The 72,089-nt window shown below is 32.9% G+C and overlaps 5 protein-coding genes across 9 annotated transcripts; 2 read left to right on the forward strand and 3 right to left on the reverse strand.

The window, feature by feature from the left end:
• The first annotated feature begins 20,588 nt into the window (after positions 1-20,588).
• LOC141670105 (uncharacterized) lies at positions 20,589-22,352 on the forward strand. Its single transcript, XM_074476139.1, has one exon. It carries the CDS (start codon positions 20,792-20,794, stop codon positions 22,253-22,255), a length of 1,464 nt encoding a protein of 487 aa, XP_074332240.1. The 5' UTR covers positions 20,589-20,791; the 3' UTR covers positions 22,256-22,352.
• A 5,082-nt stretch (positions 22,353-27,434) lies between these two features.
• Positions 27,435-30,138, forward strand: LOC141670121 (uncharacterized). Its single transcript, XM_074476140.1, has one exon. The coding sequence runs from the start codon at positions 27,651-27,653 to the stop codon at positions 30,135-30,137; it is 2,487 nt and encodes an 828-aa protein (XP_074332241.1). The 5' UTR covers positions 27,435-27,650; the 3' UTR covers position 30,138.
• Positions 30,139-32,790: 2,652 nt separating this feature from the next.
• Positions 32,791-38,817, reverse strand: LOC141670138 (carbon catabolite repressor protein 4 homolog 4-like). 3 transcript variants are annotated; one of them, XM_074476141.1, is made up of 10 exons: positions 38,487-38,817; positions 38,188-38,296; positions 37,922-37,962; positions 37,394-37,443; positions 36,864-36,933; positions 36,647-36,768; positions 35,806-35,933; positions 34,551-34,698; positions 34,290-34,437; positions 32,791-33,359 (listed from the first exon to the last, which is right to left on the reverse strand). In XM_074476141.1, exons 2-10 carry the CDS (start codon positions 38,252-38,254, stop codon positions 33,051-33,053), a joined length of 1,083 nt encoding a protein of 360 aa, XP_074332242.1. In that variant the 5' UTR covers positions 38,255-38,296; positions 38,487-38,817; the 3' UTR covers positions 32,791-33,050. The 3 variants fall into 3 exon arrangements, with proteins under 3 accessions (XP_074332242.1, XP_074332243.1, XP_074332244.1); XM_074476142.1 differs by having other exon boundaries at positions 38,724-38,740; XM_074476143.1 differs by having other exon boundaries at positions 35,854-35,933; positions 38,188-38,817.
• A 1,994-nt stretch (positions 38,818-40,811) lies between these two features.
• On the reverse strand, positions 40,812-43,756 carry LOC141721784 (uncharacterized). Its single transcript, XM_074524896.1, has 3 exons — positions 43,482-43,756; positions 42,305-42,469; positions 40,812-41,585 (listed from the first exon to the last, which is right to left on the reverse strand). The coding sequence occupies exons 1-3, from the start codon at positions 43,581-43,583 to the stop codon at positions 41,379-41,381; spliced, it is 474 nt and encodes a 157-aa protein (XP_074380997.1). The 5' UTR covers positions 43,584-43,756; the 3' UTR covers positions 40,812-41,378.
• A 3,907-nt stretch (positions 43,757-47,663) lies between these two features.
• Positions 47,664-59,569, reverse strand: LOC141670174 (carbon catabolite repressor protein 4 homolog 4-like). 3 transcript variants are annotated; one of them, XM_074476145.1, is made up of 13 exons: positions 59,436-59,569; positions 59,249-59,334; positions 58,747-58,787; positions 57,911-57,960; positions 56,621-56,690; positions 56,409-56,530; positions 56,186-56,319; positions 55,924-56,071; positions 55,298-55,445; positions 48,966-49,987; positions 48,656-48,731; positions 48,351-48,440; positions 47,664-48,003 (listed from the first exon to the last, which is right to left on the reverse strand). In XM_074476145.1, exons 1-10 carry the CDS (start codon positions 59,495-59,497, stop codon positions 49,685-49,687), a joined length of 1,164 nt encoding a protein of 387 aa, XP_074332246.1. In that variant the 5' UTR covers positions 59,498-59,569; the 3' UTR covers positions 47,664-48,003; positions 48,351-48,440; positions 48,656-48,731; positions 48,966-49,684. The 3 variants fall into 3 exon arrangements, with proteins under 3 accessions (XP_074332246.1, XP_074332247.1, XP_074332248.1); XM_074476146.1 differs by lacking the exon at positions 58,747-58,787 and having other exon boundaries at positions 59,436-59,467; XM_074476147.1 differs by lacking the exons at positions 47,664-48,003; positions 48,351-48,440; positions 48,656-48,731 and adding an exon at positions 55,019-55,156 and having other exon boundaries at positions 49,854-49,987.
• Between the last annotated feature and the right edge of the window lie 12,520 nt (positions 59,570-72,089).

The raw sequence follows: 72,089 nt of genomic DNA on the forward strand, positions 1-72,089 counted from the left end.
AGAACTGAAGATCAGCTAAAGATTGCCAGTAATGAAACTCTCAAGGATATGCAATCTAAGTTAGATATCAATGAAGAAGATGAAGCTGAATTCTACAGACAACTTCAACTTCAAATAGAGGAGAATGACAGGAGGCTAGGAAAGAAAACCAGGGATCAAAGGAAAAGAAAGTAATTTGCTCAGGCTAAAGGAGCACCCTTAGAAACAATGTAATTCTTCAATTCCATCTCAGCATATACATTTTTGTAGCACTTTTGAATTTCTGCTTTATTACAGTTTATATATTTGTTAAGTGTTTTGTTATCATCAAGCTAAACCCAAAATTATGCCTACAGTTCTAGTAGACATAAATAGGGGGAGATTGTTAGGAATATGTGTATTAGTTTGATGATAAGTTAAGCAAAACACTTAAGTAGAAATCTAGTGTTTGTAGCCTCAACGGATAAGACCATCTTGGCTATCCGTTGAAGGAGTAGCTTTACTTAGCAATAAGTTTAGTATTGTAGCACATTTCACTCTCTGGTTTCAAGCTGTAATTCTTAGACGTTGTTAGGAAATGATCAGTCATGTTGACTACTAATGGATGTATAAATAGGAGGGCTAAGTGTAAATATTTCATGCCTTATAATTTTGTATAAGTGAAGAAGTGTCAACGGATATTGAAGACCTTCAACGGATAAGAAACAAAGCTTCAACGGATGTCTCTAATGCTTCAACGGATAATATCCATCAACGGATAAGTGCTTCAACGGATAAAGACTTCTACTGATAATGCATCAACGGATAAAGCTTCAACGGATAAAGCCTCAACGGATAAGGCATCAACGGATGAAAGCTTCAACGGATGCTTAGTTCATTAGCAGTTGATAGTGACAATTCACAAGCTGACAGAGGCACATGGGTTGACAGAGACACACTGGAATGTGAAAGCCTCTAGGAGGAATCAAGAAAATGCAGCATTTCCATTCTGATGCAAACAAGGAAGTATTCAAAGATTTACAGATTATCCTAGATTGCATTGGATAGAGAAATGAAGAAGAAACATGTGAAGAATCTTTTCAATTGTATTTTACAGTTTGTCTTCACTTGTAAACTTGGTGATATATAAACCAAGTAGCAGCTAGTAATTAGATATGAATTTTCCTTGAGCTGTTTAGAAATATCAAAAGAGAAAATCATCTAGTTTGTACTAGGAAGCAGCTGTGATTTAATTCTTTGAATCACAGATTTTCTGAAATAACACATCTCTGGTGGAACAACAAATCCACCAGAAAAGTTTTTAAGTTCTTTGTGCTCATTACATTTGTGTTTGAATATATATCTGTCTGCATCAGCTTCAAGCAATTCACACACATTTGATCACTCAAACACTTAGCCTTAGAAACTGCTCAAAACTTGAAAAAGTTTTGAGATTTACATTCAACCCCCTTCTGTAAATCTCATTGTTAGTCCACTGGGAATAACACTCAGGCACAACCAGGTTGTGAATATCAATTTCAGCACTTGTGCCTGGGTCTACAGGAGATACATTTTCATGTACAGGAGACACAGATGGTGTGTTTTCCTTATCGGTAGCAGCTTCCTGAGTTGGGGACAATGGAGAGGGAGATGCAGTAGCTTCAGCAAATTCTGGTTCTTTTGAGATCAGAGATTCCTGATCTCCTTCCTTAGCTGTTGCTTTCTCATCATCTGAAGCTGGCCTTTTAGCTCTCTGTTTCTTGTATCTCTTTGAAGGTGGGGATTCCTTGGGAGGTTCAGCATAAGTCATTCTTCTAAGCCTATTGAGAAGCTTAGATCCCCCAATTTCAGAATCCTTCTGAGAAGGGACCTTCTCAGCTTCTTTAACAACAGGTTCTGATGCAGAAACATGTTCCTCACTATCAGACTCATCTCTCAGAACAATCATCCTTCTCTTCTGTGGTGTCTGAGGGACAGTCCTTGTCCTCTTGGTCTTGGAAGATGAAGGCTTCACAGTAGGTGCTGAGGATGAAGGTTGAGCTATCTGTGAAGGTTTGAGATGTGTTCTGATTGAGGATTGAGGTATAGATGTATGAGTGGTATGTTCTGATGTTTATTGTGGTGTTTGGGATGTGGTGGTAGGTTGAACATCAGGATAAACAGATCTATAGGTTTGAGGATCAGCATTTACCAGGATCTGTTTTACAGACTGAGGAATTTGTAAAGGTCTAACCACTGTTTTCTTAAGGTCGGCATTTACCAAGTCATTAAAAGCCCGTTTTGCAAGTTTAAAGGGTGGAAATAAGTCAGTGGTAGGTTGGATTTCATCAGCACAACATAAATTATATATAAGCTAACAGAATCTAGCAAAGTAGACAACATTCCTATCCTCTGTCATCCTATCCCCTATAAAGCCTAGCACAGCACTTGCAAAATCAAAATGAGTTTGGTTAATAATAGCATACCCGATGTGCTGACTCATTATTGGAATGGCATCAAAGTTGGAACACTTATTCCCGAAGGCTTTAGTGATGCAGTCGAAGAAAAAGCTCCATTCCTTTCTGATATGTGCTCGTTTCAACTGTCCAAGCTTAGCCAAACTCTTCTCATACCCCAAATTGGCCATGAGCTGCTGTAGAACTGGTTCCTCCGGTGTTGAGAAAATGCAGCCTTCTGGTAAACGTAGAGCCTTGCGAACTGTTCCAGGAGTTACCACGTGTTCAAAATCATCCACTTCAAAAACAATGCTGGGAGTACCAGTAGCACCACCATTATCAAAATACCCAGTCCGCTAAAACGTCAGAACTGGTTGGCTTGAAAAGACTGGTGGCTGGGTCAATGCATACGCAATTTCACTGTGTGCAAGAAGATCTTGCACAAAGTGCAACTCAGATGAAGCTTCATCATGATTTAAGATGGCAGCATAGTTGTTGGGAACGAACTTGGCTCCATCTATAATCAAATCCTTAGGTGCCATGAGAAAAAAAAATTGAGAATTAAGGTTGCCTGTAAGGTATTTGATAAAATGTCTGTATGAAAACCAACGTCTGGAGATGAGAGAGATTAAAAGTAAAGAAAGAGAGATAAAGTGTAAAAGTAAATAAAAGATTGTATAATCTTCTCTCTCTTACTTATACATGGTTAAAAAAACCGTTGAACACCTGTCAGACATGCAGCAATAATGAATAGTTAATGGGCACGGGAAAACAGTAATCATTACTTATCACATGCAGTTTTTCAAGGAAAAACCATTCCACTTACCAAGTAATCCCATTAATTGAGGTAAGTCAGTTTTAATTCAAAATTTAAACTGTTCCCACTTATTTTAATCATTTTTACTGCAAAACCCATTTTCTGGAAAAATATAAAGTGTGAGAATGACCAAAAAATAAATCAAGTAAACAAGTACTGACATTTCAGAATCAGAACTTAATTTATATCAGCAATTAAAATGGTCATCAGAATATGGATATATCAGGATTTAAAAATGCAGTAGAATCGCAAACATCTCAGAGACAAAATCTTGCAAAAATATAAAATTCCATTAATATATTAAGAGAATACATTCATGAAATTGAAATTTACATTAGAACATTACAAGACTGTCCTAAGCTACAAACTCCAACATCAACAGTTTTTGTCCTTTGCTAAGAAGCTAGACAAAGCTGACGATGAAGAAAAACAGGAAGAAGAAAATAAATTATTTCTTCTTCCGACTCTCTATAAAAAGAATAGCGAGTCGAATGATTTGCTCTTGTTGGCGGAGAGCTTCCAGCCTTTCTTCTTCCAATCGTTCAAGATGGCGATGGTAGTCCATGTAAAAGAACAGGAGGTGTGTGAGAACCTCCTGGGGAACCGAGTCCCAAATCTCATCAGGAATGGCAGTAACATGCCATTCCTGCTGCCAGTCCGCACAGCTCAACTCCATGTTGAAGGTCTCATAGTTCAAGAACATGTTATAGTTAACCATGATTTTGTTGATATGAAGGAAAAGAGAGTGAGTGTGTAAGAAAAGAAATGATGTGTAGGCTGATTTGAGGTGTTGGTTTATATAGGCAATAGAATGCCAGGAGATGCAAGGAAATTTAATGCTGACAGGTAGAAATAATTCTACCTCGTCTCCCTAGACTGGGAAGAAGAAAAAAAACAGTCATTGGAAAAGTAAAACAGGGTTTAATGCGCACAAGAAATAAGTAAAAATTATTGTGCATGTACGTGTTCCACTAACCCTAATTGTATTAACTGTTAATATCTCACCCGTACATATTCTGATTTAAAATAAGACTGTTTCAGATTTTAACCACAAATAAGTCAAGTAGAGGATTAGAATTTAATATCAGCACTTAGACTTATATCAGAACTTAACAGTCATCAGAACATGATTTCTTAACTCGAAAAATGAATGCCTATCTCTGTGATTCTTCACACAAATTCTGATTTCGGTTCTTCAGAACTTATTTATCAGAACTTCCAGCAGAACTTGTCCTCAGAATTTATGTAATCTGACACATAAATTGTTCATCTAAAACAACATTGAACGCTACAGTAATTTTCATCATTCATATGGAGTGTAAGTGTGTGCATTAAGCAAAATATCAGACAAAGAGTAAAGTCTGATTCACTTCAGTACATCTTAGAAATAAGGCATAACTAAGAACTTTACTAAAAATCTGTCATTATTCTGAAGTTTACTTTTGAATGAGTTCATGCACGAGTCCACCTCAACTGTTTTGTGCTTATTTTATGCATCTTTTGAAATTCCATTTTACAGTGGCTTCTCAGTGTAATTGAGTCACGACTGCTTATCAAAATTTATGCTTTTATCAGAGTATTTCTCCAGTAATCATAGAGTGTGAAAAGTCACCAAGAAAAATAATTATTTGCTTTTATGATGCATATTACTTAATACCAGCAATGCACTTGGGTCGTCCCTTCCATATTTTTACTCTAGATCTCAAAGGAGTACCAGATTTTCATTCCTTGTTTCTTTTCCTTTTTCTTTTGATAAGTGAGGTTTATCAGCACTTAGTACATTCAACAGATTTACTAACATCAGAACTTAACAGATGAGAAGCATTATTCTAGTTTTTGACTTAGTAATAAGATAGACAAAGTAAACTTAACTAAGCTCAATATCAGAATTTGCTTGTGTCAATAGATTTCCACATAAATAATTACTTCTAACATGGGATCTCTAGTATATTAAAGACTACTCGGTCAGCATCTAGCACAGTTATCCTCATAGGATTGAATAGTCACATAAACAGTCATATCACTATCAGAGTTTAGAAATTCACATCAGACAACAATCAGTACTTAAGCAATTTTCAATTAAGCACAGAATACACAAAGAGAGTAATTTCTGTAAGTACTGATCAGAAAGTCTGATGCATCAGAACAAAAGCTAAGCAGATTTAGAGAAAGAACCTGAAACCATTCCAAGTTCATTTACCAATCTTATAAAAGTAGCTTCACACAGTGGTTTTGTGAAGATATCTGCTAGTTGTTGATCTGTTGGAATAAAATGTAATTCCACTGTACCTCCATCCATATGTTCCCTTATGAAGTGGTACCTAATGCTGATGTGCTTTGTCATTGAGTGTTAAACTGGATTACCTGCCATAGCAATAGCACTTTGATTATCACATTAAATAGGGATTTTAAAATATGTTAACCCATAATCCAGTAACTGATTCTTCATCCAAAGAATTTGTGCACAACAGCTTCCTGCAGCAATGTACTCTGCTTCTGCAGTTGATGTGGAAATTGACTTTTGTTTCTTGCTAAACCAAGAAACCAATCTGCCTCCAAGAAATTGGCAGCTTCCACTTGTGCTTTTCTTGTCAATTTTGCAACCTGCAAAATCTGCATCTGAGTAACCTATTAGTTTAAAATTTGATTCTCTGGGATACCACAATCCCAGATCAGCTGTTCCTTTAAGATACTTGAAAATTCTTTTCACAGCTGTTAAGTGAGGTTCTCTTGGATCTGCTTGAAATCTTGCACAAAGACAGGTAGCATACATGATATCAGGTCTACTAGCAGTTAGATAGAGTAACGAGCCAATCATACCTCTGTAATCGGTAATATCTATTGATTTACCAGAATCCTTATCCAGTTTTATTACAGTGGCCATGGGAGTGGATGCACTTGAACAACCTTGCATTCCAAATTTCTTCAGCAAATTTCTGGTGTACTTGGTTTGACAAATAAAAGTGCCTTCTTCATTCTGCTTGACTTGAAGGCCCAGAAAATAGCTAAGTTCCCCCATCATACTCATTTGAAATCTTGACTGCATCAGTTTGGCAAACTTCTTGCAAAGTCTGTCATTTGTAGAACCAAAGATGATATCATCAACATATATCTGAACCAGAAGTAAGTCATTTCCATGGTTGAGGTAGAACAGTGTTTTGTCTATAGTTCCTCTGTTAAATCCACTTTCCAGAAGAAACTGAGCTAAAGTCTCATACCATGCTCTTGGAGCTTGCTTAAGGCCATAAAGTGTTTTATCAAGCCTGTAGACATGATTAGGATATTTGGGATCTACAAATCCTGGAGGTTGTTCAACATATACTTCCTCCTCCAATTCTCCATTGAGAAAAGCATTTTTCACATCCATTTGAAAGACAGTAAACTTTTTGTGAGCAGCATAAGCCAAAAATATCCTTATGGCTTCCAATCTAGCAAATGGTGCAAATGTTTCATCATAATCAATTCCCTCATGTTGAGAATATCCTTTTGCAACCAACCTTGTCTTATTCCTTGTAATTATGCCATCACTATCAGTTTTATTTCTGAATACCCACTTTGTACCAAAAACAGATCTGTTCTTTGGTCTTGGCACTAGGGTCCAGACTTTGTTTCTTTCAAATTCAATTAACTCTTCCTGCATTGCTTGCACCCAATCAGCATCTTGAAGAGCTTCTTCTACTTTCTTTGGTTCAGTCTGAGAAAGAAAAGAATTGTAAAGACATTCACTTGAAGTAGTTGTTCTAGTTCTGACACCTGCATCAGGATTTCCAATTATTAAGTCAGGTGTATGTGATTTAGTCCACTTCCTTACAGATGGAAGGTTTTCTCTAGAACTGGATGCTTCCCCATGATCCATGCTATCTTCATCAACATTTTCTGATGCTCCCCCTAAAACTATGCTCTCTGAGTTGGATTCTTCAGAATTTAAGTTTTCAGAATTATCAAAACTTGGCTTATCAGAACTTGACGAATCAGAACTTGAAGAGCCAGATGTATGTTCTGATGCTTCTTGAGATGTGGTTGTATCTTGAGTATGCTCCCCCTGTATATGTGCATCTTCCTTTGGCATAGTCACCACAGTTTCAATAACATCAGAGTTTAATCCATCAGAGTTTGCAGTATCAGGATTTAGACTGTCAGGATTTTCAGTATCAGAATTTAAGTCTTCATTTTCAAATCTCAGCTGATCATGATCATTGAAATCTTCAAGTCCAGTAATCTTCTTATCATCAAAAGAGACATTGATAGATTCCATGACCACTCTTGTTCTCAAGTTATAGACTCTGAAGGCTTTTGTGGAAAGTGGATATCCAACAAAGATTCCTTCATCAGCTTTTAGATCAAATTTGGATAGCTGTTAAGGGTGAGTCTTAAGAACAAAACATTTGCATCCAAATACATGAAAATACTTCAGATTTGGCTTCTTTTTCTTCACCATCTCATATGGTGTCTTTCCTTGCTTGTTAATGAGTGTTGCATTCTGAGTAAATAAGCAGTATGCACAGCTTCAGCCCAGAATTAGGTTGGAAGTTTTGCTTCATCAAGCATTGTACGTACAGCTTCAATGAGAGTTCTATTCTTTCTTTCAACAACTCCATTTTGCTGTGGAGTTCCAGGAGCAGAGAATTCCTGCTTGATTCCATGGTCTTTGCAGACCTCTTCCATTATCAAATTCTTGAACTCAGTACCATTATCACTTCTTGTTATCTTCACTGAATCTTTGACCAATTTATCCAGTTGCTTGACATGATCAATCAAGAGATATACAGTTTCACTTTTTGTGTGCAAGAAATACACCCATGTGTATCTAGTGAACTCATCCACTATGACCATAGCATATTTCTTTTTTGCAATAGACATGACATTTACTGGACCAAATAGATCAACATGTAGTAGGTGATAAGGCTCAAGAATTGATGATTCAGTCTTGCTCTTGAATGAGGATTTCCTTTGTTTAGCCTTCTGACAAGAATCACAAAGGCCATCAGGAGCAAATACTGACTTTGGCAGTCCTCTCACAAGATCTTTCTTGACTAGTTCATTTATATTGTTGAAATTTAAATGAGAGAGTTTCTTGTGCCAATTCCAGCTTTCTTCAATTGATGCTCTACTCATCAGACAGATTACAGAACCATCAGTACTTGTTGAAAGCTTGGCTTCATAGATGTTACCATGCCTGTATCCTTTCAGAACAGTTTTGCCTGTAGATTTACTAATAACTTCACAGTGTTCTTCAAAAAAATCCACATGATAACCTCTGTCACAGGTTTGACTAAAAATCAGCAGATTGTGTTTAAGTCCTGAGACCAGAGCTACTTCTTTAATGATGACATTCCCAAGATTGATATTGTCATATCCCAATGTTTTTCCAATATTGCCATCTCCATAAGAAACACTTGGGTCAGCCTTCTCCACAAAGTCTGATAGCAGGGCTTTATTTCCAGTCATATGTCCTGAATATCCACTGTCCAGAACTAGGATGTTTTTCCTGTTGCCCTGCAATCACAAAGACCACTAATGATTAGTTTTAAGGACTCATACTTGCTTGGATCCTTTGGCCTTATTAAGTTTGTTAACATTTGCAGCGGATTTAGCATCAGAGTTTATGTTAACATTTTTCTTATCAGAATTTACACTATCAGACTTTGAATCAGAACTTACACTAGAAGGAACAATGGTAACTTTCTTTAAAGAAGGTTTTATTTGATAATAATCATAGTACAAACTATGATATTCCTTACAAGTATAAATGGAATGCCATAAACTACCACAATGAAAATAAGGATTTTGTGGCTTATATCTAACAGACTGACTCTTAACTCCTGATTTTGAAGGTAAGGAGTTTATGTTCTTATTCTTCCTGCAAAAAGAAGCCAGATGGTTAGAACTTCCACAGTTATGACATGTTTTTATAGGAGCATCAGGAACAGGCTTATAATCATTGCTTTTATTCACACCTTCCTTTCCATTCCTATTTTTCCTAGGTGATTTTACCTTGTTTGCATTCTTAACTTCTTTCAGCTTATGCTTAAGCTGCTTCTTTGTCATTAAGCCTGCGTTTACTTCAGTTGTCTTTTCCTGTTTTAGTTTGTCAGAAGTTAATTCCTCTTTAACTTCTGATTTTTCATTATCAGACTTTACAGCTATAAACTTAACAGGCTTTAACTTAGATTTTTGATTAACAACTATAGGCTTAATTTCTACAGTTCCTTTATCATTCTTATCATCTCCATAACCTAAGCCCTCTTTCCAGTTTTCACTACATAACAAATTCTGAGTTGTTCTGCCAGAGTTAGTCCAAGTCCTGATAATCTCTCTTTCCTTTTCTAACTCAGTTTTTAGGGATTCATTCATTTTAAGTAATTTATCCCTAACATAAAAAGCATCATCTCTATCTTTCTGAGTTTGATGGAACATGACTAACTCTTTTTCTAAATAATCATTCCTCTTTTTTACAAGCAAGATTTTCAGAAGTTAATCTTTCACATGTTAAAGTTTGATCTCTATAGCTAATGAACATGGTTTTAAGATATCTTCTCAACTCATTAATATCATCAGTATGAAAGGCATAAGTAGTTTGAGGTACCTTTAACTCAGCAGCTTCAGAACTGCTTTCAGCACTTTCCATATCAGCATTTGCCATCAAGGCATAATTCTCCTCACTTTCAGAATCTGAGGTGTCTGTCCAGCTTTTGTTCTTTGTGACAAGAGCCTTGCCTTTGTCACTCTTCACTTTCTTACAATCAGGAGATATATGGCATTTCTCACCACAGTTGTAGCATTTGACATTTGTATAATCTCCTCTGTCAGACTTTCCTCCTTTGCCCTCAGATTTTCTGAAATTCTTCTTATCAGAACTTGCACCTTTCCTGGAAAACTTCTTTCCCTTCCTGAACTTCCTGTATGCAATCTTTGTGATTCCTTTCACCATAAGGGCACACAGCTTCATCATCTCTTCATCAGCATCCGTCTTAGGCAAGCTTTCATATTCTGAGTCATCATCACTATCAGAACTTGATGACTCAGTATCAGACTTTGTGAAGAGTGCTTTACCCTTGCCTTTCCTTGAGGTGGCTGCCTTGGGGAATTCTTCTTCAGCCTTAAGAGCAATTGTCCTTAACTTTCCTCATTTCCTCTTTCTTTTTTGTTCCATCTCAAGTTCATGAGTCTTGAGCATCCCATAAATTTCATCAAGAGTTGTTTCATCAAGATTATAGTTGTCTCTTATTGTTGTTGCCTTCAAATCCCAGCTTTCAGGAAGAGCCAACAGGAATTTAAGGTTTGAATCTTCAAGATCATACTCCTTATCAACCAGTGACAAATCATTCAAGAGTTTGACAAATCTATCATATAAATCAGTCAATGACTCATTAGCCTTTGAGTCAAAGTGTTCATACTCTTGAGTGAGTATTGTCTTCTGGTTCTTCTTAATCGTATCAGTTCCCTGACATCTTGTTTCCAAGGCATCCCATATCTCCTTTGCAGTCTTGCAGTTTATTACCCTGTTTGACATTACATTATCAATGGCACTATGTAGTAAGTGTCGTACCTTAGCATCCTTAGCAATTGATGTGATATCTTCATCAGTGTAGTCACTCTTCTCCTTTGGTACTGACTTTGCTGCTTCACCTGCAACTGCAACTGCGAGCTTGGTTGGTTTGTGAGGCCCTTCCTTGATTCTATCAAGATATTCTGGATCTGTAGCTTCCAGAAACATAGTCATCCTCACCTTCCATATAGGATATTCAGATGGTCTCAATATGGGAACTCTAATAGCCTCATATCGGCTATGGATTTGTGTCTTTGGAGGTTCTTCAGTTTTGGTGGGCTTAGTTGGAGTTTCTACTTCAGACATGATTGTTTTTGGATCTTAAACTGTTTGTGTGTTAACAGATAAGCTCTGATACCACTTGTTAGGTCACACACACTGTAGAGGGGGGTGAATACAGTGTCTAGCACAATCAAATCGAACTCTAATAACTCAAGTAACAGAAAACAAACTTTATTCAAAACAATAAACTCTGTTACAGTATGGAACTGTCCTCTCTCAGTGATGAACAAATATCACGAGAGCTGCTAGGATTACAACGAATAATCTTCTCGATAATGATAACACTTATAGTGTAACCCTATGTCTGTGTTTATATACTACAAAGTTACAAGATAATCGCTAATTGATATGGAATATAATTCTGCTTCCTAAAATGTATCAATCAGATATCTTTTCTTCCAAGTATTCCATTCTTCACGGAATTCCTTCTTCATGCATATCTCTTCTTACGTTTGTCTAGATCTTCTCTTCCTTTAATCAGCTGCCTTCCTTATCTGAATATTTCCTTTAAGTCCTGATATTATCTTCTGATAAATATCTCCTGAACCTTAAGTACTGATGACTTAAGTTCTGACTTCAGTATAAGTGTTGATTTCAGTTAAGTACTGATTTGTCCTGTTTAAGTAAGATCTGAAAACTAAACATAAATCATATTAGACATGACATTATCAAATATATCTAACAGTAGTCATCATAGAGGGCACCCAGTTGCTTCATGAGCTCAAAAATACATAGATAGCAGGTTTTCCTGAAGCCTATCTATATCCAAATAAAGGGGTGGCCTACATATGTCTAAGAACCAAACAATGCAAACAGCTTATTGTTCCCAAAAATTTTGTCAAATCAAACATAAGGTTGATCATGACTATTCAGTCTTATCTAAAGTATAAAAAGAATAAGAAGGTTGAAGATGTGGAGATGATATGGATCCTGGACAGGTATCTACTGAATGTTGATACCATGTTGCCAAATCTGTAATTCAATTTAAAAGATGACAAGGATGATGATGAGCAGAAGCATGATGAGCAAAAACCTTCTGGCTCAAATCCAAGTCAATCTTCTAGAGCAACTGGAAACAAAGAAAATGAAAAGAAATGAGATGAAAAGAAGAAGGAAGATGAGAGGAAGAAAGGGGATGAAAGAAGGAAGAAGAAGGAGGATGGCTCAGGACCACAAAAACAATCTCTACCAATCCAAATTAACCATGCTCAACCCTTGAAGCCAATAAACTGAAATACTAATCAACCTCATACCTCAAAGCCTAAATACTTGTACAAACAAACTGTTAATTCCTTCTTGAAAATACCAATCACCTCAAGCCAAACATTTCTCAAGAAAATCTCAAACCTACCTTCTGTTAAGCCATCAACCAAAATTTACTATAAGTCTGTTGGGAGAAAATCAAAGAAAATGCAAGTTACTGAGAGGGTCATCTGGAACTGCTTTAATCAAAGTGATTTTCTACCCCTAAATTGGTGCATCTCAGATGAAGACTACTCTCAACAATTAGCTGAAGAAATGGTCAGAGTTTAGGTTGTAACACTAAGGGAAGTAAGAATCTACTATCAGGATGGATCCTTCACATTTCTTGGAAGCGACTTAATGGATATTTTTTCACGCAAAGAGATCAACAGAGTGATAAGCTTACTGAAGGATAAGGATACTGCAACTAAGGCATGGAGGTCTATTTTGGCTAAATGGTTTGTAAAGGGAAGAAATAAGAGCAAGAAACAAGGCTGAAAGTGAGGAGAGAAAAAGAAAGTATGATGAGGAGATAGAAATGTACATTCAAAAATCTGAAGATCTCAAGGTAAAAGGGATGAGCAGAGTTACTAAAGATGGATAATTTATGAATGTCAAAGCTGGCAGATTTCCAAGGTTTAGGATTGATTTATTAAGTGGATACTCATTACATGACAAACTCAAACATGTAGAAGATTTAAGAAGGACACCAATCATAGAGGAACTGAAAATTCTTGTAAACTTACAGGACCTCTTTAGAGAAGAAACAAGAGATGCGACATTTTTCTGATGTATGTATCTATCAAACTTAAGGAATCACATATTGTATAAATGTTGTATTTCTGTCAATTCTTATGTAAAGTTTATTTGTCCATTGTAGCTTGGGGTTAGTCTTGTTAATAGGCATTGATTTGTGATAAACAATCTTCTCACAAATTGGGGGAGATTGTTGTGCAAGACATGCTTGTAATTTAACAAGACTAAGTTAAAATTGGCAGCCCTAAGTAAGTTGTGTGATAATCTAAGTTTGCATTCTGTATTGTATCACTTAAGTCTGTAAAAGTGTAAATAGATTAGACTGGAGTATTTTTCTATAAACAGTCTCAAGCCTAAAAATAAGATTTGGAAGAAGATCATGAAGATCATGCCTCAGAGAAAATGTGAAGAAGCTTGGAGTTGAATAAATCTGTTTTGGGAAAAATATTCCAAGTCAAGAAATCTACAAGTCACAAATCAAAGAGAAGTCATTCGAGAACTCCAGAATGACTATCGAGAAGTTAAGAAAAGCTTATAGAAAAGTCTCAGAGATATCGACAAGCCAAATTGAAGATATGAAGATTGGAGATATCGACAAGTCATTTCTTTACTAGAGAACTCTGAGAAATCAACAAATCAAAATATCACTAGAGAATCCATAGATATCAATAAGTTAATTATACATGCAAAGAAATGGAGACCTCGATAATTCAAGTTCATTCGAGAAATCAGAGATCTCGATAAGTGAAGATCATACTAGAGAACTCAGAGATCTCGACAAGACAATGTCACATTCGAGAACTCAGAGACTTCGAGAAGTCAAAACAACTAGAGTAATAAGAGATCCAGATAAGCCATTATACTTATCGAGATGTCGAGTTCTCTATAAACCAAACTGGAGATCTCGATATAAAACTCAAGTACATAATGCATATCAGTTAAATATCCAAGATTATCAATCAAAAAAAATCAATCACTGATTTGTTAAGTCTACAAAAAGCAGGTTGAAGAGTACAAGATCAAAGGCCAATATTAACTGACAAAGTAGAAGTCACAGATATGCACGATTTGTAAAGATACACTAAGACAGAAATAGAAAGTTTTAGTTAACTTAAAGTAGGGTTTAGTACATGTTATTGCATGCTGTGTAAAACTAGTATTTATTATTCTATAAAGTAAACACTGGATGCTTTATTTTCAGAAGTAACAAATTAGATCTAGAAAATCTTGTAACTCTCAAGAGAGAAGCTGAGTTCTTAACATACCAAGAACCCAGAAATTTGTAGCAAAACACTAGCTTGATTTTTATATAAAATTAAGTGAATTTTGAAAGATAGTGTGTTCATGTGCATGATTTATTATTCCTGTTAAAACATATTATCTCTACAAGACAGATTACTTTGTTCACTATTCATAACAGTTCAAAAAGCCATTAAAATTATCCTAAACACATGCACCCCATGTGTTGTATTTATTACCTAACAATTATACTAGTCCAAAATTCTCTTTATATTAAGATATTGTTTCGTAGATTGTCTTCTACGTTTTGCAGTGATTTGAAGTATAGTGAGGTGATTCTCGTTCTAAAACGCAAGTCCTAGACGTATTAACGGGGAGTTAGTAGTTTTCGCACCGTGAGAAAGAGGAAAGACCCAAGACCAATTACTTAGATCCAAGACCAAAAAAGTTAACAAGGACAAAGACTACACCAAGGGTTCTACATCAACTTCGGAAAAATAATGGGGAGTTATTGTCTAATATAGGTTGTATAGGTTTACACATTTATTTTAAGGTGGTAACCCGGAGTTACGCACCAAGACAAATACTTGCGGGGTTGTAAAGATTTATCCGCCTACAAAAGAAGCGAGGTTAATTTAAATGAAAAACTTGAGTCCAAAAGAAGAGCTCGGGGACTGGATGTTGGGGTGAGAAAATCTATTAGAGGTTGCGTCATCGCGAACCAGGATAAATCTCACGTGTGGTATTTTCTTTTCTTGTCTTTTATTTCTTCATCTATAATCTGCATAACTACTCGGTAAAATATTTAAAACGGGATAAATATTTTTAAAATGCCATAATAATTTTTAATTTGGTAATTAAGCTATTCAACCCCTCTTCTAGCTTAAAATAGCCCTTTTACGGGACTTAACATAATGTACTTGACACTTTTATATATATGCATTGGTCTACAAAAGTAAGAAAATAAGTATGATATATATACCTGGAGAGTACGGTCCGCTAATGTCACTGTGGATTATCTCCAAACATTTAGTGCTACGAGTTGCACCTTGTTTGTTTTTTTATAATTTTCATTTAATACATTTAATACATGTGTCAAAATTTAAAAAATCTAAAGGATGGAGAATTTATCTTTATCTAGCCTTTCCATTCGACTTTTAGATATATGACCAAGTCGTTCATGCCACAATTTTAAAGAATTCTTATTATTTCTTTTTCTCTTTTTAGAAACAGTCGCAACTTTATTTTGCACATTCATTGAAATTAAGGATTCACTAAAAGAAGCATTCAAACATAATCAGTAAAAATTTCCCTTTAACAACCCAGAGCCAATATACTCAGATTAAAAAATAGAAAAAACCCTTTATTTTCAAATTTGAACAAATATTTATAAGAGTCTTACTTTGAAACAGAAATAAAACCCTTTATTTTCAAATTTGAACAAATATTTATAAGAGTCTTACTTTGAAACAGAAATAAGGTTTCTAGTAATACTGGGAACATAAACATTATCAACTAAATCCAAATTAAAACCACTTTCCAACATAAATCGGAAAGTTCCTACAACTTCAATTTGGGCTTTCTCTCTATTTTCAACGAGCAAATACCGATCTCCTTCATTTAGCTTATTTAAGGAAATGAATCCCTCCAATGATTAGTTATATGCACAACTGAATCAATTCCCCTTTTCATTTTACTATTGCTAAATTTTCTTCCTTTTCCTTTAATGGGTGTCATGGTCACAATATGAGCACTTTCTACCTTATCAGACTTAAGGTGTTCTTCTTGAACGCACATATAAATTAATTCACTCATCTTTCACTTTTCTTTTTGCGTATTATAGTTGGTCTTAAAAGGATCAAATTATGCAGAAAGAGAAGTCATTTTGAAGTGAATGAGAAAATCTTCAAAGATTTTTGTGTCCATGTCCTTTAATTGAAAAGTCATATCATTCATTCTCATTATATGATCACGAACACCACTTGAACCATTGTACTTTAGAGTTACCATTTTTGTGATTAATATAGTGGCTTGAGCCTAAGTGGAAGCTTTTAACTATTCCTCAATGTTAGCTAGATATTCCTTTACATTATCAGATTTGGGGATTGCTCCACGAATTGCACTAGTAATGGAGCCCTTAAGAATAATCAAGGAAACATCATTGTTATGCCTCCATTTTGCATGATCGGCCTTTTGCTCAGCAGAGCTTTCAGTTGTAATGGCGGCAGGTTTCGCAACCCTTATTGCATAATCAAGTGTAGTAACTCCCATCGTAAGATCAATATGCTCTCTCCATATTCCCTTCAATGGTTTAATGTGCTAAAATTAGTTGGTAAGTGAAGCATGACCAGATGTTGAATCGGGGTTAATCACAATCATGCATAAAAGTACATTTAATCCACTTGATGAAAAATGATTAATTCACTAAATAATACATAAGCTAAATAAACCGAGAGATAAAGAGCTTATCTAAATAAGAAAATTAAGATACACAAAAAATTCATTTCATTAAAATTAATAAAATATTAATGGGTTAAATATCAAAGTGGTCACTCAACTGAACGCCATATATCAGTTTAATCATCAAAGTTAACGGGGTATCATATGAATCACTAAAGTCATAATAAATATCATACATATACCTTAAAATATCTTAAAATATGTGCTCGATAATTAAAATTTATTTTATGGAGTTTTATATATTTTTCTTGAATCCTATTACAACCAAATGAAAATGTATGAATTCTAGTATTTTCTATAATATAATAAGATTTTTTAAAATTTATCTACTATTTATTTTTAATTTTGTAGTCTTTTGCTTTGTTTAAATAAAAATAATTAGTAGATAAATTTTTAAAAATCTCAAAAAATCATCTAAAATACTATGAATTCATAACTTTTTATTTGGTTGTAATAAGATTTAAAAAATATATTTAGAACTCCATAAAATAAATTTTAATTCTCGAGCACATATTTTGAGGTATCTGTTTGATATTTATTATTATTTTAGTGATCCAAATGATACCCCGTTAAGTTTGATGATTAAACTGATATATGACCTTCAGTTGAGTGACCACTTTGATATTTAACCAAAATATTAATATATTTTGTTGGGCCGATTATTAATATTAAATTAATTTATTATCGAACATTGGATTACAAAAGTAAAATATTAAATTATATCACCGTTGGGTAGCCAATAATTTAAATTGTACAATTTAAAATTTAGAAATTCTGTTTATAAACTTAATATATAAATTCTTCGTTGTGCCGATTTATACATTAATTTGTACACATACATTATGCGATTTACCATCCTCTTAATTAATTTAAATAAAAGTTTTTCGTTGGTCCATCTCAAACTTTAATAATTAATAAATTACTAAATTAGTTCATAAATTAAATATATTATTATGATACAAATTGTGACCCCGATCTTGCAAATATTTCGATTCAGCCAACTAATAATTATTTAACCATAAGTATCACTTTAAAATTGATATATATATATACCAAGTGACATAATTTAAGTATGCTATTTTATAAATAATTAAGCTATATTACTGGGTATAATGTTTATCAAATTGAAACATAATTATATAAACATGAAATATAAGTACTGAAAATATAAAGTTTGATTGTTACAATAGGTTCATTAGTTTAATAATTAAACTAGATTAGTACCCGTATTATGCGCCATTTTATTAATTTATATATATAATATAAAATTTAATAATATTGGTGATTTGTTATCTTAAATACAATATTATTTCAGGATATTAAATTTTTTATCAAATTTGATTGTAAACATTTTTGAATATTGAAAATGCTAAATTTAAATATTATTAGTGATATATTATCTTAGATACATTACTTTTTTGAGATATTAGAAATTTAATCAAATTCATTAATTTTCAGGATCGATATCATAAGTCGAAATTTCCGATTTTTGTTAAAAAAAGATATAATATGATGAATTGTAATATATGAATTACATAGAAAAATATTTTCTTTCATGTTCAATGTCTCAATGATTTCAATTCACATAAATAAAAGCATATTGGCAATTAAGAATGAGAAATGAGGATTAAAGAGAATTAGAAAAATAATGATAAGAGAGAAAATTAGTAGAGTATTATAATTAATAAGAAAAAGAAGCAAATTAAATAGTAAAAAAAGTTAGTGGAAGATGATGTATGACTTAAACTATGACAAACTACTATCACTACTCAATGGTCAATAATGTTGTGGTTATATAAATAGTCGTCAATATAACCTTTCGAGATACAGGCACGTTTTAGCTAATTAAACAATCAGCAAACGAAACAAGACATAAGACGTGAGATTGTCACATAATGAAGCCTGTAATCTCGATTTCTAAGTTACCCCGTATATCATCTCTAACAGTTCATAATACATATAACATTTTACTCAAGAAATTAAAACATGTGTTAATTCTGATATCAATTATTAAACTAAATCATATATATATGACCTAATATATATACATCCATCTTCAGATCAAAACTATGAGTATACATTACTAGAAAAGCATATCTGAATCGAAAAAGGTCACTGATGATCTTGAGAGAGAGAAGAGTTTGAGAACTTGAGAGATTGGGTATGTATATTATTTGAAAAACGTATTGTTTGACATAAGATTCATTATTATATAGAGGGAATAATGGGATCAAGTCTAATGGAATCCATAAACGTCCATCAAAATTATGGATTTGGGTACTTAAACAATTATATATATCTAAATAGATATATTACATATATTAATTAAATATATATTGAAGACTACGTGTGTGTATATATATATATTTATTTAATTATTAATTAGGATTAAGTCTTATTTAAATAATTAATAATAATAATATTTATACCTGAACGATCACAAATAATGAATTGAATTCCGTTAAATTCAACATCTTGGTGTAATTAAATATGTCAACTTCGCACGGCTAAAATTACCAAATCACAATTCGGGTTAAATATCAAAGTGGTCACTCAACTGAAAGTCATATATCAGTTTAATTATTAAACTTAACGAGGTATCATTTCGATTCTTAAAGTCATAATAAATATCAAACAGATATCTTAAAATATGTGCTTGAGAATTAAAATTTATTTTATGAATTTCTAAATATTTTTATAAATGAAAAGTTATGAATTCATATTATTTTAGATGATTTTATGAGATTTTTAAAATTTTATCTATTAATTACTTTTATTTAAATAAAGAAACTGACTACAAAATTAAAAAATAAATAGTAGATACATTTTAAAAAAATCTTATTATATTATATAAAATACTAGAATTCATACATTTATTTTAATAAAATATATAGAACTCCATAATATAATTTTAAATTCTCGAACACATATTTTGATTTATATGCTTGATATTTATTATGACTTTAGTAATTCAAATGATACACAGTTAAATTTGATGATTAAACTTATATAATATATGATCCTCACCACTTTGATATTTAACCCAAATTTATCCTCGTTTATACAGTTAACCCACTCAAGTGCAACGCTCAGTAGTCAGTTCCGCAATAGGAGTTGCTAATGTTCATCAATAATAATTAACCAATGCAGTGCTTTGCGGGCAAGCAGCCCAAAGCTCTAGTATTTTTATTATATTGTTAACACACACATGGATGTATTTAGAATTTGTAATTCAGATAAACAAGTCATATCTCACATGTCCTCCAAATAAGATCCACGCTATTTAGGCTATCTGCACTTCCATTTGCGTCTGTTTTAAATTGAAGCAACCAAAAGGTTCCCTCCTTTGTGTAATTTATAATCTACATTAGTATAATGAAGAGGATTAAAGATCAAATTTATGAATCATTACTTTTGTCAAAATATTTATATACATTTGAAGTGATGCTGAATTAAATAACACAGGTATGTTATAATACATATATTGTAATATATCTTGTCGTATGTTATAATATATCGTAACATATCTTGACGAATAACTAAATTGTTACATTACATTTATATCAGAAACTCACTCATCGTCATAAATAATTATCGTATAGTGTATGTTATAATAATCATATAAAATAGAAAAATTACGATTTCACTCCACTTCACGCTTTAGAAATGCAATAGACATATTAAACCTCATTGACATTGCAGAAGACAAATCCAATAGGGTAATGAAGTATTTGAAATTAAGAAGTCCAAGTTAACAAGTCAAGAACGTGAGCCAACCTTGTATAAAAGCAACACCCTTGTGGCCTAATCTCCCATTCAACTTTTCCGTGAGAAACGCACTCAAAAGCCAAAAAAAAAAAACACTCAAGCCCAACGCACTAGCTTGCTTTAGTGCATGCATAACTCCCACAAAAACAGTGATCTCACATCAAAAGTCACCGCGCTTTCCTCATCTTTTAAGCTTTCTAGTTCATATACATAATACACACAAACAAACCATCTTAGTGTTAATACTAGAAGAAACCAAACTAAATCATAGCTTTCTCAATTAGTATGGCCTTAGCTAAGTCCAAGAAACCTATGGTTTCTATAAAATCCGGCCTTTCCACAACTCTTTTCTTTGTTGTTCTTTTCACAATTCCAGCTCTTTTACTTCTCCACACTCCTCCAACTTCCATTTGCACCAGCTTCTCCTCTTACACCAACACTTTCTCCGGGGATCTCCGTTATGCGGAATTTTCATGGAATCGTTTAAAATTCTCCAAACAAGAGCCCCCGTTGGAGCGTATGAAAATAGCTGTTTTCACCAGAAAATGGCCTAGTGGTGCCTCACCAGGAGGTATGGAGCGTCATGCTCAGACGCTCCATACTGCCCTTGCCAGTCAAGGCCATCAAGTTCATATTTTCACTTCTCCGCCTACTGATGACTCTGGTCCAGCCTCGTCTTCTCAAGAAGGTAATCCACCTACAGATTTCTTGCCTCATATCCATTATCACGAGGGTGAACCGGGGAGATGGAGTTACAATAAAGCCTGGGAGCAATACGAAGAGGAGGAAAAAAGGGGCCCGTTTGATGTTGTTCATTCAGAGAGCGTGGCCCTTCCTTACTGGCGAGCCAGGAATGTTCCCAACCTCGCGGTCTCATGGCATGGCATAGCCCTGGAAAGTGTCCACTCCAATATTTATCAAGATCTAGTACGTAATCCAAAAGAAAAAATGTCACCCGGTTTTAACATGACAATACATGGGGTAATTCCCAAAGTACTTGATGAAATTAGATTTTTTCAACACTATGCTCACCATATTGCTATAAGTGATAGTTGCGGAGAAATGCTAAGGGATGTTTATCAAATTCCTAACAAAAGGGTTCACGTAATAGTCAACGGAGTCGATGAAAATGATTTCAAGCAAGACATAGAATCAGGCAAACAATTCAGAGCTAACATGGGCATTCCAAAAAATGCAAGTTTAGTCCTTGGAGTTGCCGGAAGATTAGTGAAGGACAAAGGCCACCCTCTTCTTCATGAAGCATTTTCCAAGCTCATAGAAAATCACCCGAACGTGTATCTTGTCGTTGCAGGCACTGGACCGTGGGAGAGCAGATACAAAGACTTGGGATCCCAAGTTATAACATTAGGGTCCTTGAAACCTGATCAATTAGGAGGTTTTTACAATGCCATTGATATTTTTGTCAATCCAACACTTAGGCCACAAGGGCTTGATCTTACACTTATGGAAGCTATGATGAGTGGAAAACCAGTAATGGCATCTCGATTTCCAAGTATAAAAGGTACAATTATAGTTGATGAAGAGTATGGTTTCATGTTCTCTCCTAACGTGGAGTCGTTGAAGGAGACACTAGATTTGGTGGTGGCCGAGGGCTCTAAAAGGCTAGCTCAAAGAGGAAAAGCATGTAGAGAATTTGCAGCTTCAATGTTTACGGCAACTAAGATGGCATTAGCATATGAGAGACTGTTTCTTTGTATAAAAAATAATGCATTTTGTAGGTATCCTTAGCTAGATCAATTACATAGACATTTTTATTCAATTTTTTTCCTCATTTTGTTTATCAATAACAATTTTATAATGATATACTCACTGCAGTATTGTTTTAAGACAACTTATAGAATGTTAGCCATGCTACCATATATATTTATGATATAATATGTGCAGATGTATTAACACTGATCATGAGAGCTGCCGTAAATACATAGCTGTTTTGTGCTCGAGATTTGGTTGTAAATAGTCCCTCAAGCCAAAGCTCTACGATGAATATAAAGGCGAGATAAGGTTTGAACTACCCGGTTCATCAGGAATTGCAAATTAGAAGATAATGTGATTGAGAGGCTGCACTTGGTGACAGACAGTTTCAGCATCAAGTATCAAGATGATGAGGGTGACTGGGTAGACCCGGCAATGCTGGTAGACAACAAGTGAATAATTAGTGTCTTGGTTTCAATAATTTAAAGCGATTAGAACTTCTAATCGCTTATGACAAGGACTTGCAGCTTGCGGGAACGTATGAAATCTCAACATCATTGACCAAAACAACAATCTTGATCCTCTTACCAATCATCTTGCCCTTGAAAGTGAACAATGACACATTTTATAAGGTAATGGATTTACCTATTCAGACCGTTAGGAATGGGCTTGAAATGATCCATTCCTTTCTTTTTAGCCCAACCAAACAATCTAAAATATCCATTCCTTCCTGTGTTTATATTCCTATCCAGCCCAAAACTTGATTTCATTCGTACGAGAGTGATAAGAACATAGCCTAATAGTTGACTTTTAACTGACAGGTATAGGCAAATAAAAATACATTATTTTTCACGACTAATGTAGCATCCTTTACCTATTACCCCAACCATTGTAGCATGTATATGCATATATAAAAGGAAGGAAAGCTGTTGGTACTTGATAAACTGCATACTAAATCTTCCACACACCTTTTCTTTATACTCAGATGTCTGCTCCTTCTCAACAATTCATATTTAGTAACTATTCTACACAACATAATCTTGCATTCATCAACATTACACCCTTACGAGCACGAGAGAGAGGCAATCATGCTATCATTGGCATTTTCGGGATAGCTGTTTCTGTCCTCCTCACAGCCTTGCAACTTGAGTACCAAGCAAGGACTGGTTCTCCATTCCAAGATCACCCGAAAGCCATGGCGATCGCTATATCAAGTTTCCTTATTTTCTGCTTGATATGCGACTTGGAACAATATTTCCCCTCCACTCGTAGTTATTCAATTTCTGCAACATTTCTGCACCACATCCTCAGATTGCTTGCTTTCATTTCAGTAGTATCCTTAGCCTCTGTCATTTACTCGACATCCACCAGCTTAACTATATCAATCATTGTTTATCTGATTCTCCCCTCCTTTTTTTCAGCAAGGTTGGTTCTTCATTGTATCCAGAATAGAAAATTGCATGGAAACAGAGGAACCCACAATTTTCATAATTTACCCTCATGCTTTGTTGGTAGTCACTATTTCAACTACTCAGATACTCTTCCTGTGTACCAGAGAGCTGCTGCAAATATTCTTTAGTCGCTTCTGGTACTCGATGATACAAAATAAATTTATGCAAGAGGAAGTTGATTTTTTATACTTATATTTAACACGTTTTATCCAATAGGAGTTTACAATTGTTTACTGAGGCTTTAATGTCCTATGTTTGAGTTGCTGTGCTTCATGTTCAATCTAAATTTTGTTCATTTGAGTAACCGATAAATATACATATCTAATTATTTATCTATATTTATACACTCAATTGAAAATTTTTAGAACATCTCCAACATGTATGAACTCTTAGCTAAAAAGTATCCAATATACCAAAAATAACTATTATAAATATTATATAAAAAAAATTGTCCCTCCAATAATACTTTTTCGGTAGCTATAATTTTAGCCAACCATAACTATATTTATGAAACCTGCATTGAAATTATACATCATTTATCAGCAAAATAAAATAAAATATTTTATTTATAATAACTTAAAATAATAGCAGTATACTATTTTTAAAAAATAGCCACTCATTATATTCAATTCCATCTGAGTAAAAGTAAGTTTTATGTATTTTAACCAACCATTTTAACTAACATGTTGTTGAAGATGCTAGGGCTGAGCAAAACCGAACCGAAACCGAAAAACCGAACCGAACCGTGCTAATTCGGTTCGGTTCGGTCCTAAATTTTTCAGAAATTCGGTCTATTCGGTCCGGACCGAATAGACCGAATTAAAATTCGGTTCGGTTCGGTTCTTTTCACAAATATTTCGGTCCGGACCGAATAGACCGAATAGACCAAATCATAAATACTATAATTTTGTATTATATATATTTTACATATATCTTAAAAATTATAATCAAAATTTTTAATTTGTAATTATATTTATGGAGTATTAGAAATCTACATATCACATTACTTTAATTATATTTTAAAATTTATAATTTGTGATTTAATTTATAATGCAATTTTATTTTTGAAAAAAATTTCGGTCTATTCGGTCCAAAACCGGACCGAACCGAATTATTTCGGTTCGGTTCGGTCCGGTCCATAATATAACTTCGGTCCGGTTCGGTCCAAGAAAAAATGACTATTCGGTTTTTCGGTCTATTCGGTTCGGTCCGGTTTTGGACCGAACCGACCGAATCCTCAGCCCTAGAAGATGCTCTTACCCATAGTAAACAAAACTATTTAAAAAATTATCAAAATCTTACATTTTTTACTTTTACAAAAAAACTGTGCAACCATAAATAACCATATATGTAACCCCTTTTCCCGTTATATAAAAATAACTAACCATATATGTAACATATTTTCCGTTTTACAAAAATAACTATTTTTTTTTTGAATACTTGAATTTTAAATTGCATAAAGATGCATCAAATTGTGAAAACCTATTTTTACAAAAAAATAAATTAAAAATTATATTTTTGCATATTTTAAACTGAAAAATTGTATTTTTTGCTAAAAAAGAATTAAAAAAGAACTTATTTTTCAAAAAACCTTAACCATTTATTCTAAAACCATTTACTTGATCAGATATACCTATTTATTTTTATAATCTTAATTACTTTTATAATTTGGTATACTTCTTAAGATACATATCTTAAAAACACATTTTCTACTAAAAGTACATTGTCAAATTTACTTATTTATTTAACAAATTCAATTAATAAAATATTTTGCACGAACTCATATATTTCGGCATACTCAATTTTCTAAAAACTTTTCTACTAATAACAGTTTTAAAAATAAAATAAAATAAGCATTATTAAAAACAAACAATTATCATATACTAAATTTATGACACATATATCTCATTTTTGGACTAAAGAAAGGAATAATATCCAAAATACTCTTCAAATGTATATGTATGATAGGTATATTTATTTAAAAAAAAACACCCACATAAAATATGTGTGTTCCATTCTATATTATAAACAAACGAATCGAAAATAAAAGTGAATGTGCATTTTCTTAAAGCCTATTATTTGTTAGATTTTTCAAAAATGAATAAATATCTATCAATCTAATCCATATTTCGGAAATATTTTGGATACAATTTTTAGGTTTTTTGGACCCTTAAATCCCAAAAGTTTGGTATTTTGATAGTATTAAATAGAAAATGTGTGTTTGATTTACTAGTTATTTCTAGGCAATACTTGATATTTGCATTTAAAAGTTTAATCAATTGGAGCATACTGAAATAATATTATAAAATTATCCTAACCATTATTAGCATAAAATAAATATATAATAATTTTTAATTAAATAACTCAATGATATTTATACTATACTATAATAATCAAAATGAGTATAATTTGGTTCAACTTAATTTTGGTTATTAAAAAAAATAACAAATAGTGTTATATATCCGCTAAACTACTAAATTGTTATACTATTAGATATAGTTTATCATACTAAACTACGACAACGACGTATTATATTATTAAAAAATAAATAAATAGTATAAAATATCCGCTAAATTACTAAATTATTAAATCACTAGACATAATATACTTATTCTACTAAGATTATCCTATTAATTTTATCATAAATTTATAATTATTTTATATTTACAAGAATATTTAAAAATTAAATTATGACGGAATAAATAAATTTTCTAAATTTAAGCTAATCGATACTATTATCTTAAAGACGAAACAATAAAAGTTTTGTTGGTAGTCGGTTTGATCACCGTAATTAATATTAAAAAATAAAACACTTCATAATATCTATCTATCAAAATTTGGTTAATAGTCGGTATGGTCACCGTATTATAGTAATATTAAAAATAAAACACTCTTATAAATAGATAATTATTCATAACATAATTATATTATATCTAATGGTTTTCGTTCAAACAAAATAATATATAAAATCCACCCGACTAGGTTAAACAAAATTAAACTATTGATTCAGTTGTAAATAAGAAATTTAAAAAAATTATATATGGTTATGTGAATTTGAAAAATCCGGTTAAAATAATATAATAAATATTATTGATCTCGCTAAAAATAATATATTATTGGACTGGACTATAACAAAATAAAAATGTGTAAGGAAATTTGCGGGGTCGATATAATGTCATCAAAATAAAATAAAATAATACATATTATTCATTCAGTCAAAAATAAAATAATAATCACGCTGAGCTAAAATAAAATTAAACAAAATTGTAAGTATAAATTTTTTTCCACCTACACAATTTTTTTACCGCTGATTCGAGTTTAAACATATTAAACTAGCATAAATCTGAATATAATTAACTATATTTGGTCGGTTAACAGACTAATGACAATTCGTACAATATTGATCTCAACTAAAATTTACCTTTTATTTAATAATCTTTCGTAAACAAACCTATAAATATTAATATAAATTTCAATAATTACATTATCTTTTAAAACTGTAATATCATTAACGTATACACTGTATATTAATAATTATTTTCAAATTATATTATTTAAATTTCAATTAATTAAATTTCATAACTTAGATTTTTACTTAAATTAAATTTTAAAAAATTATACAAATTAAAAATAATCCGGTTTAGACTAGTATTTTTAAATAAGCAAGTCACTAATTTCCCACAAATCACAACCAAAAAATTTACTAAACAACCTCGGATTTATATTTTTTACTAAACAAAAAGAATCAATCTTTGTGGCTTGTGCACACACAAAAACACACACTTAATAGACCATGCTGTGTGTTTTCGTGGCCCTTTAACCTCCTTTAACTCCCTCGGCTGCCTAAACTAATGGCAACGCCGCCACCTATACAACCCCAAGTCCACCAATCAACCTATACATACACTTCCTGTTTCTCTACATACCCAAAACCCCACTAACAATCTCAAACCCCATTTCTTAAAAATCTCATTTTTTCAATGGATTTAAGAAAAAGACTCATCTCTAAACCTAATCCCATTATATACTTCTTCAAATGCCCACCTATATGTACAACTTCTGTATCTCATTGTTACCAAAAACCCATTAAGCAAGAGCTTCCAAAACACCCAAAATTTGAGCTTGATCAGAGGTTCTTGAAGTTGGTAATCTCAGTTTTCTCAAACCCTTGTTTAGATTCTTCGAAATGTAATGATATTTTGACCCATTTGTCTCCTCATCAATTTGATAATGTTTTTTATGATATTAGGTTGTCTGTTAATGCTATGACTAGTTTGAAATTCTTTTATTTTTCCGCGAAAAATTGTAGCTTTAGGTTCACTGTTAGGTCTTATTGTTTGTTATTGAGTTTGCTTATCGGTTCGGGGTTTTTTGGGGCGGCTAGATTGCTTTTGATTCGGCTGTATGATTGGAAGTTGCCCGTTTTGTTTTATAATCCTAGTGATAGGCATTTAGAGATTGCGGCGACTTTGATTGATTTGCATTTGGGCTTGGATTCAGAATGTGGGAAGGGGGTCGGGACTTTTGATTTGTTGGTTCATGTTTTTGGTACTCAGTTTAGGGATAAGGGGTTTGGACTTGCGTTGGATGTTTTTAGGTTGTTGGCTAGTAAGGGTTTGTTTCCGTCTCAAAAGACTTGTAGTTTTTTGTTGAGTTCTCTCGTGAAAGAAAATGAACTTGAGAAGAGTTATGAGGTTTTTGAGATTGTGTGTAGAGGTTTTACGCCGGATGTTTATCTGTGTAGTACTGCTGTAAATGCTCTTTGCAAAGGTGGTAAAATTGAAGATGCGGTGAAACTTCTTTCGAGAATGGAGGGGATGGGGGTTTCTCCTAATGCTTTTACGTATAATAGTATACTTCATGGGCTCTGCAGGATTGGGAGTCTCGAAGAAGCTATGTGTTTGAAGAAGAAAATGTTGGAGAGAAATGTGAGCCCAAATCTTGTAACATACAGTGTGCTCATTAACGGTCTAATGAAAGTACAGAAATTTGAAGAAGCAAACTGTGTTTTAAAAGAGATGACAGGCAAGGGGTTTCTTCCAAACCTGGTAATTTATAACACGTTGATTGATGGATATTGTAAAATGGGAAATGTTAGAAAGGCTTGGGAGGTGAGAGATGAAATGATGAGCAAGGGCTTTCGTCCTAATTCAGTGACTTTCAATTCACTATTCCAGGGATTTTGCAAGAGTAACCAATGGGATAAAGCTGAAAATCTTTTAGAGGGGATGCTTTCAAATGGGCAATCCATCAATGTGGGTACATTTAGTACCATAATACATCGACTCTGTAAGAATTCTAAATATGACTCAGCACTACGACTAACTAGGGAAATATTATCACGAGGCATAAAGCCAAATGATGGTTTACTCACCTCATTACTTGGAGGGCTTTGTAAGGAGAATAAGCATTCAGATGCAATCGAACTTTGGCACAGATTATTGGAAAGAGGGTTTGCTGCAAATACGGTCACCACAAATTCTCTTATACTTAAACTTTGTGAAGTTGGTAATATGACAGAGGCTGTTAGGGTTCTCAAGAAGATGATGGAGGGGGGTATTCATTTAGATAGAAGAACATATAACACACTCATATTTGGATGCTGCAAGGGAGGGAAACTGGAGGAAGCTTTACAACTTAGGAAAGATATGATTAAGAATGGTATTTCACCCAACACTACAACTTACAATTTGCTAATTCATGGGATGTGTAATAAGGGTAAGATGGATGAAGCTTTGGCTTTGTGGAATGAGTGCAAAACGGAAGGTTTGAGTCTCGATATATATACATATGGTATCATGATAGATGGATATTGTAAAGCTGATAAACTTGATGAGGGTATATATCTCTTCAGTGAATTAGTCAGAGAGAATATTAGGCTAAATTCTGTTGTTTATAATACTCTCATCAAAGCCTATTGCTTAAAAGGGGATATAACAAGGGCCTTAAAACTGCGCGATGACATGAGAAATAAAGGCATTAAACCAAATGCGTCGACATATTCTATTCTCATTCATGGAATGTGCAATATTGGCAATATTGAGGATGCAAAAGTCCTTTTCTCTGAAATGCGAAATGAGGGCTTGTTGCCTAATGTGGTCTGTTACACTGCATTAATTGGTGGTTATTGTACGATAGGAGAGATGAATAAAGTGAAGAGTGTCTTGCAGGAAATGTCTTTGTATGACATAAAACCTAATAAAATTACTTATACAGTTATGATTGCTGGGTATTGCAAATTAGCTGATATGAAATCAGCTACAAATCTTCTGGAAGAGATGATAAAAAAAGGAGTTACTCCAGATGTTGTCACTTACAATACAATGACAAATGGGTTTTGCAAGGATAAAATGGTTGAAGAAGCCTTTGATTTATGTGGGCGTATGTCCCAGGAAGGTGCATCTCCAGATGATATATCTTACACTACTTTGATCAATGACCTCCCGAGAAAAAAAGATCAGGAATAAGGTAAAATTTAAAAAGTATGTCCCAGGATAGATCTGCTTGTTCATTAATCTTTTATGATGCTCACTATGAGAGGTCTTAGATGTTTGCAACATCATCAGAGTGTTCCACTTGTAAATTGTTTTGTGTGGAAGTTTTTCGCTTATCATGTTTTTCCTTGCAGAAACAACTTGTTGCTGTTGCAAGAGCCCGGTTTGACTTGATCAAGTATAAGTTCCAAAGGAATTGTTGCCTTTTGCAGTACACTGTTACATGTCTTTAGCATGAGGATTCGGTTCACACTTGGTTTCACATGCACAAAGTGGTGTGACATTCTGGAACTCTTCTCCCACAAGTACAATTTATTCTTGGCTGGGTGAGTATTTTTTATATATATGCGATCCTATATATATATATATATTATCATTTTGGTTATTCCTCTTGAGTATTTTTTCATTTATTGTCGACTAGGTTTCATATTGAGCTTTATCCTGATTCTCACCTTAACAGAATTTACAGATAAAATAGTAAGCTAATAGGTTATTTTATATATGCACCAGTGTGAATGTACCTTATAAGGGGCTGACTGAATATGCTGATAAGTAGGATGATAATCTCCGAAAGAAAAGAAAGAGCCGGCTAAGCTTGTATAAAGTATAAACTATAAAAAAGGAAGAAGCAAATATGCTTTATTGATGCTTTAAATTTGCAACTTTGTGTCAAGGGGAGAATGGGGAACGCTTCATGGTTAGATTCACAGCTTTTATGATTTTTTTTAAGATTTCAATTGACTCAAGTGGGTATTTTAAGAGGAAAGGACTGAATTTACCTAGTACCTCTTATAAATCATACGTAAATCTGGTATAACGAATTCTATTTTTCATTTTCTGCTACTAGTTTTGTTTCGGAGAGTGATTAATACTTCATTTTTATGTATTTGTTTAGGTATATATATTGTTCCAGTGTTTGTGCTCTCGTAGTAACATTCTAATTGACTGAAAAGTACTACATTTGCATTCACTGGATGGGCACTCTCCTGGATTCATGGCATCCACCGAAAGCTACGTACTGTCTTGATTGTAAAAGCTGTTGAAGTGGAATCTTGTCATGGGGAACCTTTTAAGAATTTTAATTTCATTGATGATTATAATTGCTTCGAGGTTAGCATTTGCACTAAATATATAACCATCATTCAATGTAAATATTATATGTCTATATATCATTATTATGATAGTCACTGATGTTGAAGATTGTCCTGGCTTCTTCCATGTCATGTTTTGGCAGTTCCTGCAAAAGTGATACTTATGATAGCTAAATTATGTTAATGATCTATCCATACATAGAACAACTTAATGATTTGTTCCTTTATTTATAATATTCATGATAAATATTGACTTTTGAGCCAAATTTGAATACACTATCTTGCCTTATTTTGTGAATCATTTGGAATTATATAAAAAATATCCTGCCCTATCTTGCATTTTAGGATTTGTAGTGTAATATATTTGCGGCGTTTAATATACTAGTAGTAGTGTTCTTTTCTGTAACTTCCAAATTGAAAGTTACGCAGTCTGAAATGTTAATATAAATCGATCTTCTTGGAATAGAGATGTATATTGCTGTATAATGTTTACTTTATGTCACATGCTTTTGGGTTGTATGCATACAGGTGTTGTAAAATTTAGGTGTTATGTCAACTTGGTTGGAGAGTATTGTAACATAGTATTTGATATCTGTGGAAATTATAGGTCTCAGTATGAGATAATTATAGTGACAGTCAGCATAATTTCTGGTTGGGGAAGCAATTTCTCTTCTGAATATGAGGATTGCTATGTTGGACTGATGAGGAACAAATATTTGTTCTTAAATTATAATGCATTGCTTGTCTAGTCAAAGTAGAATTGCTAATTGATTCTCCGGTGTTATTAGGTTCCTTCAATTTCAGCTTCGCTGTGGAATTGTGGTTGAGTTGTACACACAAAGAAGACAATTGAGGAACAGCCACAACACTGTTCAAGGAAGTATAAAATTGATCAACCCAGCACGAATGGTCCAGAATCATAGGTGCAATTTTTGGTCTTACATAAATTATTGATGTTGATACAGGAATCTTACATTATATAGTCTGAAATGTTGTATCAGTCAAAGTACATGTACACTTGTAGTAATTGTAAAACTAATAAAGTGATTACAAAGATGATTATATATATCATGTTCATGGCCATACCACGGTTTATGCATCTTCATTTTAATTGGGACATGGAAATACATGTGTATAAATCGTAGCCTTACGTACCTGTATGGCGAAGTTCAAGGATCCATCTAAAGATTTGTATCTGTATCACCATCCATCCTCTCTAATTTTTGGTACTGGGGTACCTATGTTTTAATGTACTTCATGTAAATCAACCAATGAATTTGGATACTTTTTTGTTTAGTGTACTTGCCTTGTACAAAATTGCCGGATTTAGTTCTCTACAATCTGTTTATGTCAACAGTAGACTGTTAAACAAGGTCTCACCCTAATTCAGTCAAATGTATCCCCATACCTTTTGTTTCCAGACTCCTAATAATAAATAGACAAGAGGTACTATTTTTCACTGTTTCAGATGGAACAAATTAACACTTGGACATTTAGTTGTTTAAAAAAACACTTGGACAATCATATGGGACATTTTAGTTGTTTAAACTAACACTTGGACATTTAGTCAAATTAATATGTTCAGTAATTTGTTTTTTCATCGCTAATGAGAACAGACCGAACTTCGCCAGGAACAAAATGAAATGTTTAAATGGAAAAAGATCAAAATCTCTTGTAGGGTGTGCAAACTGTAGAAGCCCTGTTTTACTTATAAAACTAAAAAGAAAGAGTAAATAAAATAAGCTAAAACTTCCTCGTACTCCAAGCATGCTTCCTGCCAAGCAACAGACGTACTCTACTTCGCAAGGACAACAAAATCAGCACCAATAGGCAGATGATCACTAGGGTGGTTGTCATTTGGGAGTCCACCTTTTACATCTGATGAGTCGGCTTCAGGAAGATCAAGGTAACTGATAGGTTTGATACTTCCACTGGGACAGAAAAATATATAATCCAGAGTATCAGTAAAATCAGGGGTGCAGTTCGTGAATTGTGGTTCTCCCCTCAGAGATGCATATACGCTATTTAATGGTATAGGACTATCTTCCATCTCTTCCAGTCGTGGTTCTGTGGAAGAACTGCCAGAAATAAGATATCGATACACCTGAAATTAAAATGAGCTTGTTACTGCAAATTTTAGTTATACAGTTAAAAGCATAACCTCTTGCGCACCAAATAATTGAAGGGAATATGACATAGTAATGGGTATGCGACAAAAAAAAATCTTAAAAAATAATATAAACGTAGGCTTATAGATAGTTGATCATGTTTATATTAACACATGCTTATAGGCTTATAGATAGTTAATCATGTTCCAAGCAAATCTAAGGGAGAAGGTCCATATGTCTGGACCAGAATATAGAATACTACCATTCAATGTCAACATTGAAGCAGCTGCTAATCTATCCCACTAAAACTCTTTTCATTTGACCCTAGTTAAAATTATAGGTTTTAATTTTTTTTTATAATTCGTCGAAATACATATTGGTTCGGTCTTTTAAAAAGAAAAATTCAGTTCTAACAGAAACTACCGAAAGTTCATTAATCAGTAGGAAGCAGTACACATATTACTAAGATACTACACATTAATTATACACTTGCACACTTAACAATGTAAGTCAGTACCACCAACCCCCCTCCACATAAGTCAGTCCCCCCCCCCCTCTTCCATGTAAGTCATAGCTCCGGCATCTAACAGGTGCAATGCCGTCAATTTTTTCACAACCGTCCTCTTTTTATTTTTGTTGTTTGCTCTCCTCTTACTGTCATCTTATCATTACAAGAATCATTAGCTCATTCATTTAACTTTATCGGTAAATGATTACTGGAACTGGAGTCATAAGAGCACAGGAAGCCTCGTCAAGGCTGGAAGCCTTAACCTCCTAGATTTTAGCTCTACGGTAACCTCCGCCATGTCGCGGAATATGTTGAAAACATGCTATATCTAGGATATAACTTCTTATACAAAATCGATTTTTTATCGGAAGAAATTAAAATGGAAATGAAAAAAAAACATAAAGACCTAAACAACTACCTTGTCTCCAGGTACTGAATTGAAGTCACCGGAAAGCAGAATGAATGGTTTTCTGTCAAATTTGTCGGCCACCAGAGTTTTGAATTTAGTCAAGCGTGACAAGAGATATTTAGCTTGTGCAAGCTTCACATCAGCCAATTCTGGATCCCTGCAACATAAAAAAGATTCGAACCCATTTTTTACTGTTCATTTGTCGAGACCTACAAATTCTCAAATCAATGAAAATAGAGTAAATAAAAGCTACAACTAAAATCACATTACCAGTAAAGATGCGTGTTTGCAACAATTACAAGATGCTCAGAACAGTCTACTGGTCTAAAAGCAGCCATAATGCCTACACAGTCACGTTTTAATCGAACACGTGGATCATTAAGATCTTCAAAATCTTCAGCATTTTTGGGCTTCAAATCTGTACATATAAATATGATGCAACATTCATACTATAACTTTGTTTCCTTTATAATAAAACACTACTGAAAATAAGGGAAATTCCCAATAATGAAGTGTAAAAAAGTAGCTAGAACGAAAAGTCCTTTTTTATTATTATGAACCACTAATGTTAAACATTACAAGATACGCACAGGTGTGACAATTGCCTTGTACCAGAATTTTATTACCGGTGGGGTAGTTGAATATATATAACCATAACATAGATGGGGAGGAAACAGGGTTTTCCATAGCAGCTTATACTTCTAGCCTTTTCTTTAAACAAGAGAGTAAACTACAGAAAGAGAGGCATGGGGATGGAGGTAAGCTATCGTTGGGGTAGAAGGTGTACAAGAATTAAAAGAAAAGAAAGGAGCATCATCCTCGTTCAAATTCCATACCAGGGAGTTATACAATGTGGAATGCCAGTAAGCAACACCATGGCATTGTTGTGTCGTGAATGATAAAATAAAGTGTTGTACTGTAAATTGTTCATAGTTGTTAAGGCGTCGCCTAGGCGTCACCTAGTCATCGCCTAGGCCGAAAGGCGGTAAAAGAAGAAAAGGCGTCCCTACCGTCTTGATTTTAATAGGTTAGGCGAATTAGGCGGCGCTTAGGCGAGTTAGGCGGTGCCTAGGCGACACCTAAGCGTACATTAGGCGAGTTAGGCGTTCAACTATATGTACAATGTAATTTTTTTAAAAAAATGTGATTTGACTTTGCCTATTTTCGTCTTTAGGTAGTTAAATTTATAAAGTTGTACAACTGAGTATTGAATCATCATACTTATAGCAAAAGTCTCAAAATTAAACAAAAAAAAGTTAATAAAATCTATTTGTTTCAATCAAATAAACTAATCACTACATTAATGTAATTATTATGAAAACCAATAAAAATGTATGTACATATATCTAATATATATGCCTATATTTAGTAAATTTTCTAATTCGCCTAATGGGCGCCTTACCGCCTAGGAGTCTAGGCGATTCGCTATCGTCTATGTTCGTCTTTACACCTTGACAAGTATGCATTTTTTATCTTTCACAAGACATATTTAATCGAATAATTAGTTGTGAAGAATATGTATAACCTTTGTCAGCATCTTGGTTGGTATAATCAACAGTAAATTTATTCATACCAACATACAATCCAGCTTCCTCTTGAATGGAGTTCGCCAAATCATTGTAGTCTATTTTCTCTTCCATGACCAACTTCAACCTAAATGGTAGCATCAGTGACATAGGAAAAAAGTAAATTTAAGAAGTCATATATATGTTATTATTTAGAGGCATATCATGTACAGCGTGTTAGCGGTCAAATGTAACTTGTGTCTGACGCACAACTGTCAAACTTTTTTCTCCTTAATTTAATCTCACTTTTCTCGGCCCTCAGTTTCACTAACCAAACGTGACCACATCACTATTAAATGTCCAAATATGATTACATCGGAGCAAAGAAGATGGAATCTAAAGCATCCCATATTTAAGCTTTCAAAGCCACATGAAGTCCAACGAGAACACACCAGTTAGTTGCATCCCAAACATTGACAGACTATATGATTCATAAATAGAACAAAATGAGATTTGCGTTTTGTGAGGAACCTTATAGAATCGAGAAAAAGATAGAAGGTGATTACTAGTGTATCAGAACCCATCAAAATTGTTGGGCTTGGTTTCAGCTTTTAATAGTTTTATTTATTTCATTTTTGATTTAAATCATTTGCATCCGTCCGGATATAATTGAGTGCAACAGATAAAGAATGCAATATTAAAATTAATACTCGAAGTGTTTTAATGTTAGAGAGATGGTAAAAAATTGTGGAAAAGAAAGTAAGAAGATCAAATTTCTATACCACATTCTATGTAAATATAAATTTAACAACTGCAACATATATATTCATGCTTCCCTTGATAAAAAAAAGGCTCTCATACTTGTTGTTTCTGTAGAAAATTCCACAGCCGTCAGGCTTCGTGCCACTTCTTTGGATGTAGACACTTGAATAGCCCTGACTCTCAATTTTGTGTTTGTAAAACGTATCATACTCATCTACTTCCTAGTAGCGCAAGTAAAAATTAAGTTAGATTGAAAATTCGGGCATGGCAAAAGGCAATGAAAATCAAGTTGATTGACAGAAGCAGAGAAAATTACCTGTAAGCAAATAATATCAGCCTCAAAGCTCCTGAGAACAGTTAAAATTGCCTGGTTTCGATCATTCCACCTATAATAGTTATAAATTAAATGGACTGTCATTCTAGAAACAGCAATGTATATAACAGAACATTAGATAAAATATGGGCCCTAGATTATAAACCATATTTTGTGATTGACCAACTAAACATCAAGGACATGTATACTCCTGTAATCGCAAAAGTATTAGAACAACTTATCCATATACAACTTCAGAGCCATTATATAAGCTGGTACAAATCTATCATGAAATACGTATTTTTTGTTTTGAATTAGCACGATAACGAAATTATTCAAATACTATATGCATGTCAACTGACTGATCGACCGTCATACTTAATTATAAAAATGGATCAATTTCACATTGTTAAAGATGCCCAATAAATAAACTTATTTAAAGCAACAAAAAAAGTGAGTGGAGAAAAAGTTAGTGGCTTCTCCTGAAGTCGAAAAGAAAATTAATATAAGATATTCGTATTGGAAGTGCTAACTTGAGGAAAGGTTCTGCTGAATGTGTTAACTTGACACCGCTCACATAGGCCTACAAAAGAAATAGACGCAAATCATAGAATCAGTGAAACAAGTTCACGGAATACATCTCCACGCTAAAGCATAACACAATTAGGTATCTATATAGTATATACAAACCAAAGAACTTATCAAACAAGCCATGATTTATACTAAACTGAAATCACATATATATTATTTAATAATCAAGTTACATGCCTGGACAATTGACATGACAGTAATACACTGAATTCTCAAATCACAAACATATCCAATCCAACACTACAGCTCGAGTGTGTCTCACATGCAACACATTCGTAATTACGGTGCCATGCCTTATGAAGGAGATATTAATAATAAGTAATTAGAAGAGGGACTAATAAAACTGTGAGCTAACTGGTTCTTTGAAGCTTCCGTAATGCATAATCGACACACAAATTGTATCCAGAACAAATAAGGTTAATTAAGCATTAACAGTTTATACGTATAAACAGGTGTTTGGGTAAATTTACCTGAGCTAAAATGTTGTAAGAGACAAGGCGAAATTCGAAACCTGTAATATTACATCTCAAAAGTTTGAATAGCTCAAGTACAATTGTACAGAAGATAACAAACTCAACAAAAAGTGGATAGTAAATCAACAGTACAATTTTTTATCAAGTTAATTCCAAAGAGATGAAGTCAAAATACAATTTGCATTACAATATGAACTCTTAATATAAACATAAAAAATAAAGCTAATTATGAAGCAGAAAAAGGATAGTTTAGAAATGGATACCATGAAATTGGGTAGTAGAATCAACTGGGATGAATTTGCCAGTAATTGGTCCTTTACTCGTGCTCATTTTTGCAAAAACATTCAGAAAAACGCTTCATTTATGTGGAAACTAAAACAAATATTTAATTAGCAAAAAGTGTTAAAAAAAGGAGCAAGAAATACGGGAATAAAACAAAACAAAACCAATGTTCCAGAACAAGTTAAAAGTCTAAATTAAGGAAGGGTGAAGCGGCAAAATAACACTTTTTAAGAGTGAAATGTTGAAAATAACAATTTTCGGGAAGTTTGGCGGAAAATACCGGATGGAATATGTATCTGGAATCGGGGGTATTAGCTGATACGCATGTGGAGATGGGGTAACAGCCAATACGCAACTTGTGATTGGGTAATTCGAAGTAATTTTATTTTATAAAAAAAGAATACGCAATGCTAGATTGGGTATCATTCTACAGTTTGGGAAGCATGATCTCATTCAAAAGGGAGAGAGAGATTACAGAGGAATGGGAAGGGAGAGAAGAACAGAATGGAGAGAGTACCAAGAAAGAGAAGAATGAACATAGCGGAAACGAAAATCCGATAAGGAAAGATGTTTCTAATATCTAAGGAGAGTGCAATCCACCGCCACGAGGCCCACGGCCGCCATGAAAGGTCTGTGTTATGACATACACATATGTAAGTAGTCTCACATATGTAAGTAGTCTCGGAATGAGTGTTGTACACAGTTTGACCAACCCGATCAATCTAAACCGAACCGACCCTATTTCGGCCGAACCAAACCGATTTTTTTAACCCGATATATAGTTGGGTTGAAAAAATGTCAACCCAATTTAATTGGGTTGGATATGATTTTCGATAATTTTAAACCAGTCCAACCCAACCCGATTAAAATATATATGTACATGCTAATAAGTTAATCCAAAATTATGTTTAGGTCATTTACATAGATCCATATATCTCTAACTCTAAATGTAACTTATAACCTCCGTGTTCATAGTTCATTTCGTAACAACAATAGATGTTTGATTAGTGTTATATTTTTTGCATTTATGATTCATTCCAATATTTAAAGCGTAAACAATATTATTAGTATTTTCGAGGTCGAAAATTAGATGCTTAAGACTATTCAATATGGAGGATTGTAATATTGTTTTGAACTATTTTCAAGTGTTTTAAATTTTGAAATCTTATGTTTTATTATAATTTTTTTATATTAATTTTGTATATTTAATAAACCGATCAAACCGAACCAAACCGAAGTATACAAATTGATTTGGGTTACAAATTTAAACGGTTTGGGTTGGGTTGAAATTTTGAAAACCCGAATTAATTGGGTTGGGTTGCTAAATTCTCTCAACCCGACCCGTGTACACCCCTACCCCTGCTCAGAAGTATGCATAGATAATCTAGGTATTCAAATGGTTATTTTCAGCCACCCCTCCCAATAATTGATATTCTTGTTATTCTAAATTAAAAAAATATTATTTTTAACATTTTTGCGGGAATTTATTACATTTTTATAATGTTAAAATTTATTTAAGGTTAACATTATTGATATCCATGCTGTATTCTTCTCCAAGTAAATATCCATTTAATATTAACAAAATTTGTAATAGTAAATAATTTCTCAAGTTCTTTCACGTGTGTATAAATTTCAATTTTAATGAATTGTTTGTAAGTATTAAATTTTTTTATTATAGTTAACTTTACAAATTACATTTTGTTAATTATACACACAAAATTCAAAATTTTATGATTTCTGCCAACAAAATAAGATTTTCTTCATTTTTCATTTGCTAGGACCCAAAACTAGTTTCCAAAAGCAAAACTCCAAAAACTTAGTTATTTGGAGTATTAAAGTACAATATAAGAAATAAGAGGAAAAAAATTACTCACTGTCCTAGTAATTCCTTTAATCACTAAGATTCATTAAGATTTTGTTTCAATTCCTTATCTTTACTTAATCTCTCTCATCTTCTAACTTTTATTTTATAATATATATTTGAATGGGATACTTTCTCCTTCTTCACTTTTTGTCATAATAATAATTTTTAATGATAAAATATTATATAAGGAATATATATAAAGAATGTTGTTGTAGATGAGAATAAATATCGATGTCTTAAATTATTAGGATCCAATATTTTATGTTAAATTTCGAAAATGAACTAAGAAGATGTTGAAAATACATATTATAAGAGCTGTTCGGTACATGTGTGAAGTGTGCATCTTTACTGTCTCGTAACGAGATAGTGTCTCGATTATCATATTTTTTGGGCGAAGCAATCAGTTAAAACTTAAAATCATGCCAACAAATTATAATGCCATCTTAATTCTTAGAATTCATTATATTTACGGTTGTCGTTCATCGGACCTTTAGATACTGGCTCTCTATCATCCGTACATCAACTTCCTCACGAAGGCATTGGGCAGGGTTTAATCAAGCATAACCATTTTCTTACCATATTACAAGTTTATGCTATAAAAATATATCTTCATTTTTTTCAGGAAAAATGGTTTTGTGAATACGTGCCTACGCGACACCAAATTTTTCTTTCTAAAGGTACTAAAAACATACACATTTTTACAATATTCTGGCAACCCCAATTAGTATAAGATGCCCTGGCTTGCAGTCTTGCATTAAGTGATCAGACAAAATAGCTTAACATCAACACCAGATGTGTTTCTTCATCACAGTTAAAAATTAATTAAAGATGCTAAATAATCAAACAGTCAGCTGCAGGAGACAAAACATGAGTAACTCTTGCATTAAAAGTGAAGCAGCATGAGGTGTATTAATGACGAACAAACCAGGGACTAGACAGAAGCTATGTCGATCGCTGTTATCTTCTTCAAACAATGAGTCTGCAACTCTTGTAATTTATTTTTGGCATCTTCCATGCGAGAGTCAATTGTATGGAGCTGATGCTGTGAAAACAGAAACTGTTCAACATTGTTTAAATGGCTTGCCAGCCAATCTACGTTAAATCCCCAACTCTGCAAATCAGCAAATACATCTTTGTACTCGGTGATGATATCAGTGCTGACCTCAGTCATTGAGGTTCCAAGAAACTCATTCACAGAGGTGCACAACATATTCAGCATCATAGTATGGAATTTCTCGCTTCTGGCTGTGAAATGCTTAAAGGTCTGTGGATAATTCTTCATGACAAGATCAAGGAGGCCTACAAACTCTAACTTAACTTTGTGGCCGCGCCATAAGCCAAAATCACCATCACCTCTTGAAGAGCTAGCCCGATCATTGCTTGTCCTGCAACTGAAGCGCCAATCTGCCTCACCCTGTCGTCATCTACTACAAAATTCACATTGGTTGGAGTTGCGAAGGGCTCATCTAGCATCGCCTTTTTGGATGTCAGAGGGACTGGCTGAGTCACTTCGTCCTAAAAGGAAAAAATCAAAATTCCAAGTAAAATATATACCTACCAACCAACATAAACAAAAAATCACTGTTTATATAACATATTCTGTTTCTAAAGAAAAGTCCGGACTGGAATTTATTTAGTTCAGGCCAGGGAGGGAACCAGGAACTGAAAATGGGGTGGGATTGACAAATCTTCGGCGAAATTTCACTTATATAATTAAACACTCATGTTCGGTGTTCAGAGTAAAACTCTGATTTTTAAATATGCTAGCTTGATTTTCACAGAGAATTTTTAGTTTAAATGAATTGGACAAAATTTGGCATAACAATGGGCTTCTGGATTGTAAGGTAAGCATATATATAACTGCTATTTATTTTTTCTAAAATCATCGTGGGCTTAAGGCCAAGTTAGCCCTAGTACAGTTACGTCCCTAGTTCAGACACTAGAGGATTTAATGACCCATATTTGTCAATAAGACCGGCATAGTTGAAGATAGCTCCTAACGACTTCTCTTCTAAGGACTTTTGGTAGAACGACCTTATTTATGTAAGTAATAACAATTAAAATTTCAAAGATTCATTTATTAAATCACATGGATGCACAGCTTCAGTCTCTAATTTCCTGCTATGATTCCAGAATTTGATGGGAGTATACCTAAACATGCACTATATTTTACAAAAAAAACACAACGGGTGCATTAAGTCATTGAGAAGAATGATAATAGATTCAATAAATACCTTAGGCAATGTTGTGACAATGGTGGCTTTTGGAGAGCCACCAAGTAAGTAGGTTCTCAAAGCACCAGATATACTTGATTCTTTGTATGTCGATGGTAGCTTCACAATCTTCAAGTTATAAAATGGAGAAGGTAAACTTGCAAGAAAGTCTGCTGCAAAGAGTGCCTACAAATTAGTCACACAAGATTGAGAAAGAACACATAACAACAATCAAGTGAACTTTAATATTAAGGAGCACTTCAAAATGCACAGAAAAATAAAATAATATGCCAATTGCCAGTTTCTAATTTTTATGAAGGAAGATCATTTGAAAAGTTCTTCCGCACTCTCTGATTTTGTCTTCATGCCTATATTGACCGTACATGACACGGGTGTGGGCATGGAACCTGAGTTGGGTTTTTCTTACTGAAACTGGACCCTTTATCTTGTAGCAAATAAATTTTGAAACGACATATAAGGCCTTACACCAACTTGTTTTATATAAAGTAAGGTTCAAAGATGACTTTTTCTATGTTATCCATTTGATACTATGCTAAGGATGGACATATATAATTAAGAGTAAATGTTTGATTGGTAGAAAACACTTTTTAAAATTGTAGAATAAATTAAGAGTGTAATATATATATATATATATATATATCCATCCAAATCCAGGAATCCTACATTTTTATAACTAGGAATTCAATGCTTGGATCTGCACCTCAGCGTCCGACACCCACACACATAACAGAGTATAATAAGAAGTGACATGATTGATTATTCAAAAGAGTAAATTTGACAGGCATAGCCAAACATAAAGATCCCTGCTTTTAAATTTAAAAACTAGCTTTTAGCAACTTGGAGGGATAGTGATCTAGCAACTTGGTTTTATTATGACATGTGTGTTCAGAAATAAAAACTACGGCTTATATAGATGAGGAAAGGCTTCAAACAACTTGAGAGGGATGAGATATAGTGAATGTATGATATATAGATCGAATGTGTATCGGAGGGTCTAATACATGACACTATTTAACTACAAAATTATTAGGTTTCTAACTTTATATCATGCATGATTAGAAACTAATTTCACCAAAGGCACAAATTAGACAATCAAGTATGAATAGTATGGTAATTAGAGAAAGAATTGAAGCGCATTGCTGATATTATCAAATCAGAATTATATCTAGAAAGTTACCTCAATGCTATTGAAGTCAAAAGTAAGACTCTTGGCATTGCCAAGTGCTGAAAGCATATCTGTGAAGACCCTATATATTTTTTTCCTAAGTATCCAATCCATGAACCTAAGCCAACTGTGTAACTCTATATGCACATTCTCCAACTCAGGAACTACCAATGTGATTGATCCAATACCAACAGAATGGAAATTGCGAAGTTTTGGTGCCAAAATCTTGATGTTACCATAAAGAGAATCAGAACAGGCGATCTTAATAATTAGGTTCAGCAATTGAGGACAAGATACCAAGTGATGTTGTTCCATGTTGGACCTTGTTAAGGACAGACAGGGTTAAATATCTAAGAAATATATAAGTGGTCACTCAAGTTAAGGTCATATATCAGTTTAATCATCAAACTTAACGGGGTATCATTTGGATCACTAAAGTAATACTCCCTCCGTCCCTCCCAAATGTTTACATTTGGGTGGGGCGCGGAGTTTAAGAAAAATGATAAAGTAGTGGAGAAAAGTTGAAAAAATGAGTAAAGTAGTGGGACCGATTAATATTATATATGTAAAGTGGTTATAGTGGAGGAAAATAGTGGATGTAGTTAATTTAAAAATTATAAAAACTTTACTATTTTTGGAAAGTTTTGAAATGTAAACAATTGGATGGGACATCCAAAAAGGAAAGTGTAAACAAATGGGAGGGACAGAGGGAGTAATAAATATGAAACAGATACCTCAAAATATGTGCTCAAAAATTAAAATTTATTTTATGAAGTTCTAAACATTTTTTTAAAATCTTATTACAACCAAATGAAAAGTTATGAATTCATAGTATTTTAGATGATTTTTTGAGATTTTTAAAAATTTATCTACTAATTATTTTTATTTAAATAAAGCAAATGACTATAAAATTAAAATAAATAGTAAATAAACTTTAAATAATCTTATTATATTATAGAAAATACTAGAATTCATACATTTTCATTTGGTTGTAATATGATTCAAAAAAAATATATAGAACTCCATAAAATAAATTTTATTTTTCGAGCACATATTTTGAGGTATATGTATGATATTTATTATGACTTTAGTGATTCAAATGATATCCCGTTAATTTTAATGATTAAACTAATATATGGTGTTCAGTTGAGTGACCAGTTTAATATTTGATATTTAACCGCATAACGTTAAATTTTGTAGATGGGCAAGTATAATATCTCACTCATATTTTTGGGAAAATCTACATGTAGTTCAAGACTTAATAAAGCTGGGAAGTTCCAAGAACCTTGAGGCAAACCTCCACACGAGATAGTCGGAGAGTTATTAAATCAGGAAAATCAAAAGAGGGCGGTGATGTTAATAGAATCCAATTCTCAAGACAAAGAGTCGTCACAGGCAAGCAGGTCAAACATAATTGATTATATTTTTAGGCAAAGCCCGGCCCGGTTAAAATCCCGGACTTCGACCCGGCCCAGCCCGATTAAAAACCCGAAAAAACCCGGTTATAATTTGATTATTCTAATATATTTTCTTATATATTTATAAATTCACATTTACTATACATATAAATAATACTTTAAACACATATATATTTACATATTTGTGATTAATAATATTATTTATATACTTCGTTGCATAAATAATGAAAAAAGATATAATGTACACTATATATATTTGGATATCATTGTCATGAATATTTGAATATCATTGTTATCATAACAATGATAAAATATATCATATAAACATATTTATTTTTTGCCGAACTTAAATGTTTTCAATGAAGTAATGTTTTCCTAAAATATTCCATGTAAACTAATACATTTTTACGATGATCTAGTTGCTAACACATGTATTCTTGGGAATCTTTAATAATACTACATCCGATTTAAATTAGAAAAAAGCCCGGCCCGATCCGGCCCGAAAAAAAGTCCGGTTAGGCCCGCCTCGAGGGTCCAAACAGGTTTTGAAATTTCCGGCCCGGCCCGGTCAAAATCAAAGCTCGAAAAGCTCGGCCCGGTCAAAACCCGGGCTTTTTAAGGTCCGGTCAAGACCCGGCCCGGTGGGCCTTTTGTGCATCTCTACCTAGAACTGAAAAACGGGCGCACCAAGTGGAGAGATGTCAAAGCGGGTAAACTCCAGTAATCAGATTTTGATGTAAAATCCACAAATTTGGCTTGTAACGTGAGTTTCTTTCAACAAAGTCTTCAACCAAAGAATCAGGGGGTTTTGAGTCGGAAGTACATAATTTCAATCGGGAAATATGAGATTGATGGAAGAGTAGTTCACACAAGCTTCCATCGTTTGGAAACAACACTGGTTCGAACAGCTTCTTTTGCATCAAGAAAGTATCCTATGAATCACATCATCAGACAATTTGCTGATTTTGTCTCTATCTTCTTCAACTAGTCTCTGTTTCTTCTTAGCTGAACGCCCCATTTACCAATTATACTTCCACTTCGAGTTGGAGTAGAGCAACTTACTTTTCAATTATACTCTCTGCTTCTTCTAACCTAACCCCTCCTTTAGAGAAATGTGACTTTTAAACTGCCCTATATTCCTCTAACTATTCCTTTAACTCCAGTCTTTGGACGTTGTATTAATGTATTGTATTTGTTTTAAAACTTACTCCCTCCTTATCACAAACCATCCCAATGTTCCATACCACATCGTATTATACAGTTTTTAATGTTTTAATGTTTTATTATCTTGGCAAAAAAAAAAAAAAAAAAAAAAAATTATTTGAGTTTTCAAAAAACTGCGCGATATGGTGCGATTTGTGATTTAATATTTTAAGAATATGGTTCAAACCGCAGTTTATCTCAATTTCATAATTATATATATAAATTTATTTATAATTTATAATATATATATAATGTACATATAAATATATTTATATACTATAAATACAGTTCTTGTTTATTATAATTTTGTGTTATAAATACTAGTTTATGTATTACAAATTCCGATATATTTTTATTTTTAATCAAAAATATATTACTTTTAGGTTTTTATGGGCTAAAATTTTATTATATTTGTATGTAAATATTATTTTTTTAAATTAAATAAATCACACAAGCCGCACCACATTGCACCGCATTTTCGTAGTGTGATTTATGGAATTTTTGAGGTTACGCGGTGCGAGTGCGGTATGTAAATTTGGTTTGTTGTTTGAGAAAAAAATCGCACCGCCCGCACCGTGATCACCCCTAACTTCCTCGATTTTCATTTTCATTTTCAATTATTTACACGTCAAAAATATGGTCCGACATGTATTTTAAGATGAATATAAAACATATAAAACATGTAAGATAATTTAGCTATATTTTGATGACATGGGGAATTTTCATAACAAGTGGTAGATACTATTTTTGTTCTTAGAATATAATTTTAGAGGGCACTTTTTTTTCTCGCTGAATTTTTTCACACATGATTTTACTAAATTTGGGATTTTAACGAGACCTTTTATGAGTTATCTTTTCAAACATTAAATTTATGCTGATATTTGTACATGACCTCCGGTTAGATTATAAGTTTTATTGACAAATAGTCTTGTCTGGTTTAATTTAAGTATCATGTAGAATGTGACTCTTAAATACACTTTTTAATTTAGCAAAAAAAAATACACATTTTCTGAGTATCTCCGGTATACTATATTCTATACTGCAAATATACTCTAAAAAGGTACTTCCCTCGTCTCTCCCATTTATTTATATTTAGGCTGGACACAGGAATTAAAAAAATTAATGATAAATTAGCGGAAAAAAGTTTTAAAAATGAGTAAAATAGTAGAACCGATTAATATTATATGTATAAAGTGGATATAATGGAGAGAAGTAGTGAATATAGTTATTTTTTATATTATAAAAACTTTACCATTTTTCAAAATTTTTAAAATATAAATAATTGAGAGGTACATCCAAAAAAGGAAAGTGTAAATAAATGGGAGATATGGAGGAAATATTAATTTATAAGATACATTCCGTTCCCTCCTGCTCTGTGCGGCTATGCAGCAGAATCTCTGATTATACAGTATGTTCCTAGAAGATCTGAAGCCTGGTCGAGCTTTTGTGATTCATCAAAATGGTGCAGGTTTTGTTTGGATTACGACCTTAGCATAATTGATCATGTCACATTTTTATTGTGTCTCTCCTCTGTCATGAATGTTATCAGGGGCCTTGCGGCTCTTTCAACGCAATACACGAGGTATTTGATTTCTTTATAAAAAATATGCAAGCTGGCTTATTCAAGGAGGGGTACAATTTGTCCAACACTGACAAATCTCGTATGACATACACAAATGTTATGATCGCAAAGTAAATAATCTAGTAAAGTAATTTGCAAATACTGTCAAATCCAGAAGTTCTTTGTTTACTTGATACAGTAGTTTGCAACTCTCCTCTAAGTTTATTTAGGGCCCGTGTTTCATTTCCTTGATTTCTTGTCTAGGGAGTATCTGTTATTTTTGCTCCTCTACTAGTGGTAGCAAAATCCATGTACGTTCTTGCTGCTTCCTTTATAGCTTATCAAACTTGTACTGCAAACAATCAGGTTTATCATTATAAGCAAAATATTATAACGCATACAAACTGGGACGAGTTTTTTAACATACTACATTGATGAATTTTATGACATTCACAAATGAAAAATGTCTCGGTTCTCGAAACCGCTCCTAAATTGGTCCCAGTTTAACTTTAAAAGTAATAAAATAACTGTAGTGAGCTTGAGCCCTCTGCATGCAAATGAATAAAACTAATTATAATTGTCATGCAACATCCGAAAACAAATACATATTGGTATCTCTAGCATTGTTATTATCAAATGTATGTGTATATATAGTTAATTTCATGGCATAAATTTGTTATGGAGAGAAAGAAAGAGCACCCGGATCTCATATTTCAAGTCAATAACTGGAACAACAGTGGAATCTTGATAGGGCAAGACCCTTATTGGATTGTCTATGATCACTGCACCCTGAAAACAGAGAAGAAGGCTATAAATGAATCTTCCGTCTAGACAGTATAAAACATTGAAAATTATACAGTTTTGAATCATTATGTGGATTTCATTTTCTTTTGAAAATGAATTAGAAGTGACTTGCAATTCAACTTTTAACTTGGGCAGAGTGAATTTTATAACTAAAAAGAAGAAATGCAGCTATGACCGTAAAAAATCAAAATTGGACTCACATTCAGAAGAAGTGCAGTTCTATAAGCATATGGCTGCCGGAAAGTCACATAGGCAATTCCTGTTTTATCGATGCTCCTATTTTATCATTACCATTACAGAAGAGACAGCAAAAGAAAATTATAAGTTGATAAAGAGGTTTCGTATCTTCATCTATAATTTTCATTAAGACCCCCCCCCCGGCCACACACACACACACATAGAGGGAGGGAGAGAGAGGGGGGGAGAGAGAGAGGGGGGGGGGAGAGAGAGAGGAAACTCAGAATAACACACACTAACAATGAAAAGAAAGGGGGGGGGGGGGGAACGCACCTCTGGAGTTGGATTGAATCAACAGTCCCGCAGTAAGAGAAGAAAACGGCAATATCTTCAAGGGTCACCTTAGGAGAAAGCTCATCAATCTCTATGGTTAAGTTCAAGGAGGCCATTCAAGAATATTTATATCTGTATCACCCTTCCTAAATTTTCAATCTTGACAAGTACTCTAATATTAGAAGTAATTTACAAGCAGATGTAAAGTGAAGATATTCACTCTTAATTTTATTATTCCAAAGTTATAGGAATATAACTTTTTGAGGAGACATCATGTAACTTTATTTCAGAATAATAAACATCAGGGGTTTCATAAAACTTATAATTGTATTTAAGAGTTAGGAGGTTATATGTGCTTCAGTTATGACAGAAGGTTTACATGCCTCTGCTCTGTACATAATGGACATATAACATATGTTGATTGTTACATTTCAACTCCAGTGTTTAACAAGTAGTTTTACTCGAGTGTCATATGTTCTTATATAATATATAAGCAACTTACTGATACACATTCAATAAAAAAAATGAATTGTACATATGTAAATATCAATTCTTACAAAAAAGAGAGAAATACTGGTGGCCATGTACAAAATTGTCCTAGCTCTAACTCCATCAAATACTATAGTAGGTCGCCTGTTTGAATACAAAGAGAAAGGTAACTAAACAAAAAAATCCATATACCAATAGTGCTCTCGCCAAGTAATGATGTTACTCTATTTTCAAACAATCACGAAGTCAGCGCCAATAGGCAGATGATCACTAGGATGGTTGTAATTTGGGAGTCCACCTATTACGTCAGAGGAGTCAGCTTCAGGAAGATCTAGGTAGCTGATAGGTTTGATACTTTCACTGGGAGAGAAGAATATATAATCCAGAGTACCGGTAAAACCAGGGGTGCAGTTTGTGAATTGTGGTTCTCCCCTCAGAGATGCATATACACTATTTAATGAAATAGGAAGATTCTCCATCTCTTCCGGTCGAGGTTCCACAGAAGAACTACCAGAAGTGAGGTACTGATATACCTGAAATAAAAATGGGCTTGTAATAAGAATTTCCAGCTAAATAATCAGAAGCTAGCCTCTTGCTTTTTAAATTAATCATAAGAAGGCTTAATTTCACATTGCACTTTACATTCCCCGGCATATTGTCATTAGCATTTCATCATATACACTTCAATTACAATACATTACCTTCAAAACCTTTCACTTTAGTCTTCAAACATTCATAACTAAGTCATATTGCAACCTCGGGCAAAATTTTAGTCCAAAATGAATATTAACTTTACTCAAAAAGGGCAAATATGGATTTACAAAAATTCCCTCCCTATATATTTGTCTTAACATTTTGCCGCACTGTAGACCTTGCTGGGCTCCGTCCCATTTATGAGACAGTTGAAGGAGTTTTTCATTTTTATGGGATAGTTGAACACAAATCACAAATATGGCACAGAACGCCACTTTTTCTGGGGTTATGCCAATATTACCCCGTTTTCCCCGTTTCTGACTTGTGTTTTTTTGTTTTACTAGGAAAAAATTCATGTGAAGGGTATGTTTTTAACTCTCATATTAAATCAAAGAAAAATTATTTTAGTTTTTTTTTTGTTGGGTAGTTATGTAAACCTATTTTTAGTATATATTTTTTATTTTAATTAAAAAGTTGTTTATATATGACTTTTGTTGCTACAAAAAGGGTGTCATGCGAGGGCGAGTGCGAGGGCGAGTGTGCATTTATTATGTGAGTGCATGTTTTGGAACGCCCATATTTAATTCACAAAATATTATTTTGGTTTCATTTTTTTTTGTTGGGTAGTTATGTAAACCTACTTTTAGTGTATATTTTTTTATTTTAATTTTAAATATTTTTTATTATTTTAGTTGCTTGAAAAAGGGTATCATGGGGAATTTTTTTTTTCTTTACGAGGCCTCATAATTAAGAAATATAAAAGTGTAGTTCTACATAATATATGAAAATGTTATTTGTTTGATATACACTTACATTTAGTGTGGTGTGAGCATTAAAAATAAAACTAGCTTTATAACCGCACAGAAGATTATTATGTCTTTATAAATTTTTTAGAATATTTATTCTTTATCTAATAATTTTATTTTCTAAATATATTTTATGTTCTTAATGAATAATGTATTTTTCAAAAAATTGTACTTTTTGTACTTATATATTTAGTTGTTATTATATTATTACATTTAACATTGATAACTTAAATATAACATATGTATTATAATTTATTTTATTTCTTCCATTGTTTGATTTTTTCTCACATTATAAACTTGTAAATAAAATATTATAATCATATTCATAAAAAAATCTAAGTAAGAATTAATAAAATTTATAAATAAATTTGTAAATAGAATATACAATACAAGTAACAATTATCTTCATAAAAAAATCTAAGCAAAAATTAATAAAATTTTTGTTAATCGGGTTAAAGTAGATCATTTTTAAAAAATTAATTGGAATAGGTATGTTTGTTTAAAAAATTTGTAAAAAGATAAATTTAATTTTTATCATATAAAATAAGAAAATACATTGAGAATATATTTAGGTATAAATATTACGGGGTTTCATTTTGTAAAAGGGGAAAATGACAAATTGTCTTTTATAAAATTTGGAGTATATGAATTTTATAAAATATAAAAACTAGGAAGAAATATAATAATTATCATAAATACTATTACAATTCAAAATTGAAAAAAAAAACTGATAAAATAAATTTAAAAGTATTATCACAAGGTGATAAAAAAAATACTATCACAAAAAATAAAAAGTATTTTTTTTAAAAAAATCATTACTAAAACTGAAAAATTATGAAATACTGGCATGATGGAAATACAAAATAACTTTTCAAATTTTGATCAAACTCCCCAATATTAAGAAAATAAAATATATAAATAAAAGAAAAATAACTATGTAAACATATTATGTGACTATAATTATATATTTTTAAATGATATAAAATAATATTAAAAGTATTATGCTATATATATAATATAAGAAACAATTTAATTTAAAATATTTATGAATAAATAATTGTAATTTTTATTTTATAAAAAAATAAAGCTAGGAAGCTATGTAACACCATACATATGTTGTTTTTTTTTGTCGGTAACACAAATATAAACCTAAAACTAATATAAAAAAGGTACAAATATAATATGTAAATATTATATACATTTCTAAATGATTAAATAATTTAGGAATAAATAATACTAATAATTTTAAGTTTTTTAAATGTAAATATGTTACATCCTGTAAGGAAGTTAATATGGCACCATAGGTCATATAAAACTCCCCCACCCCTACTAGAAAAAGTAATTTTCACAATAAACTCTAATTGTTTCTAATACATTTATAATACGTAAGTATTAACAATAAAGAGAAATTAATTAAAGTTAAAATATTATTTTATATCAAAATATTAATATAATAGAGCACATGAATCCTATAAAACTTAGAAACAAGAAAAAAATATATTAATAAAAACTATTACAGTTCAAAATAGAAATACAAATTTAATAAAATACATTATAAATAGAGCACATGAATCCTATAAAACATAAAATTAGGAAGAAATTTAATAATAATATAAAAAATTACAATTCAAAACTGAAATACAAAGCTAATAAAATATATTTAATAGTACTATGACAATTATATATAAAATATTTTTTTCAAAATCATTACTAGAACCGAAAAATTAAAAAATATTATGCCCGATTAACAAAAAATTTATTAATTCTTACTTAGATTTTTTTATGAATATGATTAAAATATTCTATTTACAAATCTATAATGTGAGAAAAAATCAAACAGTGGAAGAAATAAAATAAATTATAATACCTATGTTATATTTTTAGGTTATCAATGTTAAATATAATAATATAATAATAACTAAATATATAAGTACAAAAAGTACAATTTTTACAAAATAAATTATTCATTAAGAACATAAAATATATTTAGAAAATAAAATTATTAGATAAATAATAAATATTCAAAAAAATTATAAAGACATAATAATCATCCTGTGCGGGTATAAAGTTAGTTTTATTTTTAATGCTCACACCACACTAAATGTAAGTCTATATCAAACAAATAACATTTTCATATATTACGTAGAACTACACTTTTATATTTCTTGATTATGAGGCCTCGTAAAGAAAAAAAATTCCCCATGATACCCTTTTTCAAGCAACTAAAATCATTAAAAAAATATTTAAAATTAAAATAAAAAATATTCACTAAAAATAGGTTTACATAACTACCCAACAAAAAAAAATAAAACCAACATAATATTTTGTGAATTAAATATGGGCGTTCCAAAATATGCACTCACATAATAAATGCACACTCGCCCTCGCATGACACCCTTTTTGTAGCAACAAAAGTCATATATAAACAACTTTTTAATTAAAATAAAAAATATATACTAAAGATAGGTTTACATAACTACCCAACAAAAAAAATGAAACCAAAATAATTTTTCTTTGATTTAATATGAGAGTTAAAAACATACCCTTCACATTAATTTTTTTCCAAGTAAAACAAAAAAACACAAGTTAGAAATGGGGAGGAAAAGAAAAAAATAAAAAAAGGAAATTACCTGAGAACGCCACTTCTTCTGGGTGACATTGGCAGAACCCCAGAAAAAGTGGCGTTCTGTGCCATATTTGTGAATTTGTGTTCAGCTATCCCATAAAAATGAACAACTCGTTCAACTGTCCCATAAATTTGCTGACCATTTCTAAGTTCTAACACATCAGTGTCAATCTCCAAAAAGTAATGTAGTCGATATTAATCTGACATTGTCCAAATGTGAAGACCTTTTCATTAAGGCGTACTACTGTGAAAGGAGATTCCGCTAAGATTCTCAGATTTGCTTTATAAAGAATCCGGTTTCCAGGGGATATGTAATAAAACAACCTGAGTGTTTCACTCGGCTTGTTGACGACCAGAAAGGAGAGAAATTTTAGTAGCCAGCCAAGGACCAAGACAACATTTTTCCTCTAACACATACTTTGCTAACTTTCATTTTCCTAGGTTGATTACTCCTATGCCACCTTACACAATACAGGTGTTTGTGTTTGTGTAGTATTGATTCTGGAATCCCTGAGAGTGACATCGTTAACATTATTTAAGGGAAATGGCCAAGGAGATGCCAAGCGACTGGGGTTTGAAATTTGAATACCAAAGTGCTCGGTGTAAAGTCTGAAGTTGCAAAGGTAGTTTACTGAAGGGTAAATGGTCAGATGCTGGGGGGTGCAAAATGCAGTTGTCTTGGAAGAATGATAAAAGATTGTACTGGGTATAGGACACTGGAAAATTTCCACATGGTTCAGCCATATCGCTATTGTAATGAGACTGCAAAATAATTTATGTTTTTTTACAAAACTAGCTCATTTTATCTTTGACGAAGTTCAAAAGGAGAATTACAGATATCAAAGTAACAAGTTCCACGCAAATCCAAGTGAGAATATCTATATAGCAGGACCAGAATACCACCGCTAAGAGCATCTCCAATAGGGGTTGCCAAGGAGGTTGCCAAGCTTATGTGGCATGGCACCCTTGGTTGCCTACCTATTGGAGTTGGGAGGTTGCCAAAAGGTTGCCTACCAAGGTTGCCAAGTTGCCAAAACTTGGCAACCCCTTGGCAACTTTCTAAATTAGCAAAAAGTCGTAAAAAATATCTAAAGTGTATATTACTCAACCCACTTTTATATTGAACTAAATATAAAATTAATATAGAGGGACCACATGGGCAACCTTTAAAGTTGCTTAACTATTGAAGCAAAATTTTAATAAATGTTGCCAAGAGTGACATGGATGTGAGAGAAAATTAAAAAATAATATATTTAATGATTTGTCATGGTTTGGCAACTTTGTTAGCAACCTCTATTGGAGATGCTCTAAGATAGCTTATCAGTTCATATCATATATTTTTTTATTTTATTATCTCTAGTACAATTATGAGGGAACTATGTGAAGCTATAACCAACATGGCTTTCCAATATCATGCCATCTAAGGTTTTCGCAATTACCTTAATTCTCAGAAAAGAGTGCTTGTCATTTTCTCTCCTCCCAATGCTGTCTTATTATATCATAACAACAGCCATTAGCTCAGTTCTTTAATCTTTATTGGTAAAGGATTCTACGATTCGTAACAGCAGATGGAGTCTCTTTAAGATTAAACATGGAGAAAAGTATTTAAATACAATATATGTGATATCTTGGAGGAAAGTTTAAACGTGTGAAAGCAATTAAACTTAAAATGTAAAAAATAGGAAAACACACATTAGTTTAAAGTTTTTGGCAAATACCTCATCTCCAGGTACTGAATTGAAGTCACCAGAAAGGAGAACCAAAGATTTGCTGTCAAATTTGTCTGACACCAGAGTTTTAAATTTAGAAAGGCGCGACAGGAGATATTTAACTTGTGCAAGCTTTACATCAGCCCATTCTGGATCCCTGCAACATTAAGAATTTTTAACTACTAGGTTGATGTTTGGTATTGTTTTCTTTTACAAAGTTGTATTTTCAAAAATAAAAACCAAAAGTGTTTTTTGCGGTTCTTTCAAATTAATAGGTGTTTGGCAAATTAACAAGGGACGCCATTTTGCATGGAATGAACATAAAACTTTATGATGTAAAGTAGTAAAATTGTCGTAATAGTTAAAAGGAAGCTAGAAGAGTTTTATCGAGAAAATTTTAGATCTAGAAAACAATTTTATACTTTCTGGAACATTTTCATGTTTTCTGATTCTTTTACTCTGTTATTAGAAATTGTTTTCAGAAAGCAGGACCAAACACCTCTGTTGTCTAATACGATATTCTGCCTTTAAAGATATCATATAGCCAAACATACTCTTGATTTTTTCTTTTGACTGAACCTACAATTACTAAATGAACGTGTATAGAAATGATTCATACAACTGTATCAACTTACCAGAAAATATGTGTGTTTGCAACAATTATAAGATGCTCCGAACATTCCTTCAGTCTAAATGCTGTCATAATACCTACACAATCACGCTTTAATCTTACATGTGGATCGTTAGGATCTCCACGATCTTTTGTGTCTTCGGGCTGCAAACCTATAGATGGAAATATGATTTCAGTAATTGAGATGCCAGCAATACTGATCACATATTCATAACGGAACTTGTAAACAAACAAGTTCATGGTTTATTGGACTGAACATATCTTACCTTCCTTCGATGCAGTATCTTGGTTGCTCTTATCAATGGTAATTTTATCCATATTAGTACACAATGCCTCTTCTTCTTGAATCGAGTTCACCAGATCATTATACTCTATTTTCTCCTCCATGACCAACTCCAGTCTAAATAATATTATCAAATTATTTAAACATATATCAACCACTGTAACATAAATACTGAAGCATCATTAAAAACATGAACAGACTCATACTTGTTGTTTTTGTAAAAAATTCCACAGCCATCGCGCTTCGTGCCACTTCTCTGAATGTAGACACTCGAATAGCCACAACTCTCGGTGTTCCCTTTGTAAAAAGTATCATACTCATCTACCTCCTGGTGATGCAAGTTTAATATTAAATTAGAAAACAAATCCATGGCACAGGCAAGAAAAATCAAGATATATTTGCAGAAGCAAGGCAATACCTGCAAGCAAAGGATATCAGCCTCAAAGCTCCTAAGAACTGTTAAGAGTGCCTGGCAACGAGCTTTCCACCTATAGAAGTTATGAAACTTAGCAATGTGCCAATGTATATAACAGAATCCTTCATGATCTAAAAGAACAAGATTACATATTACTTGACTACAGTTTCAGAGTATGCTATACCCTTGTGATCATAATGATATTGACATACAAAAATGTAACTTAAAAGATAAAATAAGTTCTTGGAAATCTGAGAGGGAAGGGGGGCATTGTATTGCTACCAATCCCAGGCTTCATAGTATCCACAGCCTACTCTCCATGTATAGTTAACCTTGTAAAATTATAACAATTTTTGATTGCCTGAGACAAAATCTGAAAGTTGCTACTGAATATCCTAGACTAATAAGGGTGACAAATGACAATGATAAATTGATAACCTGTCAGGAATAGTACAAGACTGGATAGAAGTAAGTATTGAGTAGCAATAGTATTAATAGCAGGGGTACTTAGTCTTTATGCGTTAGTATTAGGTAGTGATGGTTTTAATAGCAGGGGTACTTCAATCTTTATGTGTTTTTAACAAGTCTGTTTAGAACTATGAATAGCCTCAAGTTGTAACATTTTCGGTTATGTAGAAATATATGAAAAGGGATATGATTCCACCACACACTCTCTCTCTCTAGGTTTCTCTCTCTAGAAACTATAGCTTTCTATGCAAGTTTTTATCTGATTTCTCTTCTCTCTACATTTCTGAGATCTAAATCTCTCTTTCTGTTCTATCTCTAGTCTATATCTCTGTTTTACTGCTTATTCTAGCTGTTATACATCATAAAAAAACAAAAACAGTCCTAAAATCAGTTCCAGGAACTGCCAGATCCTGACATAACCATATAGAGCAGTTATTTTTTCCATTGACCCCCCTCGAGAAAAATCATTAATTTCTTTTTTTTCAATCCAGGTGTTTATCAGAAAGTTATAAGGTCCATCACACTCAGATGGGCTCTAGTGCATTGTTCAGTATAATATTCATATTGTCACTAATGTAAAATTGTTTATATCCCAAGTATCCTAAACAACATAACAATCAGCATGAAAACTTGTTTTTCATGTACTTTATGTGGATGTCAATGAATCGATTGCCAATAGATATCATAAACTCAAATTAGACCTTGTGAATCAAACTTAAAATCAAATCAGAAACTCTGATTGAACAACTAATTTGAAAGCACTGTAAAGGGATGGTGCGAGTGGATATATAATATAAGATACATTTATTAGAGTAGAGTATTTACTTGAGACAGGGTCCTGGTGAGTGCGGAAACAAGGAACTCTTCACATAAGCCTACAAAAGGAATAAACATGAATAGTAAAATTTGTGAAACAAGTTAAAGTTTACATCGCATTTTACAATTTTACATTGTGCATCTCTCACAAAACAACATAGTGTGTACAAATTACAACAAGCCATATTTTAAACTGAAGTCAAATCACATTAACATATAACTGAATTAACAAATAATGATTTAACCGCTGGATTACAAACATATACAATCCAACACTACAAGGCGTGTGTGTCTGACATGCAGTGCAATCTCCGTTGGTAAATTATTTGTCAATCCTTTCAGTGGTAACTTAGACACCAGGACATATAGAGATCTGAGATCAGATACAGAGAGGTGCAATATCCAAAACTGAGCTAACTACTTCGTGTTCAAGTTACACAATTTGTATACGAAAATAACTAAAAGCTTGTATATGCACTAGGTGACAACTGACAATACATAAAAGAGGCTGCTTCACGAAAACAGAACTTTTAAAACTTTTTCTACCAAAAAACAAAATTTTTTATTACAAAAATCAGGTTTTCTGAAATTATTTGCAAAACTAAGACTAGCAAAACACGCAACTAAAAAATATTACTGGTTAAACAAAAAAGGTCGATTCGAGTTGCAATTGGTTGAAGATTGTATTTTTGAAGACAGTTCAGTAGTTCACGAATGCAGTAGAGTTGCAAATAATTTTTTCGAAGATTAGTATTCTAGATGACTTTTCTCCAGACAATCAAACAGGATGGGAACATAAAAATTCATAATTCGAAACAGGTGTTCTAATTAACATAGGGGCAAACCTGAGCTAAAATGTTATACGAGACGAGTCGTAATTTGGAGCCTGCAATAGTACATTTACGACAGTAAGAACCACAACCTTAATACATAAGGTCATAAAAAGTAACTTAACACCCAGTAGTTCGTTTCTTCCTACTTAAATAGAATCTAGAACTCAAACAAAAGTTTTCCTACTTGTCAATGTCGTTTAAGTAGTACACATTAGCAACCTCATCACAGTGTGATCTATCTAATCACAACATTAACTTGAAACGAATTGCGAATAAAGCAGCACAATAATCAAAACACGTCGAACTCAGCACAATATTGAAACCAAATCAACGCAACACTAAACTTCCTTCTTCCACAATTTAAATTAAAATCCAAATCTCAAACTGAATATAAATTGCCTACTCATCACTCATCAGTACTCTGTAAGAAGCATAGACACACAGTCTCATCGCAATATTTCAGTACAAAAAATCGAAAAAAACGCAATTTAAAAGGTAATTATAAACTAAATACCATGAGTTTCCGATTGAGAATCAAGTAGAGAGTGTTGGACTGGGATGAATTTGCGAGTAATTGGCTCTGAACTGGTGCTCATTTTGCTGAATTAGAATTTAATTAATAAACAACGACTAATTAAAATTTATGTATATGTATAATTAGGTATGTTTATAATATATAGATACATAGAGATACAACAAACCTGCGGAAGCAAGAAATAGCACGGTAAGGAAGTGAAGGAAGTCGGAGATGATGGAGCAGCATTATGTAATCAGTTTTATGTTTTCAGGCCCAACTTACAGAATTAAATATTTTAATTATTTTTATAGAACACAATAGTACCTAATGAACCCAACCATTAGTCTTGTCAACGGCTCGGATTGGATTTGACTAAATTCATATTCATATCCATTTAAATTTGTTGGATCAGATTCGGATCGGATCGCTTTTAGATTTTTAATAACATAATCCATATCCAAATCCATTAGGATCTTGTATAAGTTTTTTGTGATGAATAATATTAGTTTAATACGATTTAATAATTAAAAAAATTAAGCACAAAAAGCTATTTTATAATCAGAGATATTGTGAAAAAAATGAAAATATGTGAAAAGAGTTCAGTTCAAAATAATTATGAAATAAATATATAAAACTAAAATAATGTAATTGAATAAATATCTGAAAATAATTATATATGTCAATTTTAAAAATTAAAATAAAAAAAATGTGAATAACATATTATATATGAAAATAATTTCCGACACACATGATATTCATTAGAATATGATGACAACTGATGTGTACAAGAAATTTTAATATGATGAGATAACAGTTAAATTAATTATAAAATTAATATAATGCATATTGATTCATATAAAATTAATTATATTGATTTATTATAGTTAATATATATGTACAAATTTAACATAATTAATATTGATAAATATAAAATTAATTATATTTATTTATTATAGTATATATATTAATATAGCATATATATTAATATAGTATATATATATACATATATTTATAATTATATAAGTTTAGTATTTCAGATCGGGTCTTTATCGGATCAGATAAGTGAAAATCCATATCCGCTTCTTAATGGATCGGATTTCTATCGAATCGGATTATTATCGGATCGGTTTTATTTTATACAATCCATATCCATCTATTAAGGTTTGGGTCAGAATGGATCGGATCGACCTCCGCTCCATTAACAAGCCTAAACCCAATATCCTATCCTTTAGCAAAAATCTAACTGACAATTGTGATATATCTAAATTTATTCGTTTTAAATTATTTGTCAACTTTTAAAATTACATATGTTATAAAAAGTGAAAATTGATAAGAAAATAATATATTAATTATATTTAATAAATATAAGATTATATGTGTTGTATGGTTAATTTTGAAAATGAATTTAAATGATGTCGTCTCGATTTGTCTTATTTTTGTGTAATTATTTGTAAATATATTTTATTATGCTCTTAGGTTTTCATTTAATATGGAATATGAGACTCTACTAATTACAATTTTAGAATGTCGTTGTTTTATGTTTTTTATTATAAAATTAAGTTTTGTTTTCATTTCTTTATCTGGGAGGGTGCATTTAAAATATTTAATTATTATAACTAGTGACGTGTTACGCTGAAAGTATTTTTTTTTCAAAGTTGAACCTAAGATTTTTAGAATAATTTGATTCATGAGTCTCGTGAAAATGTTTCAATAAAAATTGTTTCACGAGTCGATGAATATTATCAAAATTTATTTATAGTATATTTTTATTAAAAAAAAAAAAATTTCAGAGAAAAAAATGTTATCGTCTTTTCTTTCGTATACTGAGATTGACGTATAGTAATAATTTTTTTAAAAACCATCTTTTCAGATTATAACTTGTGTGTAATTTTTAAATTATAAATGAAAATATTTTCTCGCAGTATAGGCGACTTTTTTACCTGGTTACCAAATAAATAGAGACTATATCTTCACCCATAAATTTAACAAAACCTCAATGGATTCTATTAAGTGTTATCCTGTCTGACCATTACAATTTAATCCCACTTATTATATCAGTCTAACACCCAAACAAGCTCAAAAACATGGTTTCAAAATGACTACTTATTCTAAATCTAATTGCTCAATAGCTTCAACTTCACAGCTCAATAGTTGCACATCCATTGTTCACACTTCACAGAACTTTGCTTATAGTAATCAGGGTATTTCACACTAAATATGAAGTGAACCAATATTTAAAAACACAAGTGTTGTTGGAGGAATTTCGTAACAACACGAAATCGGAGGGTTGCTGGAATATTAGAGTAATTTGTGTGTAGTTGTGAGATTAGGGTTTATGAAAAAGAGGGGCTGGACTTGGGAGGTGTCTCGATTTGTCTCGTTGTATCGGATCCCTTTGCCAAGATGCCTGCGTACCAATTTATATTGGATCAAGCCTACGCAGTTCTGTGAAATTTGGGCTTATCCCTAAGAGACTTTAGGGATAAGTTTCGTTAATGTGCTTGATTACCAATTTTATTTGATTTAATCTTGGCGTTGTGATATCTTTCTTGATTTGAAAGATATCGTTTCGAGATATTTTCCGTAATTAATTGATTGTGATTGATTATTTCCTCGTTTCAGGGAGAGGATAAATTTTGAGAATTAAATAATAATTATTAATCGGAATTAATAATTAATAATATTAGAAATTTGGAGATAATTAGGATATGCCAAAATGTGGCATAACAACTAGCCCCCAGTTCTTCAGTGTAGCTTGCTGTAGTGGAGAACTAAAAATCCTTCATGCTTCCAAATTTCTTGAGTCGCAGGAAAAAATTAAAATTAGTAGATCAGTAAATCATATGGAGCCCTACAGTGCTCATAATCTGTATGCGAATGCAAGTATGGCATAATGCGAGAGCCAATATATAGGATATATTTTTGCCAAGGTTTCAAAAGTGCGAGTATAAGTAATATCTTTTTGAAATCCAATGCGGTCTTTATTGTGACCTTGGCGTTTTGTATATAGCCCGAATTGGCGTACACACTGTTCAAGTGACGTTGACTCCTCATAAGGATATATTTTCGTTCGAGCCCCCAATTTGGTTGATGGGGCCTTCAAAAAAGTAGAGTTTCCTAGACTCCCCTTTCGAGAGTAGGACATTTGAATAATATAAGTTTTACCCTTGTTCTCCTGAGGGAGTAGGGCATTGTATAATTCAGAGGGTCGCTGACTTCTTTACTTAAGTGTATAGCATCACAGGAATTATAATTTATCCAGGCTACCCTACTTGACAATTTCAGTTCGCAAGTTTGAAATATTTTTTTGGACATATATGTATTATCGCGACGTTATATGAAAAATATTTTGAACACAATCCAAACGCAAGAATAAATATGTCATTTTATTAATGTCGCGATATTTATCTTTTCAAAAATAATGTTTTTTCGTAAAATATTTTCTTTAAAATTATGCGTCTCGCATAATATATTTTTTTAAAAAAGATGCATCTCATACGATTTTCTAAATATTCACAAACCTTCAAAATAAATATCTCGTACGATATTACAAAAATATATGCGTCGTCCAAAGAAAAATTTCCGCAATAATTTTACAAGCACAATAATATACTACTTGCACGTATTTTTAATATTTTTCTGCATAAAATATATTTAAAAACAAAATTCATGGTTGCATGCATGACGTATTATATAATCAATATAGAAAATTAAAAGATAATTTGAAACTTATCTATTTTTTTTACGCCGGGTCGGACTGATTAACTGATGCAAGTCTTGCTGAGTCCATGCGCGCGGGTCCCTAGAACAATAGCATCCTGGATGTCTTCTTCTTGGATCTGCAGATTGTTGCCCATATTGTTTCTTTGTTTTTTATTTTATTGTTTTGTCCACGTACGTGTTGGTCTCGTAGTTGTAATAACTCCGTTGTTGTTTTTTTACGCGCCGTCGGTATGTATTGTTCATCGGACTTTGGTAACTTTGTTTGTTATGCCGTCGCCTGGACTCCACCCATTTTCCGTTGTACAGCCTCTAAAACAGTCAATAAATTTTAATCTATACCACCTCATGTATTCGCGTTTGTCTTGATAAAAACCCAAAATCCCTCTAGATTGAATAAAATTATTCGTTCCTCCATCGAATAATTAATCCCCTCCTTCTAGCGCCAAATGTTGTTGGAGGAATTTCGTAACAACACGAAATCGGAGGGTTGCTGGAATATTAGAGTAATTTGTGTGTAGTTGTGAGATTAGGGTTTATGAAAAAGAGGGGCTGGACTTGGGAGGTGTCTCGATTTGTCTCGTTGTATCGGATCCCTTTGCCAAGATGCCTGCGTACCAATTTATATTGGATCAAGCCTACGCAGTTCTGTGACATTTGGGCTTATCCCTAAGAGACTTTAGGGATAAGTTTCGTTAATGTGCTTGATTACCAATTTTATTTGATTTAATTTTGGCGTTGTGATATCTTTCTTGATTTGAAAGATATCGTTTCGAGATATTTTCCGTAATTAATTGATTGTGATTGATTATTTCCTCGTTTCAGGGAGAGGATAAATTTTGAGAATTAAATAATAATTATTAATCGGAATTAATAATTAATAATATTAGAAATTTGGAGATAATTAGGATATGCCAAAATGTGGCATAACAACAAGCAAACACGATATTTTAAAAATTTACTCAACAAACATTAAAAAACTTCTGCATACCTTGAAGCACCAAAAGACTTTAAGACTAGACGATATACAAGATACTTCTGCATTTAAAAACACTCCAACTTGCAAGTTGCAACCAATCCATTAAATTTAAGGACTAGACAAGTAGATCATCTCCAATAAAACCAACAGCCAACTTAGCACCCATAGTTCCAAAAGCCTTCTTAATATTTGTCAACTTCTCCACACGAAGAGACTGCACATCTTGCAATTTAGCTTTTGCATCATCAACACGAGCCTGCAGATTTTGTAGTTTAACTTTGGCATCATCAACACAAGCCTGCAGCTCTTGTAGTTTAGTTTTGTCCTCATCAATACGGCAGTCAATTGCATGAAGCTCGGGAATAAGGGGATTTGAATATCGGAGATGTTCTATATAATCCAATCTGCTCACTTCCCAAGTTATGTTGAATCCTTTATTCTGCAAGTAAGTAAATGCATCTCTGTACTCGACAAGCATGTTAGAATCAACCTCAGTCATTGATGTTTTGATAAAGTAGTTCATTGAGTTGCAAAACTTATTTAGATTCATTGTACATAACTTCTTGTTTTTTTTGGTGAAGTTCTCAAAGGTTTCAGGGTATTTAAGCATAATACGGTCCAGTAGGCATAAGAACTTGGAGTTAATCCTATGGCCCCGTCATAACCCCAAATCTTTGGCGCTGTTTACTTACAGAAAATTTGTCCAGTTTTCTTTTTTCCAATTTTCTAAAATTTTCTCACTTTTCTATTTCTAAGAAAACTATTGAAAAATGAGAAAACATGTTCCAAATTAACTTAAATAAAAAAGTAGAAAATATATATCAACAGTTCTCAATTTGAAATATATAATTCTTTTATGTAATGAATGAGCAATTATAAATAATGTTATTGTCAACAAAAATTATATTATGATAACTTGTTTTTAAATTATTTAATTATATTTATATAGTTTTCAATATTTATATTATATATCAACTTTTATGTATTATTATGTTAACAAATTATTTGTGATTACTTCATTAATATAATTTTTTTAATTTTTATGCGAGTTTATTTTGTCTTTATTTTAAAACAAATATATTAATACTAATAATATCAATTGTATTACTATTAATAATATTCATGTATTTCCATAAAAAAATAATATAATAATATATTATGCATATTTTATATAAAAAGGTAGTGAATATGTGTATATTAGGGTTAGAAGGTGGATATTAGGTTACAACCTGGGTGTTTTTTGTTTTCTTAAATTAGAAAACAATAAAAAGCTGTTTTTCAGAGTTTTCTCATTGCTAGTTATAAATCAGAAAACCTTGTTTTCCATTTTTCTAGTTTTCATTTTAGAAAATAGGTAAGTTGAACACATATTCAAAATTTTCTATTTTCCAAAAAAAGTTTTATGGAAAACTGTTGAAGTAAATAAACCCTTTATTTCCTGCAGAAAAACTTACTGGATCTTTGGTTATCTCTTCAATTGGAGCATCAATATCTCCAATCCTGCCAGCATCTACTACCGAATCTTCAACAACATGCTCTTTTGTGTGAGAAATCATGTTCTGGAAAAAAAATTAAATATCAATGATATATCTCGTCTGAAGTAAAACCTTCGACTAAAGATTAGTACATTGCGTGTTGGAAACGTGATAAACTTTACACACAAAATATATAAATTGTACACTAAAGATAAATATTCAAACTTTTATTACTTATTTCACTCGATATATAAAGCTATAGCTTTTTGAACACAAGGCTGTTGCCTTCCTTTCTTTCTAATGAGCTACAACTCCTTATAACAAATATATATTTTCTCACTTCTGTGTATCTTTAAAATCTTGCTGGGTGTCCTATTTATAGGCTATGTTGTACGTGTCATTGATTATGTCAATTTTCTAGCCGCTATTAATACATACGCGTATAGTCACCTTATTTTTAGGGCTTCATTCATTTTCCACATGACCAGCTAGTTGTTGCCTTCTCTGTTTAGATGTGCAGCCTACCTTAACTTTAGAATACAAACATATAAGTCTTCACTTCTTTAATTTCCAGCCTATACACGTAAGTTGCATGTAGTCTTCTATTTAGCTTCCCAGACTGCCACGTTCCTATTTCATTTATCAGTACACGCTTTTGACCACCACCATGTATGAAAGATAATAACATATATCAGCCTACCATATTTCCTGGGTAGACTGCTCTTATTTTCTTTTTCATGTTACTGCATTTATAAACCCAGCTGTAATTATTACTGCTTGAGAGTTTGAATTCTAACACTCCCCCTCAAACTCGACTTTGCATTCCGAGCTTCTCTTTCATTTTGAGAAATACATCCAGCTTCAATGGCTTCGTAAAAATATCAGCTAAATTATCTTCTGTCTTGCAGTGTACCAGCTCCACAATTCTCTCATTCACTTGTTCTCGAATAAAATGATATTTAATGTTGATGTGCTTGCTTCTACTGTGGGACACCGGATTTTTCGCGAGGGAAATAGCGGATTTATTATCCACGTAAATTTTAACCGGACCTTCCCCTGCAAGATTTAACTCGCCCAATACGTAGCCTAGCCACATAGCCTGACATGTGCATGCTGTTGCTGCCATGTATTCCGCCTCACATGTTGAGAGGGCAACTGTCTGCTGCTTTTTTGATGACCACGAAAATATCGTTGAACCAATATGAAAAGCATAGCCTAAAGTGCTTTTCCCGTCATCCAAGTCACCACCGTAATCACTGTCTGAATAACCAACTAATTTCAAATCTTGAGAATGCGTGTAAAACAGACCATGATCAAGTGTTCCTTTTATGTACCACAAGATTCTTTTAGCTGCCATGAAATGATCTTGCTTCGGTTTCTCCATGTACCTACTAACCAATCCAACTGCATATATAATATCTGGACGAGTAAAAGTTAGGTACCTCAGACTTCCAACCAAACTTTTGAACAATGTCGGATTTACCGACTCCCTCGTTGAATCAATCCTGAGCTTTATGCTTGCTTCTGCTGGCGTGCTCACTGGCTTGCTTCCTCCATTCTGAACTTCTTTAAAATTTGCTCCGCGTATTTTTTCTGACACATAAAAATCCCGTCTTTGTTTTGCTTCACCTCGACTCCAAGAAAGTATGACATTTGACCAATATCTGTCATCTCAAATTCATTAGTCATAACTTTCTTAAAATCATCAAACATACCAGGGTTATTTCCGGTAAATATCATGTCGTCCACGTATAAGCAAACGATCATAATATCTCCCCCTGAATTTGTTTTCGTGTAGAGGGCATGCTCGTATGGACTCTTCACGAAACCTTTTCTCTGAAAATATTCATCAACCCTTGTATTCCATGCTCGCGGAGCTTGCTTCAAACCATATAAGGCTTTTTTCAGTCTGTAGATTTTATTTTCCCGGCCTTTCTGAACATATCCGAGAGGCTGCTCAATATAGACTTCTTCTTCAAGATAACCGTTTAGGAATGCTGACTTCACGTCCATCTGAAAAATCTTCCATTGATTTTGAGTGGCAATTGCTGTAAGAAGTCTGATGGTGTTAACTCGTGCAACTGGAGCAAACACCTCATCATAGTCAATGCCATATCGCTGCTTGTAGCCTTTAGCCACTAGCCTCGCCTTGTATTTCTCCACTTCTCCATCCTGATTCGTCTTGGTCTTGTAGACCCACTTGACACCAATTGCTTTGTGTCCTTCTGGAAGATCTGTGAGCTCCCAAGTATCATTTTTCTTTATTGCACCAATTTCCTCATCCATGGCTTTATTCCATTTGCTTTCTTCAGAAGCCTCTTCAAATGTAACTTGATCACATTCAGCCATTAAACAAAATAGAGAATAATCAAAGGTTGTTTGTACCGGACTTGTTGCTTCATAGATGTTATCCATACTCCGCATCTTTCGTGGTGCTCCCCCTGAACTACTGCTTTCTCCCGTGGATGGTGTCGATCCAGGAGTTTGTTGATTTGGACTTGGTGGAGGAGTTTGATCATCGTCATCTTCAATGTTTTGGTTATCACTGTCATCGTCATCACCATTGAAAAATAAACCAGCAACTTTTCTTTCATCCTCGCTCCATCTCCAGTAATCAGATTCATCAAACTCAACATCTCGAGAAATGATTAATTTCTTTGTTAGGGGATTGTAGAGTCTGTACGCCTTGCTTCTTTTGTCATATCCGGTAAAGATACATTTCTCGCCTTTATCATCCAGCTTCTTCCTTTTCCGATCAGGAACGTGGGCATAAGCAATACACCCAAAAATTCTGAGATGTCCAACTGATGGTTTGCTACCACTCCATGCTTCATTCGGAGTTTTGTTTCTGACACTTTTTGTTGGACATCGATTCAACAAATAAACTGCACATTGAACGGCTTCCGCCCAGAAAGTTCTTGGCAAGTGTTTTGCTTTCACCATACTCCTTGCCATATCAAGAATAATGCGATTCTTCCTTTCTGCAACGCCATTTTGTTGAGGAGTGTAGGTCGTTGTTAATTGATGATTTATTCCATGTGCTCGGCAGAAGCTTCTAAACAAGTTTGAAGTGTACTCGCCTCCTCTGTCTGATCTGAGTATCTTCAAATACTGGCCACTTTGTTTTTCCGCCAGTGCTTTGAACTCCTTGAATTTATCAAGAGCCTCCGACTTTTCTTTGATGATATACACCCAACTTTTCCTGCTAAAATCATCAATAAAAGTTAGGTAATACCTATTACCTCCAAGTGATCAGATATCAAATGGACCAGCAATATCTGTGTGAACAATCTCCAATGGCCTCCTGGCTCTCCATAATTTTCCAACGGGAAAACTTTGTCTGTGTTGCTTCCCCTTGACACATGCTACACACAAATTATCTAGTTCGTTGATTTCTGGCAAACCGTCCACCATTTTTATCTTTGACAATAATTTCAAGCCAGAAAATCCGAGATGGCCATATCTCAAATGCCATAACCATGAGTCATTTTTAATGACCGACTTTAAGCACTTCTGTACCTTCGTCTGCATATCAAGTGTGAACAGACGATTCTTTGACATCTCCACATCTGCAATTAATTCTCTAACCTGATTTCTGATGATGAGAGAATTATCCTGCATCTGAATATTATACCCTTTCTCCACAAGTTGGCCAAGACTGATGATATTACTTTTCAAAGCAGGTATATAATAAACATCATTTATATATTTTTTCTCACCATTCTTTGACACAATCATAATTGTACCTTTCCCTTTGACTGGAATCTTTGATGAGTCACCGAAAGTAACTTCTCCTGTAACGACCTCGTCTATCTCTGTAAATAAATCTTTATGGCCAGTCATGTGATTGCTGGCCCCTGAGTCAAGATACCAAACATTCTTCTTGCTCTCCTCGTCTCCTTTATAAGTGAGGAACATAGCAGTGCCAACACCTTTGTCTTCTTTTGCTGCTGCAAAATGACTTCTTTCTTCCACCTTTGGTGCTCTACACTCATAACTGAAATGACCATATTTATTACAGTTATAGCACTGATATTGAGACTTATCACCTCGTTGTTGATATCCGCCTCGTCCTCGGCCTCTGAAATTTTGACCACGACCAGATGGATGATACCCTTCAGAATTCTGGCCTCTATTGAAGGACTGCCTTCCTCGTCCTCGTCCACCACGGTAGCCACCTCTTCCACGTGCAGAACTGCTACTGCCAGAACTGTCACCAATAGACACCTTACTTTGCAACGCCTTTTCCAAATGGCTTGCATCATCATACTGGTCCATCCGCTGCTCATGAGCTTGAAGTGAACCTACGAGCTCATCAATAGAAATTATGGACAAGTCCTTTGATTCCTCGATAAAGTAACAACGTAATCAAATTTCCTCGTCAACGAACGGAGTAATTTTTCCATCACCCGAACATCATCGAGACTATCACCATTTCTTTTCATCTCGTTTATCACGGCTTTCAAGCGCGTAACAAATTCACCAATATTTTCTGAATTCTTCATCTTTATATTTTCAAATTCCCCGCGTAACACCTGGAGCCGCACCTTTTTGACTTTTTCGACTCCTTGGAATGATTTTTGTAGAATCTCCCACGCTTCTTTCGCCGTTTTTGCATTTGAAATTTTTTCAAAGGTTGATTCGTCAACTCCTTGAATAATTGTATATAACGCCTTTTTATCTTTTTTCCGGGTCTCTTTCAAAATCATCTTCTCCGCATTTGAAAGGGTCGCTTCAGTGGTAGCATTTACGGGCTCGTCATAACCACTTTCAACAATATCCCAATTATCGTATAAACCGAGTAACACCTTCATTTGGATACTCCAGTTCCCGTAATTTATTGCCGTCAATTTCGGGATTTGTGGTTGCACCATCGTCGCCATTTTTCACGAACGGAACCTTAGCCCTGATGCCACTTGTTGGAAACGTGATAAGCTTTACACACAAAATATATAAATTGTACACTAAAGATAAATACTCAAACTTTTATTACTTATTTCACTCGATATATAAAGCTACAGCTTTTTGAACACAAGGCTGCTGCCTTCCTTTCTTTCTAGTGAGCTACAACTCCTTATAACAAATATATATTTTTCTCACTTCTGTGTATCTTTAAAATCTTGCTGGGTGTCCTATTTATAGGCTATGTTGTATGTGTCATTGATTATGTCAATTTTCTAGCTGCTATTAATACATACGCGTATAGCCACCTTATTTTTAGGGCTTCATTCATTTTCCACATGACCAACTAGTTGTTGCCTTCTCTGTTTAGATGTGCAGCCTACCTTAACTTTAGAATACAAACATATAAGTCTTCACTTCTTTAATTTCCAGCCTATACACGTAAGTTGCATGTAGTCTTTTATTTAGCTTCCCAGACTGCCACGTTCCTATTTCATTTATCAGTACACGCTTTTGACCACCACCCTGTATGAAAGATAATAACATATATCAGCCTACCATATTTCCTGGGTTGACTGCTCTTATTTTCTTTTTCATGTTACTGTATTTATAAACCCAGCTGTAATTATTACTGCTTGAGAGTTTAAATTCTAACATTGCGCGCTATAGCCATTGGCATTGTGTATAGAACATCTGACTTGTAATAACAATAACCCATATCAAGTTTTAGAAAATTGCATTGTGTATATTCAACAAAAACTGAATCTCGATTTAGAGCTGATAGTGTATAGCCAATTAGCCATAGTAATAACTAGAGCCGGCCAAATGAGCGGTTTGGCTTGGCTCGATCGGAACTCGGCTTGCCTAAAATTCGTGTTATTCGCCTCGTCACGTGCCGGTTCTGAATTCGGCACTAACCGCTTGTACATACGAACCGAATACGAGTTGCATTCTGGTAAACCGTAACCGGCTCGGCACGGCCCGCCTAAACCGAGATGATTCAGACGAACCGAATTAGCCCGCTTATTCGTTCGGCCCGCGTCTCATCTACACTCCTGTATTTCCAATCCACACTCCTGTATACAACTCTATGTGTTTGTTTAGAATTGTGGATTTTAGTTTTAAGTTGATGAATTTGTTTTAGAGTTAATTATGTTGTATAAACTGATGGTTTTGTTTTTTTTGTAAATATTTCATTTGTGTTTTTGTTTTTTTTGTTTTCTGTATTTTGTGATTTTTTAACAGTCGAAAGTAAATTTTAAAAAAATGATTATATTCTGTGAGGAGTCCTCTCAAATCAATTGTAACATTTTTATAATTAATAAAATTTATAGAGGTACCATCCTCTTTTCATTATTAACATGTTAGTTTTATAAATTATTCTAATTATTTCATCAAATAAAAATACAAGTAATAAAGCAAATTATTATGTTTTACTTATTTGTACAAATTATGTATTACTTATTTGCAAACCAAGTCTGTTTATACAAATTAAAAACAAAATAAATAAATAAACAGAAGGTGGGTGGGAGGTGGCCAGCTGGGAGGTGTCAAATCAAAGGACACAGAAATCAACTTGTAAAATCAAGGAGGCCCGAACCGTTATTCGCGGTTATTCGGCATCTGCTTAGTAGTTTTATTTGGTAACCGGCCCGAACCGTCAAACTCGCCGGAACCGTTAAAATCGTTTAATTCGCGAGCCGTTCACGGCTTCCAATTCTATCAAATCGGCACGGCACGACACGATTCGTGTAGCTATACG

Source organism: Apium graveolens, chromosome 1 (genome assembly GCF_009905375.1).
Source record: "Apium graveolens cultivar Ventura chromosome 1, ASM990537v1, whole genome shotgun sequence".
NCBI classification, from domain to species: domain Eukaryota; kingdom Viridiplantae; phylum Streptophyta; class Magnoliopsida; order Apiales; family Apiaceae; genus Apium; species Apium graveolens.

Excerpts from the sequence above, each read along its gene's own strand:
- LOC141670121 (XM_074476140.1), top strand. The coding sequence starts at position 27,651 with ATGGATTTAAGAAAAAGACTCATCTCTAAACCTAATCCCATTATATAC.
- LOC141670174 (XM_074476145.1), bottom strand. The coding sequence starts at position 59,497 with ATGCTGCTCCATCATCTCCGACTTCCTTCACTTCCTTACCGTGCTATT. Across the intron at positions 58,788-59,248 it reads TTCTCAATCGGAAACTCATG|GCTCCAAATTACGACTCGTC; the intron begins GTATTTAGTTTA and ends GTACTATTGCAG. Across the intron at positions 56,691-57,910 it reads TCACCAGGACCCTGTCTCAA|GTGGAAAGCTCGTTGCCAGG; the intron begins GTAAATACTCTA and ends TAACTTCTATAG.
- LOC141670105 (XM_074476139.1), top strand. The coding sequence starts at position 20,792 with ATGGCCTTAGCTAAGTCCAAGAAACCTATGGTTTCTATAAAATCCGGC.
- LOC141721784 (XM_074524896.1), bottom strand. The coding sequence starts at position 43,583 with ATGGATTGGATACTTAGGAAAAAAATATATAGGGTCTTCACAGATATG. Across the intron at positions 42,470-43,481 it reads TTGACTTCAATAGCATTGAG|GCACTCTTTGCAGCAGACTT; the intron begins GTAACTTTCTAG and ends ACTAATTTGTAG. Across the intron at positions 41,586-42,304 it reads TTGTCACAACATTGCCTAAG|GACGAAGTGACTCAGCCAGT; the intron begins GTATTTATTGAA and ends TTTTCCTTTTAG.
- LOC141670138 (XM_074476141.1), bottom strand. The coding sequence starts at position 38,254 with ATGAGCACGAGTAAAGGACCAATTACTGGCAAATTCATCCCAGTTGAT. Across the intron at positions 37,444-37,921 it reads CTTACAACATTTTAGCTCAG|GCCTATGTGAGCGGTGTCAA; the intron begins GTAAATTTACCC and ends TTTCTTTTGTAG. Across the intron at positions 36,934-37,393 it reads TCAGCAGAACCTTTCCTCAA|GTGGAATGATCGAAACCAGG; the intron begins GTTAGCACTTCC and ends TAACTATTATAG.